We start from the raw sequence: 53,792 nt of genomic DNA, 5'->3' as shown, positions 1-53,792 counted from the left end.
GATTACTGGAGATGGAGACAGATCCAGGAAGGAGAGGGAGGTATCAGCAATGGTCCGGGTGAATTTGAGATTGCGGGAATAGGGGTTGGTAAAGTTGATGAACTGTTCAAGCTCCTCAAGGAAGCACAAGGCAGTGCCGATTATAGTCATCAATGTAGCGGAGGAAGAGGTAAGGAATGGCGCTAGTGTAAAGCGCAAGAACGAATGTGGGACATGTCGTTCCAGTTCTTGGGGCATTGGCACCACTGCTGGAGAAAATGGGAGCTACACCATTGGGGTGGCGTTTATCTGAACCATGCTGAGCCAGTGTTTTTGCAAACTGTTTCTAGGGTATAGAAGTGTTTTAAACTGAATAGTGAGGGCAAGTGAATAAATGTGGAAGAATATAGCCTATCAAACAGATAAAGCAAGAGAAAAACAGTAACATGGGAAATAATTGTCAGAGTATAGTAGTAAAGACCTTGGTCATAACTCTGCATTATATTCATAACAAAGTAAATGAATTAATAGTGGACAGTGGGTCCTTAATATTGAGGGGTATCTTACGTTTAAGAAGAATACAAAACACACTGGAGGTGTAGGACTATTAATCATGCCTCCTAACAGTAACCACAATGTCAAACAAAACGTACAAGATATACAAAGGTATTTCTGGTAAAATGATAGCTATAATCATGGCTGATTTGATGTGTTGTAAACTGGAAATATTGCCAGAGATAGACTTGAAGAATAGTTCATGGATTGCTTTCAAGGAGAAAGCACTGACTAGAACATTAAAGTTTTTGGCTATATGATTAGGAAAAAAACACTAATCCAGAAGATTCAACATGGTTTTGTCAAGTGGAAAAATTCTTTGTTTCAGATTTCCAGCATCTACTGTATTTTGCTTTCATTACTTTTATTTGTGCCCTCTGGTAACCTATTTGAGAGCTGGAGAAGATTTACTTCCAATGGTTAGCCTGTTGGCCTTGTTGCTACAGGTGTAATGTAGCGTGATCTTAGTATATTTAAGAGGAAGCTAGAACATTATAGAAGGAAGGGATAGGAGGATTATGGTGATAGGGTAAAGGATGGCAGGGACCACATGCAAATGTTGACAGAAAACGGATCAAATCCACTCTTGGGAAGTTTCTTTTACTTGACTTTAATTTTGCATTTGTTAAAACGTGTTATGTTTTACTAGGAAAAATCTAGCCCCTTCAGTGCCTGACCTCCATTGATTTCCACAAATCATCTAGTCACCTCTACGCTACCATGAGCCTGCGCCATATGTGCCAAATGGCTGACGGGTGTATCTTTGATTGCTGTCTCAGGTCTCCCTCGCCTTTTGTTCCCCTCCTTATATTTGTAGTCATAATAAGATTTTTTCTCTCTCTCGAGTGGCTGGACAAGCAGCAGAGAGGGAAAACCCTTCAATTGGAAGTCTCTCATGTCTTGTCTGTCAGGATTGGTGACGTCAAGGGGCGGGTTGTGTTTCTATGATCAACCTGCGGGAAAACAATGAGGAGCGGAGCCGCCTGAAGCTGGAGCCTCCCTGAGCAGTGAGAGTATCCAAGCTGGTTCCCGAACGCAGCTCTGGGACATGATGCGAGGCGGCAGCAGTGGGCCAGCGGAGGAGTGGGCAGACTCGGGAGCTGAGACTGCAGGGTGAGTGAGTGCCTTTGTCGACTCCTTCCTGGGCCTGTTGTGATTCAGAAGCAGGAGGGAGAGGGCGGCTTGTTTCCACTGTCACCAGGCGGGGCACCATAGAGGGGGAGGGGAGGGAAGCCGTTAACAACAAAAGATTTCTGTTGTACTGTGGGCACAAGATCCTTGCACGGGTTGCTGGTGACTCTAGTTCACTTGAAATTAAATGAAATGTAGAAGGCACACGCCTCTTCACAACACAACTTATTCACTTCACTGTCAGCCAGGTTTGCTCCACTTTAAATCTACACTACATTACATTTCAGTCAATTTTTTTTGTACACTGAAGGAACAATCCACTTTCTGGGCGGGGTTGAAGTTTCTTCCTCCAAGAACTTTCAATGCCTTTTACAGTCGATAGGCTGCTAGTCGAAAGATGAATAGCACAATTCCGTTAAACATTGTGGATAACCGGCTACTTAACGGGAGGTCTTTGCTGGGTTTGTGCCCGACGTTATGTCAGGTTTTTGTAAAAATTCCTTTGTGGCTGCATTAGATCATTGTTAATAAGACGAGAGTTGCCACAGTCTGAGCCAAACTGAAATGTATATCTCTGGTTAGCAGCGCTGGAGCAGATCACGTTTCTAATTTAATGCTCGCAGTAAAGAGGCTGACATAATCTCGGAATCACCTCTCGAATGGTGTCAACTGCCGGTCAATGTTGAAGACGTGACACATTCACACTGCCCACGATATTTCGGTTATTGATTCACCGTGGAAACCAGAAAGCAATGCTGTTTGTACCATTCTGGCGACTAATGTGTAGCGGGCGCAGTTTAAATAGGAACCTAAATCAAAATTCCGAACACAGATGAAGTTGTTGCCCTGGTAACCCCAGACCTTTTTTAAGTTCAACTACGCTGCACCGAGTTGGCGCTTTACACTGATTCCTTTGTGCATTTTATTATCAAACACCAATTTCGAAAAACCTAATAGAAAAACAAAGTGCTGGAGAAAACAGAGTTAATAATTCGGGTTCAATTTTAAGAGTCTGGATTTCTCCAGCAACTTTCTATTTTGTTTCAGGTTTCCAGCATCCGCAGTTCTTTGTTTTAGGTTATCGAAAAACCTAATAGTTTTTGCCACCGCGGAAACTTCCGACCCAGTATCAAACAAACAACTTTGTTTTGTGAATGTACTGCACCAGACATTTCCTTCTCAGATTCCGATGATTATAATCTTCCCTGGTTACGCGTTGCGTTTAGTCAGCAGTTCTAATGCAGTTTTCTTTTTAGAGCCAGCCACTATGAGCTAGCACTTAATATTGCACAGGGCAAGTTCTGTACTAGAACCATAATCTATTAACTGATCTCTTCCTAAGGTTATTCCAAAACCTGAGTTTATTGTTGATTTAAGCGACTTCATTGTTTGCCTTACAAAAGGAAATGTTTCGAACTTGTTTGAAAAATAGCTCTAACTCGGAGACTAGAGATTGTGTACGTAATAGATATTTCAAAGATGTTTTAAACATATTCCGTGTAGATATTCGGTTTATATTGATTAATGTTTCAGTAGAGGGAGGATTTGTGGCTTAGTTGATACACTTTCTGTTTTGGAGTCCGAGACTCAAGTTTATGCCCTAATCCTGAACTTTATGGTAAATGAGGGTGCATTCATCACACAGCCAGACTGATTCAATTTTGATTTGTAAATCACTCTCCTGAATGCCAGAAATAATCGATTCCTGGCCAGTCATGACCTCGGGGTAACAAACGTGAGCTTCCACCATTGCTGTCCATATCTCCAGGCTGGGAGGTGCATGTAAAAATTGTGATCAGAGATAAAGGGAACTGCAGATGCTGGCGAATCCTAGATAACAAAGTGTGAAGCTGGATGAACACAGCAGGCCAAGCAGCATCTCAGGAGCACAAAAGCTGACGTTTCGGGCCTAGACCCTTCATCTCTGAAGGGTCTAGGCCCGAAACGTCAGCTTTTGTGCTCCTGAGATGCTGCTTGGCCTGCTGTGTTCATCCAGCTTCACACTTTGTTATCTTGCATGTAAAAATGTACGTTTTCACAACTCGGCTTCCTTGGGGACTGAATAGCAAGTGCGAATCAGATTGGGGCACACAACATTATTTTCAACAGGGGTAGATTCAGGACCCGTCTCCTTCCACTGCCTGAACTCGTGACATTGTGGGCCAGAACTGCCTTCAGGAAGAAAACACCAACTGAATTCTTTCTTTAGCATAGGCTGAAAGCTATCTCCAGTACCATGTTGCTGCTGATAATGCCAGTTCTCTAATGAAACTTTTAAATTGCAATACCATTTACTTGATCATTCCTTGTAATCATTTAAATATTTTTTATTTAATTGCATCTTCAGTTTCCTGATGAACTCAGCTCCAGTTAGCAATTCCTGTGAAGCATTTTGATCAATTGTAATCTTTTGAAAGAAAATTACTTTCTAGTCTCCCTTGAATAATTCTTTAGAAACATATAATGTTGAGGATCATAATAAAATTACTAGTTAGTATTACTACAACTTTTTTACTGATTTTGTTTTAAAACGTAAGGAATTATTTTGACACCTGTTGGACAGCAACTTAGAAATAATGCACCTAATTTTAATAACTAACTTTATTTACTGTGTTTCATGACTTAAGTTCAATCACTTCAGAAAGGGGCAAGGTGAAATAAATGTAGTGATCAGCTTAGACCTTGGTAAGGTGTTTTAGATGTTGTTAGATTTCTTGTCCCTTTTGTTGGGGGCCAGTTTTCAGAGTCCTATTGTTCAACAAGACTGTGCAGCAAAAGATGTGTAGATACAATGATGGTTTGGTACAGGGTCAGGAGAAGCAGACTTAAAATGCTGATGTAAAATAGTTGATTCAAAAATTGAGAGAACCGTTCTTCTGGTTAAACTTGGCAAGTGAGAAAGAAAACTGTTTTTATTTCAAACAGTATCTGGCCTATTTCATTTAGGACAAAAAAAAATTAATGAACTTGTTCCCCTTTCTTCCATCTTAACATTACCTTCCTGCAAATACATCAGTAAAACATTGAAATTAACATAGTCATGGGGCAGTGTTATGAAACTAAATGTATCGGTGTTTACCAAAATATGTAAAGATGTTTCAATCATTGCAAAGACTTTTGTTTTTCTAGCATAATTTTAACTCTTTGTCCTAGCACGCCATCTCTTCCTGTTTAAAGTCCCACTGCACTTTTCATTTGCATTGTGATTCAAACAGACACTTTAAAATATCATTGACTATTTCTCCATGAGCCCTTAGTAACTGGAGAAATACATGCTTGCAACAACATCTTATTATGGCTCAGTTGGCTAGACAGCAGGTTTGTGGTGCAGAGTGACTCCAAAAGTGGGAGTTAAATCTCTGCACTGGATGAGGATGAAATGAAGCACTCTTGTCCACCTTTCTCTCGCCTGAGGTATGGTGACACTTCAGGTTAAATAACCACCAGTCATTTTTTTTTCTATTGAGAGAGCAGCCCTATAGTTTAAGACTATGCTGACTTTACCCTTCCCTTATTGTGCTTTCAGGAAGGCACAACATTTGGGGGCAGCACAGTGGTTCAGTGGTTAGCACTACAGCCTCACATCGCCAGGGACCTGGGTTCGATTCCAGCCTTGGGCAACTGTCTGTGCGGAGTTTGCACATTCTCATGCATCATATCCCATGAAATAATAAAACAAAAAAATGATAAAAGTGCAAGGTGTCATATCTCATCTCTCAATCCCAGTAAATAACACTGCTGGAAGAGGTTAGCGAATTCTGCTACCTTGGGTCCATTATTGTTAATAGACTATCTGATTCTTGATGCAAAATCTGACTTGCAAAACATGCGTAGAAAACAGCGATGTCTCTTCAGACCAAAGTTTCTGAGGCCTGTGTTTCCAGCACCTTGATGCATGACTAAGAAGTACAAATAACTTTGACCTAACAAGAAAGGAAACTTGACCGTTCTCATCCTCCCTGCCTGTGGAGTGTTTTCCTACATTTCATGGGAACTCATGATCAGAAATGGACAGTCATCTCAAAGGCAAATTTCTTACATATGGCAGCACTCTTTAAGTGAAGGTGACTTTACTAACTCTGTCACGTTTGTGGGATGAAAGATAGACACAGCCCCATTGATTTTCAATGTGACAAGTTAGCTAAAGGCAAAAGACCCATAGTGCACCCAAGAATGCTTGCAGGTATGAAATGAACGCTGTAAGCATCAATTTTCATTCATTGGAGGCTTTAACCAACAACACAGAAATGGCGACATCATGATGATCAGAAGTTACAAAGCTTACGTACAGGCATCAAGGCTATCAACAAAACTCACAATGATAGTCAGTTAACAACATGTGACAGTTGTGGCAGAACCTGCCACTCTCATGAATTGGACTCTCCAGTCATTAGTAAATGTGCACCATAAGAAATTATCCCATTACCGATGGATTTCCTGAATCATCCCTCATTTTCACTTGCTAGTAAGATGCCAAAAATTACTAACTGTTATAAATTCAGAGATAGTAGGAACTGCAGATGCTGGAGAATCTGAGATAACAAGGTGTACAGCTGGATGAGCACAGCAGGCCAAGCAGCATCAGAGGAGCACGAAAGCTGACGTTTCAAGCCTAGACCTTCAGAAAAATGTGAAGAAGGGTCTAGGCCTGAAACGTCAGCTTTCCTGCTCCTCGGATGCTGCTTGGCCTGCTGTGTTCATCCAGCTGTACATCTTGTTAACTGTTATAAATTCTTGGATGGAAATGATTGTAAAATGTCATTTTTGGAGATCGTCCTCAGATCAATGATAGCAATGTTGCCTCTTGATTCAAGTTTAAGACCAAGCCCCACTCCAGAAATTTGACCAGTGAGGGAGTGCTATATTACCATTGGTGCTGTCTTTTTAGATGAGACATTGAATAGCTTGTTCTGTTTACTCAGCTGAATGTATTGTATTATTGAAGAAGAACAGGTCTGTTTCTCTATGCCTTAGTGATTATTACACCCTGTCACATCAACAAATAAGTCAATTGCCCATAAACACCCAACTCTGCTTTCAAAACAACGATGACTAGCTGTATTGTAAGAGTAGTTTTCTGTAAAATGCTTTGGGACTTCTAACGTAAATGTAAGACTTTTTCTTTGTTTCTTTTGCTCAGTTTGTTCCAGTTACGGGTGAAGATGTTTGACTAAATAGATGGAGAAGGTTTTGGTTTAAACAGGATTTGTTTGATGCAGCATCAAAATATCCTTGTTTTACTTTGTTGAAAGTTAGAAATGTTGAGGTTGCAAAGCAGTTATTCACAATTGGAGCAGTTTTTGTCCATTTATCCATCTGCAGCATTGCAAGCATCTTCAACTTTTAGACTGCTGAAGTAGGAGAAACAAGATTGTCTCTCTTATGAGTGTTTAAGCTACCAATCATGCAAAGCTGCTAGAGCCATAATCAAGTTAAAGTTGTATGTAGAAGATGACTGTATTAGTGGCTTATTAATTTCTATATTTAATTGTGAAAGTGTGATTTCCTTATTACTTAAAATTAGTAAGTACATAAATACATCACTGGTTTGCTTTCATAAACATTTCAATTCACAAATTTCTAAGGCACAGATTCACAAACTTTATTGAAATATTGCAGTACAAAAACTTTCAAATAATTCTAACCTTGCCAAACTTTCATTTCATTTTACACTGTTAGTTTTATTTCTTGTTTTCATTTACTGTACTTTGGTTTTGCTTTTTTAAAAAATATCAAACCATGCAAATCTATCACCAAGAGGAAGATATGGTATTCGGCGTTTTATTAGAAAGTGGCAAATGTAACAGTTCTTTGTCAACTTCCATATTCTGCAATAATTGTACAGGCCCTGTTTAAAATTAAAAATTGCAAGTATTGACTATAAGACCACTGAAAACATCATTGAAATTTCAGGAGCAAAAGTGTATATTCAGAAAAGAAAGGAATATTTTGGCTTTCTGGTTGAAGCAGAAAATCTGCAAAGGCATTTTCCCGTAGGCAGCAGAAAGTGGGAGTCACCCTAGGTGTAGCTGGGTGATGCATATCTCATCTGCAACCGTTCTGAGACGTAATGGATTTGTGAATATGGCACAAGCCAGACGATTGTGGCATATCATGATATCAGATCTCCTGGCAGGCATAACTGCAATTGGTAACAGTAGCAACAGTTTTCAAAAAACCTTGCTGCATTTTGCTATATAAAAGGCAATGACTTGTATATGAAATTAGTATCCTGGAACCAAAACTTGCACCATATTTCTGGGATTCCCACAAGCCACTGAATGTATGGAATGAAAGATTTCTGACCTCAGCTATGCATGTGGCAAAATTTTTGAAACTTGGTACACTAAATAAGTTAAAGATTTGTTGCTTTCCCCCAATTGATAGCATATTTTTTTGTAGAGTCTTTTTCTTCATTGTGAAATACATAATACTTAATGTTGCATTATTGTCATTTGATTACAGCTCTGATTCCAGCAGGATGTCTTCAAGTAGTAAGTATGAATTACATTTGTGACCATTGCATCTCAACACTTTCTTGGATCCTTATTAAAGTTAATGGAGAAAGAAACAACACTCACTGTTGAAAGTAAGGGAGGGGAAATATTATGTACTGCCATAAGCAGTGATGCATAAATCTGACTTTGGGCAAGATGCTGCGTGCACTTGGAAACTACCTTTCCTGCTGCCTTCTTTCTTATATTTTAGTAACATTAATGTGCCTTTTTGAACTGAAGATTAAGCTTAAGAAAATTGCAAGCTGATAGTATTACAAATTGATATCCAAACAGATAGGAGGAGGCAAAGGCCAGTGAGTTTATTGCTGGATTGATAGTCCACAGAGCCGGGACATGTTCTGAAGACCTGGGTTCAAATCCTGCCATGGCACGTGGTGGAATTTGAATTCCTTGTATAAAAGAAAATCTGGAATTAGGAATTCAGTGATGACCCTGAAGCCATTGGTGATTGTTGCAAAACTCATCTAGCTCACTAATTTCCTTCAGTGAGGAAAACTGCCATCCTTACCTAATCTGGCCTAAATGTGACTCCAGACCGGAATCAATATGGTGTACTCTTATCTCCTGTCTGGGCAGTTAGGAATGGGCAATAAATACTGACCCAGCCAGCAACACCCTCATCCCGTGACTGATTTTTTAAAAAATTAGTGCAATATTTATCCTGGAAGTATTGGTGCACTGAAATGTCACAATGTCAATTTGTTTTCCTTGCTGGTGTGTTCAAATATACTTCAGAGCGTGTGATTGCTATTGGGGACACCATAATACTTATCAACACATGTTGACTTCTCCAGACGAGAAGTGAAATTGTAGGCAAAATGGATTCTGCCAGGGGAAATTGGCATCTAATCAATTTATTTTAATTCAGATCCCAAACTGATTAAGAACATAGGATATTGGAACAGAAGTTGATCATGTAGCCCCTTGAGCTTGCTCAACCATCCAATAAAATCTTGGTTGATATGTTTGTATTTCAACTTTAATATTTCCATCTATCTCCTCTTTGATTCCCTGCCTAAAAATAATCTCTCCACTGCTGTCTTGTACAAAGACCCCTACTTCCACCAACATGTGAGGCTTAAAGTTCCAAAGTTGCATAACACTCACTCCTCCTCAGTGTGATACCTAATTTTAAAATACACCCATGAAAGGAAACAACATTTCTTTATAAATCCTTATACATCAGGATCTTATACACTTCAATGAAGTTACTCTTTTAAACATCAGAGGGGGGATGAAACCAAAACTGTCTGATCTTTCCTTGTAATACAAACTACTAATTTTGGGTACGATCTAATTACATCTCCTAATTACCTCCCAACATACTAACATAACTCCTTAAAAAAAGAGACCGAAATTGCACACAGTATTCTGGATGATCAATACTCTGTATAACAGAAATATTATGTGTATATTCAATTCCTCTCATAACCTTGATTGCATTTCATACCTGCCTGCTAAGGTTTTGTGATTCATTGACTAGAACTCTAAAATCTGCACCAGAAATTTCTTCAGTAATTCTCCATGTAAGTATTACTTGCATTTTTATTCCTTCTGCCAAATTAAACAACTTCACATTTTCTCACATTGTACTCCATCCGCCAGATGTTTGCCCTCTCATTCACTCCAGTTATGTCATCTGCAAACTCCTTATGTCTTCACAACATACATACACACACACACACACACACACACACACACACACACACACACACACACACACACACACACACACACACACACACACACACACACACTCTCACCCACATGGAGACAGTAAGGACTGTAGATGCTGGAAGCCAGAGTGTATGCTTGTGAAGCTGGAACAGCGCAGCATGTCAGACCGCATCCAAGGAGCAGAAAAGCCAATGTTTGGGGCTGACACATTGACTTTCCTGCTCCTTGGATGCTGTCTGACCTGCTGCACATTTCCAGCTTCACGTTCTCACACTCGCCTATCTTGGTGTTCCCTGTGAGTTTAGCTGCATTGTCTTTGGTTCCCTCATCTAAATCATTGATATAAAATCTAAAATGTTGAGACTGCAGAGCTAGGCCTGTTTGAGACTCCATTCATCACATCCTGCCAATCTGATATTAACTCATTTATGCATACACTATTTGCTGCTCGCCAGCCAATGTTATATTCATGCTAATATGTTTCCCCCTATACTATGAGCTTTCATTAGTGGTACCTAATCAAATCCCTTTTAGAAATGCAAATACAATGTGGCTGCAGGCTGCACTTTATCCACAGCTCATTACTCATTGAAACATAGAAAATAGGAATAAGAATAGGTCATTTGGCCCTTTGAGTCTGCTCCACTGTTCAATATGATTATAATCTAACTTTGTGCCCTTTTTCCACGTTCTCCCCATTTGAAATATTTTACCCCAAGAATTATATTAAATTCCTTCTTGAAAACATTCACTGTTTTGGCCCCAAATGCATTCGGTGGCGGAGAATTTCACAGGCTCACCACTCTGGGTTAAGGAAATTCTCCTCATCTCAATCTTAAACTGCCTAAACCATATCCTTAGACTGTGACCCCTGATTCTGGACTTGCTGGCCATCAAGAACACAGAATTACAGAAATACAGCACAGGAAAAGACCCTTCAGGCCGTCAAGTCTGTACTGATCGAAAACAAGCACCTAACTATTCTGAAATAGTGAGAACTGCCGATGCCGGAGAATCTGAAATAACAAGGTGCAGAGCTGGATGAACACATCAGGCCAAGCAGCATCAGAGGAGCAGGAAAGCTGCTGTTTCAGGTCTGGATCCTACTTCATAAATGGGGGAGGGGAAGGGAAGGGGATTCTGAAATAAATAGAGAGAGGGGGAGGCGGATGGAAGATGATAAAGGAGCAGATAGGTGGAGAGGAGACGGACAGGTCAATGAGCAGGGATGGAGCCAGTAAAGGTGAGTGTAGGTGGGGAGTTAGGATAGGGGTTGGGCAGTCAAGGGAAGATGGACAGGTCTTCGAGTCTTGGAGACCGCTTTATGGAACACCTCCGCTAGGTTTGTGACAAATGACTGCCCTTCCCAGTCGTGAACCACTTCAACTCTCCCTCCCTCTCCTTGGACAACATGTCCATCCTGGGCCTCCTGCAGTGCCACAACAATGCTGCCCGAAGGTTGCAGGAACAGCAACTCCTATTCCGCTGGGGAACCCTGCAGCTCAATGGTATCAACGTGGACTTCACAAGCTTCAATATCTCCCCCTCCCCCACAGCATCCCAAAACCAGCCCAGCTCGTCCCCACCTCCCTAACCTGTCTGTCGTTTCTCCTACCTATCTTCCCCACCCCCCCCCCCCACCCCCGCCCGCCACCTGCCAGCCTCAACCCACCTCCTTGACCTGTCCGTCTTCCCTTGACTGACCAACTGCCATCCTATCTCCCCACCTACACTCACCTTTACTGACTCCATGCCCACCTCCTTGACTTGTCCGTCTCCTGTCCACCTGTCTGCTCCTTTATCCATCTTCAATCTGCCTCGCCTCCCCTCCTCCCTCTCTTTATTTCAGAATCCCCTTCCTCTCCCCCGTTTCTGAAGAAGGGTCCAGACCCAAAACGTCAGCCTTCCTGCTCCTCTGTTGCTGCTTGGCCTGCTGTGTTCATCCAGTTGTACACCATGTTGCCTAACTATTCGAATCTTATTTTGCAGCAATTGGCCCATTGCCTTACAGGCTTTGGCATTGCAAACACGCACCTAAATACTTCAGTGTTCTGAGAATTTTCTGCTTCTACCACAGTCTTGGGGAAATAGTTCCAGATTCCCACCACCTTCTAGATGAAAACATTCTTCCTCACTTCCCCTCTAAACCTCCTCTCCGTATATCTGTACTCCTGGTCATTGATGTCTGTGCCAAGGGGAAATGTTGCTTTTTGTCTAATGTTGCTCTAACCCCTTTTAATCTTAGTTATTTCAATCATGACCCCCCAGTCTCCTCTGCTTCAAGGAAAACAACATCTGTCCAATTTCTCTTGATAACTAAAACTCTCCATAACTAAAACTCCCTAGCAATAGCCACATCCTGGTCCATCTCCTTTGCACCCTCACCAGTGAATGACATCCCTCCAATAATGTGAATTCCAAAAATGCACATAATACTCAAGCCGTAGCCCAACTGTATACTATTCCAGCATGTAATCTCCCTGCTCTTGAACTTGGCACCTTGGCTAATAAAGGAAAGTATCCCATTGGCCGCCTTAACCAATTTTTCTACTTGTCTTGCTGACTCAATGGACAGGTGGACAGGCACACCAAGGACACTCTGATCCCAGCACTTTCCAGGGTCTTACCTTTCATCATGTATTCCCTTGCCTTGTTTGTCGTGCCTAAGTGCATCACCTCAATAACCTGGATCAAATTCCATTTACCATTGATCAGCCCATTGACCAGTCTATCTGTATCCTCCTGTAATCTTAAGATTATTCTCCGATATATAACCACACTAATTTTTAGATCATCCATCCTTCCTGTATGGATTCTGTCTCATCCAGTTAGAATTTTACAGGTTTCTTTGAGATTCCCCCCACTTATTCTTCTAAACTCCAATAAATATAGTTCGAGGCAATGACCTCGTGATATTATTGCTGAGCTGTTAATCAAGTGACCCATATGATATTCTGGGGACCCGAATTCGATTCCTGCCACGGCAGATGGTGGAATTTGAATTCAATAAAATGCCTGGAATTAAGAATCTAATGATGAATGATGATGCATGAATCCACTGTCAGTTGTCGGAAAAACCCATCTAGTTCGCTGCTGTCTGTTTGGGAGGGAAACTGCCATCCTTACCTGGTTTGGCCTACATGTAACTCCAAACCCACCACAATGTAGTTGACTCTGAACTGCCCTCTAGGATTAGGGATGGGCAGTAAATGCTGCCTTGCCAGCGATGTCCCTCATCCCATTAATGAATAAAGAAAAAACAAATGATTCAGCAAGTTTTCATATTGCTGTCCTGATGTACCACTTTTTTCGTAATATGATTAATAAAATGGTTAAGCATGGTTTTCTTATAACAAAACCATGTCATCTCTTTTGTGTGACCTTGTCTTTTTTTTGCTAAGAGTGCTACTGTAATCTCTTTTAATGATCGATTCTAACACCGACCCATGACAGATACCAAGCTAAATGGTGGATATTTTCCAGTGTCCTGTTTTATCCCTTGCTGCCACCTTGGTTAAAAGACTTATATTTGCTATTTTCTAATTAGGTAGAACCATTCCTGAATATAGGGAATTTTGGAAAATTAGCTCTAATACATCTACAACGATTTACCAACTTGAGGAAGACCATTGGCTGAAGTTCTTCTGGACCTGAAGACTTACAATTTCGCAGCTCCATTAGTTTGCTTAATATAATTTCCTTGGTGATTGCAGTTTAATAAGTTCTTTTCTCTCTTCCACCTCTCTGATTTTACAGCATTTACTGCAAAGTGAAGACAGAAGAAAACCATTTCTTCTACTATTTCCTTATCGACTATCGACTCTCCATCTTCATTCTGTAGAGGACAATCATTCATTTGAGTTGAACTTTTTTCAATTTTAAATGATTATCCAATTTTACATTTATAGCTAGCTCTCTCTTGTACTGTGATTTCCTCAACATCATTAACCTTTTACCCATTCTCTGCTGCTCTTTTTGTTCCAAACATTCATCTGACCTGCTGCTGATCTTGATGTTATGAGCTTTTTCCCTGTGTTTGATCCTTTCCCTAAATTCTTTAGTTGACCATGAATATTAGGTCCTCACTTTTTTGAATTTCTTTTGTGGTAGTAATATACTTACTGAGTATTCTGAAATATTCCCTTAAATATCTGTTACTGTGTTTCTATTGATCTATCACCCAGCCTGGTGTGTTAGTTCAGCTTTCATGTCCACATAGTTGTCCTCAGTCTCTGATCCAATCTCCTCCTTTTCAAACTGAATATCTGAGGTATCATTGTACAAATGGTACCTTTACTCTGAGGTCTTGAATTAATTCTGTCACATAACACACAATTCCAAGTTTAATGTAACCTGCTCTCTGGTTAGTTCCAAAATGTGCTGCTCTAAGAAGTTACCTTGAAAGCATTCTGTCAATGCCTGATTTGGTGACTTCTGCCAATCAGATTTTTGTCAGTTTATATGTTGATTTAAAGTTATCCATACTTCATCCAACTAGTGGTTATTTTGGAACACTCCGGCGAGTGCCTATTCCAAGTCTTTACATTGCTCGTCGATGTTTGTCTACTCTCTAGTATCACCACAGACCAAGGACCAGATGATACTGGTGTTATATGAGGCGGGTTGTTATCATCATTATCAGCAGGGCCTGTGCCCTGGGTTTGCTCACTTGTCACTGGAGAGCCGTCAAGTGTCAGTGACAGGGTGAGTCTTTGTCGTGTACTGGCTCGATAACAACTTCTTCCATGAAGGCAGTTGCATCAGATGTTTCCTTGCCAGTCTCAGTTATTTTTGTCTCTGCCCAGTGTGTCGATAATATTTGTTGTAGAAGGTTTGAGTGGTACTGCTTATCTCAACCGCAGGGTGGGCTGCCCTTACGGTGCCTTCTTCAACATTATCTATGTCATCCAATACAGGGTGAGCCAGCACCTGTCAGACCGAGCTCAGCTCCGTGTATGGTAGTAGGTAATGTCTCTATGTCGCTGTCTCGATCTGGACCTGGACCGAGATGGACCTTGTTGCGGATGTTACGCATGTACAACCGAATGATTTATCACAGCTCGTGGTTGTTGACGATGCTGCGGGGAGGTTGTTTATCTGGGATGCTTCCCAACCGGACTGCTCCAGTGGAACTGCAGACTCAGTTTGGTTTTTTGAGTGCTGGTCTGTATAGACCACGGCCGTCTTGTACTTTTTCTGGTTGTTTGGTCACCCAGCAGCCGGGACTGCTGGGCTTACCGGCGGGGCCAACGGGGAGGCACGACACGCACTATGCGCCAAAAATACGCCAAAACGTCATAGTGGGCAACTAAGACAGCTTAAGACATACTATAAAACGCTTTGCCTTAAGCTTGAGAGTCATAGTTACTCGCGCCGCTATTAGGGGCCTGTAAACTACTCCCACTAATCACTTCTTTCTCGTGCCATTCTTACCTCTACTCAAAACTAATTCTGTATCTTGATTTCCTGAAACAAAGCCACTTCGAATTGCACCAATGCCTTCCTGATTAACAGCGTTCCTCCTCCATCTTCCTATCCTTGAGCATCATTAAACCCCTCAATATTCATTATTGAATCCTGTTTTCTTGCAATCACTTCTCTGTAATGGATATCCGATCATATTCATTTACTTCAATGTGCATTATCACTTAATTTACTTTATGAATACATGCATTCAGAGACAGAAGTTTTGCATTGTTATAATCTTTCTAATATTATAATGTTGATTGGTGTATTCCTAGCTATTTTTTGTTCTCTCTGTCACTTCCTGCCAATCTCTGATCCTAATTTTCCCGTCTTATCAGTTTCCTCTGTTACCTTGGCTCTACTCTTTCAAGTACCACTGATCTCCACATTTGATCTCTTGCTCCCACTATTTTGTTTTAAGCCGTCTCCGCTTCCCTAGTTGTACAGTTACAAGAACAGTGGTCCCAATAAGGTTCGGATATATAAGGTTCTTGCGAAGATTTGAAGCTTGGGTTGTGGGTGAGGTTGTTGATTTGCTCACCAAGCTGGCTGGTTATAGTTCAGAGTTTCAGCACTATGCTAGGTAACATCATCAGTGCTACCTCCAAAGAAGTGATGTTCTACACTGCTTAGTATTTATAACCGGAGTAGAACAACATCACTTTAGAGGCAGTGCTGATGATGTTAACTAGTATGGTGGTGAAATGTCTGAACTATAACCAGCCAGCTCAGCAAGCAATTCAACAACCTCATGGTTTGGATATATACTAGCCCATTGGTACAGTGCTCACATTTCTCCATTTGACTTCCAGTGGCCCATGAACCAGAACACACTATACCCAGTTATTGAGTGATGCATTTTATCTCCCAAATTTTGCATACCCAATGCCAATTTGCATACAGGTCAGGTAATAATCCGACAATTATAACCTTTTTGAGGTTCTGTATTTTCATTTAGAGCCTAACTCCTCAATCTCTTTCCTAGTTGTATCCATGCCAATGATACCTGCATGGACCATGAAAAATGGATCCTGCCCCCCTCGCTGAAAGTTCTTCTTCAGCTCTGAACAGATGTCCTGCAGTGGATGGTGTCAATCCCTCTTAATATACCGTCCCATATTACTCCAAAATTCCTTGTTACTCCCCCACGTGAATGGTTTCTTGTACCGTGGTCCCATAATCAGTTTGATCATTCACTCTGTGTAGGAGGGGATAGGTCAGTCCAGGGAGGATAGACAGGTCCAGAGGGTGGGCTGAGGCTAGTAGGAAGGAGATGGGGGTGGGGCTTGAGGTGGGAGGAGTGGATAGGTGGGAGGAAGGACAGGTTAGGGAGGCATGGACGAGCTGGGCTGGTTTTGGGATGCGGTCGGGGGAAAAGGAGATTTTGAAGCTTGTGAAGTCCACGTTGATACCAATGCGCTACAGGGCTCCCAAGTGAAATATGAGGTGCTATTCCTGCAACCTTCAGGTGGCATCATTGTGGCACTGCAGGAGGCCCAGGAGTGGGATGGGGATTTCACAAGTTTCAAAATCCCCCCACCCCCAAGTGCAAATTTAGAATAGTATAAAAATAGAACAGACCCTGAGCACTTCACGGATACTCATGAAAAGGATAGCTCCTTTCCAAATTAGTATTGCAGATCTATTCCTACAGGTTGATTCCTTTAGGATAGTTGAGTGAGAAATGTGTGTGTCTCACAAATTAACGTACGGTTGTTTCATTATAAATGAATTTATCCCAGTGTGGAAATAGGCCAGTTTGCCATCATTGGGAACCAACTTGCATGTAAAACGATTCTTACGTGTAAGCCAATTACAAAATTGCATGGCAGCATTATGTTTTAATATGTATCTAATGGTCCATAAGGAACAAAGCCCCTCTTTTCGAAAGTGGACTGCTTCTATAAATTGATTTTTAAAAATTGTAGTAGATGAATTTCACTTAATGGGTACGAAGCATCCCAATCTAACAATCACTATTTCTCTAAGAGATTCTAAGAATACCATTTCCAACTGATGATAACCTTTATCTTGGCAAACTCTTATCAGAACAGTATCGATACTCTAATCCACAAACCTGCCTGCCCTGGTCGACCCATCGTCTCGGCCTGCTCCTGCCCCACCGAACTCATCTCCACCTATCTGGACTCCATTTTCTCCCCTTTGGTCCAGGAACTCCCCACCTACGTCCGTTACACCACCCACGCCCTCCACCTCCTCCAGGACTTCTAATTCCCTGGCCCCCAACACCTCATCTCCACCATGGACGTCCAGTCCCTATACACCTGCATTCCGCCTGCAGATGGCCTCAAGGCCCTCCGCTTCTTCCTGTCCCACAGGCCCGACCAGTCCCCCTCCACCAACACCCTCAACCGCCTAGCTGAACTCGTCCTCACCCTCAACAACTTCACTTTTGACTCCTCCCACTTCCTACAGACTAAGGGGGTGGCCATGGCCACCCGCATGGGCCCCAGCTATGCCTGCCTCTTTGTAGGTTACGTGGAACAGTCCCTCTTCCGCACCAACACAGGCCCCAAACCCCACCTCTCCCTCCGGTACATTGATGACTGTATTGGCGCCGCCTCTTGCTCCCCAGAGGAGCTCGAACAGTTCATCCACTTCACCAACATCTTCCACCCCAACCTTCAGTTCACCTGGGCCATCTCCAGCACATCCCTCACCTTCCTGGACCTCTCAGTCTCCATCTCAGGCAACCAGCTTGTAACTGATGTCCATTTCAAGCCGACCGACTCCCACAGCTACCTAGAATACACCTCTTCCCACCCACCCTCCTGCAAACATTCCATTCCCTTTTCCCAATTCCTCCGCCTCCGCCACATCTGCTCCCACGATAAGACATTCCACTCCCGCACATCCCAGATGTCCAAGTTCTTGAAGGACCGCAAGTTTCCCCCCACAGTGATCGAGAACGCCCTTGACCGCGTCTCCCGTATTTCCCGCAACACAACCCTCACACCCCGCCCCCGCCACAACCGCGCAAAGAGGATCCCCCTCGTTCTCACACACCACCCTACCAACCTCCGGATACAACGCATCATCCTCCGACACTTCCGCCATTTACAATCCGACGCCACCACCCAAGACATTTTTCCATCCCCACCCCTGTCTGCTTTCCGGAGAGACCACTCTCTCCGTGACTCCCTTGTTTGCTCCACACTGCCCTCCAACCCCACCACACCCGGCACCTTCCCCTGCAACCGCAGGAAATGCTACACTTGCCCCCACACCTCCTCCCTCACCCCTATCCCAGGCCCCAAGATGACATTCCACATTAAGCAGAGGTTCACCTGCACATCTGCCAATGTGGTATACTGCATCCACTGTACCCGGTGCGGCTTCCTCTACATTGGGGAAACCAAGCGGAGGCTTGGAGACCGCTTTGCAGAACACCTCCACTCGGTTCGCAACAAACAACTGCACCTCCCAGTCGCAAACCATTTCCACTCCCCCTCCCATTCTTTAGACGACATGTCCATCATGGGCCTCCTGCAGTGCCACAATGATGCCACCCGCAGGTTGCAGGAACAGCAACTCATATTCCGCCTGGGAACCCTGCAGCCTAATGGTATCAATGTGGACTTCACCAGTTTCAAAATCTCCCCTTCCCCAACTGCATCCCTAAACCAGCCCAGTTCGTCCCCCCGCCCCGCAACTGCACCACATAACCAGCCCAGCTCCCCCCCCCCCCCCCCCCCCCCCCCCCCCCCCCCCCACTGCATCCCAAAACCAATCCAACCTCTCTCTGCCTCCCTAACCGGTTCTTCCTCTCACCCATCCCTCCCACCCCAAGCCGCACCCCCATCTACCTACTAACCTCATCCCACCTCCCTGACCTGTCCGTCTTCCCTGGACTGACCTATCCCCTCCCTACCTCCCCACCTATACTCTCTCCACCTATCTTCTTCACTCTCCATCTTTGGTCCGCCTCCCCCTCTCTCCCTATTTATTCCAGTTCCCTCTCCCCATCCCCCTCTCTGATGAAGGGTCTAGGCCCGAAACGTCAGCTTTTGTGCTCCTGAGATGCTGCTTGGCCTGCTATGTTCATCCAGCCTCACATTTTATTATCTTCGATACTCTAATGCGTTTAGATCTCTATTGTAAATCTTCTACTCGTTCCATCATCAAGCCAAGCAACAATTGTTTGAAGTGTCTTTGTGAACCTGTTTTTATTTTGCCATACTTTCAGGATACTGAGCCTTGTTTCTTCCATTGCCTTGAAATCGTAGTTCCATCTAAATCTCCATTCTGAATCTAATACAACTGGGAGTCTCCCAAATCACATTCCTGATTCCTGCAACCCACTCAGTAGCATCATAGCTTCAGTATGCAGTGCAGCAGAACACTTCAAAACTCACCTCAGAAAATTAGTTGGAATCTAGGTTATACTTTGCTGACAATAGGATGATATTATTACAGGATTTTTCTTTGATTCCTTACGAATCTGTATCAAAACCTAAACAGTTTGAACATGGTTATGTTTTTTGGTGCCATTGTGTAGAAAAATATTTGCCAGACTTCAGAATATTGCAAAGATGTTGATTACACAAAAGGCTTTGTCATTGAGGACATGCATGTTTTCTGGTCATTGGTGGCCTGAGCAAATTGATATGTTCATCAGGCTAACAAAAATAATTCATTGCTATTGTTGAAACAAAGAGCAGTTGCCAAAGCTCAGCAGCCAGTCAGCTTTTCACCCACAGTATAAATTATGATTGTTTGAAATGTGGTATTCATGCGTTTGTCCTAAGTGCAAGATGAAAAACTGTCAACGTTTTTCTCTGTGCTAACAAGCAGAAGCTCAGAACTGCTTAATGTGCATATTGCATGCAAATTAAGCAAACTACTGAGGGTAAATTGGAGGCCAGAGACGAGATGCTAATTATTGTTCAAAACAGATGCTTCTCTCCCTCACCTATTTTTGCTAACCATTAAGCAGAACATTGTAATGTAGTAATTTATCTTACAAAATTTTCCGATTGTCATTTCTTTGAATATACATCGCTATATTATCTGGCTATTTTTGCATGGTGTGGGTGTAAACAGATCCTGACTGGTTAATTTGTCACATTCTTTTATTATGTGAAAGAATCTTGGCTGTTGTCTCATTATACCCCATTCCCACCATTGGTTTTTAAACCATAAATTGTGGTATTGACATCAGCCTCTTGGTGACCACATGCATGATACCACTCATGATTTCCTTAAGAGAAGTTTCAATTTCTGCCATGACATTATAGGAAAGACTTAAATCAACAACTTCAAGGAGAAAGATAAAATATAAAGGAGAATCATAATCATTAAAGAGATGTACATTAGCATATCTCTTGGATATAACAAATCAAAGTAGATGATTCTTTCAGCACAGGGAGATCTGTTCTTTTAGACAAGGAATGAAATAACACAGGACTTGTTATTGCTAACAATAAGCTAATTTGTTCTGCAGTGTTCACAAGGTTAATATGGCGCTTCCTTGATTTAAAAGCCATCAGTTCATGATTCCAAATGGATTTGGTGATTGCAATGTGGAATGGCCATTGCTGTGAGGATCTGTTGAGTGACCTCACATTGACTGGCCAAGATCTAGAAATGTATCTTCAGAAGTCACATGCCACTATCTTCAAACTATTCAGTCAGCGCAACAATCTATTAACCATGATTTTCTGTGTAAAATTGCACACCAGCTAGATCTTAGAAGAATGGAATTCTTTATGATTGCAATTGCCACATTGTAGTAGCTGTTATGCTGCTCCATGGAAAACCTGCAATCCTTGCCTTCTCACTTTGTACCCATCTCCCTAACAGAAGAGCAGAAATTGTATTAAGCTCTTTCAGAATACAGAAACACTGTGGTGTCTCTTATGTAACTGTGCAAGGTGGACTAATAGATGCTGCAGATACATCTGCTTCAGCCTGACATGAATCAGGTGCATAAAATGTAAAGAATACTGTCACCTTTACAACCACTGGCATGACCATCTTTACCCTGCTGTGAGTCTGCTCTGAAGTCTCTGGCTTCAGCATATTTTCTGAGGAACATCTTTGTGAAGCTGCAGCATTTGTTGAGGTTGTGGTAGGAGAATTGTTTCTACTGATCTTTCTCTCTGCCATGTTGTGGAGACAAGGGAAGGAAACTATGTCCCCACGTCTGTGAGTAAGTGGCTTGTGCACATTCCTTAAAGTCACAGCAAAGTCCTTTAGCCTGTTCCACATTACTCCCTGTAATCTTCAGCAATTTTAAACAACTCTGTGGATCCACCAAATACTTTTGCATTTTGTAGCAAAAGCCACTACAAACCATTCAGCAGTTAAACTGTAAGTAATTGATTATCCTTTTAAACAGCAGCGGTAGTGGCTCTTTCCTGCTGCTGACACACGTTCGGCTGTGGAGAAGGAGAAAGTGTTAGCTGGATCAGTGAGCTCCATAATTACTGTGCAGCCGTTTAATCAGTATTGCATACAGATTGCTGTCACAATCCACCATCTCTACAGCGTTCAGCAGACACTCACTATGTAGTACGAGGCCTTGGAACCCTACTGTCAACAGGGCAGATATTGACTAGGGTTTAACATTGCTCTACTGTCCTCAGCAGTTTCCTGAGGAAGAGCATTTGAAGACCAGGATCTCAAACCTAGTACTAAGCTCATGGTTGTCAGTGCAGTACTGATACCTACCCTCTATTTTGGCTTAGAGATATGGGCTGTGTACATTAGGCTCAAAAGCTCAAGAGAGGTAGCAGTAACACTGCCTTCAGAAGATCCCATAGTCCATTGACAGGACAGATGCAATAACGTAAGTGCTATCAACACCCCCAGCGTCAAAGCATTGACCACACTTGATCATCTCTGCTGGGCGAGTCCACACACCTGACATGTGGCTCATGAAATAAGTGATGGACCATCAACACCTGAACCAAGACTGCCCAAAGTGGGAAGGATAGTGCATCTTGAGTCTCATCACTGATCGTAACCTGAAGTTAACAGAGGAAGAAGTGTGTGCCATCCTGTGCATCCCATCCTCTCAATTGCCCAACCAGTATCTGCCCGTCCTGTAACAGAAATTGCAAGCTGTGCATTGGGCACATCGGTCACCTGAGCACTAGTTTAAATGTGAAAGTGAGTTATCCTCAACCGCAAGAGACTATCAGGAGTAAGAGAAGCTTATACTCTCATTAAACCTGGCATTTGTCATGACCAGTGTCAGCTGTGTGCCTCCTTGCGGTGGAACCCAGGGTTCTGCAAAAATGAGTGTTGCATATCTGAATGCTGTAGCTGTTGGATCTTATCTCTGTGCTTGCACGTCAGTGTTTGTTACTCGCCTTTCCACAGACGAGGTGTGTGTAATCGTACAAAACATTCAGCAAATTTGTTTTATCCGTTCGCCTTGCTGGTTCATGAATTCCTGAGAAGTTTGAAGCTTCCCCTAGGGGACACCTTGGACACTGCATCTTGGCTGCTAAGATGCCAGTAATTCAGTTCCTTTCTCATAGCTGGCTTCATTCCCTATTCCTCCTTCAGTTCAGCAAAACCTCTAAAAGCCATTTTGGAAAATGGAAACAACCACCATTAGCCTGAGGCTTTGACTAAGATTGCAGTTAAGAAATGAACCTGGAATGATGGGCTAACATGATAATGCAATTAATTATGATTTTATTGTAAAATAAAATTGTGATTTACATGAAGCCACCTACAGAGGCTAGATGAACATATTGTACTGTAGGAGCATCGAATCTTTTTAGTAAGATACTGGCAGGATTCCCAAAAATAATCCTCAGAAATCATACATGCGTTCTGTGGCTTTGAACCAATGTGTATAGTTGCAGTACTGACACACAGACCCTCGCAGATGGTGGATGTATAATCTCTTTTCCATCCTGCATCTAGTTATAATTCTGGCTACACCATCTGACAGTATGAATGCTAAAAAATTCACTTAATTAGTACTGAGATCAGAGGAAAAGCTATTAACATATGAGGCAGAAATGAAATGAAATGAAATCGTGATATGTATATTCTTGCATGTCTACTTTATGCAATATACATTCGTTCCAGTATGTTACGGTTGCAGAATAATTTTTTTTAAAAAAGAGGCAATTTTTGTAATAAAAATGTCAGGCATCAGATACTTAATGTGCAAAAATAAACTGGTTAAAAAGCACAGCTGTTATTTATTATTGAATCCACTGGATCATCACAGATCACATATACAACCAGCAAGAGCATGATCCTGAAGCTTATGAAAATGTAATTGATTTGACATTTTTTCTGTAATAGCTGATGACATCCTCTTCAGCAAGACTTTAAGCTGCAAATCATATTCTGTAGGTACTTGAAGATCACCATGTAAGACGACCCCAAAAGAAATTTTACTTTATAAATGGCTTTAATCTTTAAATTTTTGATTGTTTAATATTTGTACATGTGCAGCATTGAAAAGGAGACAGTCAATGTGATGCACTGTCAAAACTTGCATTCGGTGGCTCAGTGGTTAGCACTGCTGCCTCACAGGACCAGAGATCCGGGTTCGATTCCACCCGCGGGCGACTGTCTGTGTGAAGTTTGCACATTCTCCCCGTGTCTGTGTGGGTTTCCTCCCACGGTCCAAAGATGTGCAGGCTCAGTGGATTGGCCATGCTAAATTGCCTGTACTGTTCAGGGATGTATAGATTAAGTGGGTTAGAGGGTGATGGGTCTGGGTGGGATGTTGTGAGGGTTGGTGTGGACTTGTTGGGCTGAAGGACCTGTTACCACCCTGTAGAGATTCTCTGATCTATCCTAATTCTATAGCAACTATCATGAGCTTTTAATGGCCAAAACACTTTACAGTTAATTTTTTAAAAAAATTATTTACCATTATATTTTTGGAAATTGGGAAGCCATTTCATGCAAAGCAAGCTCCCTTTAAAACAGTGTTTTATTTTAGATTCTGAAAGTGTGAGCATTGCTAGCTGGGTGAGCATTTAACACTCATCCCTAGTTACCCTGGAAGTGGTGTTGGAGAGCTGCTGTTCTGAACCTCTGCAGGCTGTAAAGCTAGTTACACCTCACAGTGCTCTGAGGAAGGCAGTTCCAGAATTTTGACCTATTGGTAGTGAAAGAACAGCAGAATAATTCCAAGTAAGGATGCAGCGAGTCTGCGAGGCGAATTTGCAGACGGTGGCCATGCATCTGCTGCACATGTCCTTCCAGGTAGTGGGGTTTGCAGGGTTAGAAGGCTGTTTGTAAGGAGCTGTTTCTGTGCATCTTGTGGATGGTACACTCTGCTGCCAGTGGTGAATGGAGTCGATGACGAAGGTGTTAAATGAGGTTTAAATGATCCCAGCTGATATTGCGAGATCTCAGAGTGAAACCCTGGCTTAATTTTTGTAGCTGGCATTCACATGAGCTGCCTGTCCAAGGCAAAAGAGGAAATGGGGTTGAATTTAAATTACAATTACTTATGTCCTGTGACTCTCTGGGTAAGGCCATTTCCTCACATCAACTGTAGGTCTATTTGGAAATCTCCTTGGGCCTCCAATTGCAGAAAGAGGTTTTTGGCCAACCCAATCGTATGCTCATCACGCAAGGGTAAGTTGCTAAATTCCTGTGGCTGTGGACTCTCGCTTGGGGTGTCTGTTTAGCCTTTGCTTTTGGAAGTTACTACAACTCGGTCACTGGCCACGGTGTTCTTGAGAAAGAAATCTGTCTGTTATCAGGAGCTGTAAGATGATTCGCATGATTACTAGATCAAAGATTAAATCCCACAGTGGGGGTGAGGGTTTGAATCCTCCCTGGCGAGGGATTGTTTGGTCCCACTGTCTGAGTTAGGTAATCAACTGACTTGCTTCCTGCAGAGGTGGGAGGTTAGGGAGAGAGGAGTAGAGTGATATGGGGATACCATTTTCACAAGAGTAAAACTCCTAGAGCTTTCTGGGGGTTTGCCATGCCTGGCCACACATTGGGAAATCTCTCATGAGGGGGTTCCTCTTGATACAGCTGCAACCCCCTGCCTAATGCTTCATATGTATTTTTACAGAGCAGACCCACTGGTCGAAAGTAATTTGCTTTCACTTTTTGAACTTCACACAGCACTGCCTGAGTCTCTTTCAAGTGTTCCTGAACTGCTGGCAATACGTCTCCTGGGACTAGTTCGCCCACACTGAGAATGGTGGCTTTAGTCTGTTCCAAATCAGGGTGCCTCAGGGCTCAATATGGACTACACCTCCTAAATCTTCCCAGTTTACTGACCCTGAGTCATGAGAGTCACCATTTCTTGTGGATATGGTAGCTGTTTCACTATTGTGTAAAAGATGATGAGAAAAGCTTTCCATCTCCCACCATCTTTATATTTAGGCACAAATGCAGTGTTTAAAGGGCCTTGTGGCCCTGTTCTAGGACAAGGAGATTGTAACTGGGTGGTCTTGCAGGAATGGGGGTTTGCACGAGAAGTGTGATGTGGAGTTTTCCCTATTATTGTGTAATTGAAAAGACCCTCCCCCCCCCCCCCGCCTCACACGCCCTCTTGTACCTACCTCCTGCACGCTTTCTTGCACCTCCCCCGCCCATCTCAATGAGCTAATTTTAAGGTAATTAAGATAAGTGCAGCTTCACCTCCTTCATCACAGTTGCCATTGCAAGGTGAAAAGGTAACTGTTAAAGCATTAGTGCTCATTGTTGGAATAATGGGGCTTGATGATTTCCTTTGTCCAAAGATTATTGGAGGCAGACAGCTAGCCTTGAAGTCCTTTTTTTGTCAGCTTTAGTTGGAGTTTCTATAGTGCAGGACATTCAGAAACTTCTGGAAGTATTTTCATGTAATCAGCCTTGATCATTTTGAGAGTTTGCAAGTTATTTGTTTAAATAAATAGAACATGGTAACAAAATTAGATTTTCTTAGAGATTTCCCTTGTCTTGCCGTGACACAAGAACAAAATAACAAACATTTATTACACAAAAGAAGAAAAATTCACAATACCATTTGGTTTAAAAATACCTTCGCAATGTAATCAGCAATCAGTAAATGTAATCAGCAAAAAGGAAAATTCAGACTTATTTTCTGCAATGTCCTCAACCCTAGACTGATATCACTCCGAGATAACAAGGTGTGGAGCTGGATGAGCACAATAGGTCAAGCAGCATCCGAGGAGCAGGAAAGCTGACGTTTCAGGCCTAGACCCCAAGGGTCTAGGCCCAAAACATCAGCTTTCCTGCTCCTAAGATGCTGCTTGGCCTGCTATGTTCACCCAGCACCACACCTTGTTATCTCAGATTCTCCAGCATCTGCAGTTCCTATTATCTCTGATAGCGCTCCTATCCTCTTTAGTTTTTTTGTTTTGATGGCCTACAGCTGTCTTTCTAGTTCTGATGGCTGGAAACTGTTCTTAATGACTTAAAACTGGACGCACTGCAGATGCTGGTAATTGAAACAAAAACAAATTGCTGCAAAATCAAAGCAGGTCTGGCAGCATCTATGGAGACAAATCAGAGTTAATGTTTCAGGTCCAATGAACCTTCTTCAGAACCTCTTTGAACTCTGAAGAAGGGTCACTGGACATGAAATGTTAACTCTGATTTCTTCCCACAAATACTGCCAGACCTGTGATTTTCCAGCATTTTGTGTTTTTGTTCTAAACTATTGTCTGATGTCCTTTTTTTTTTGGACATTCACACGGATGATCCCTGGAATGGTAGGCCTAAGATATGATGAATGGCTGAGGATTCTGGGATTGTATTCATTAGTGTTTAGAAGGTTGTGGGAGGTCTAATAGAAACTTACAAGGTAACGTATGGCTTAGAAAGGGTGGACGCTGGGAAGGTGTTTCCGTTAGGCGGGGTGACTAGGACCTGTGGGCACAGCCTTAGAATTAGAGGGGGTAAATTTTTAGAACGGAAATGAGGAGACATTTCTTCAGCCAGAGAGGGGTGGGCCTCTGGAATTCATCGCCACGGAGCGGAGTGGAGGCCGGGACGTTAAATGTCTTCCAGGCAGAGATTGATAAATTCGTGATCTTGCAAAGAATTAAGGGCTGTGGGGAAAGTGTGGGGAAGTGGAGTTGAATGCCCTTCAGCCGTGATTAAATGGCGGAGTGGACTCGATGGGCCGAATGGCCTTACTGCCTCTCCTATGTCTTATGGTCTTATTAATTTCTCAGAACTGAAACCACATATTTGTTTTGCCTCTACTTTAGAAATCCAAATTTCCAAATGATATTAGCATATCATACACCGATACTGTAGAATGCCAGTCATGTGAGCTGGTTTTTCCTAGACGGTATAAAGCTGCTTGAATGCAGTGGAGAACATTTCATTACATTCTTGATTTATGTTTTGTAGATTTTGGACAGAAACTGAGGAGTCAGGTGGGGAATTGCTTTCCACAGAATTCCCATCTTCTGGCCTGCTCTTGTAGCTGTAGTATTTATGTGGCTGGTCAGTGGTAATCTGCAGGGTATTGGGGATTTAGTGAGGTAATACTAAAGGGTGATGTTGAATTCTGTCTCGTTAGAGTCAAAAGAACTGCAGATGCTGGAATCCAAGGGAGACAAACAGGAAGAACACAGCAAGCCAGGCAGCATCTGGAGGAAAGGAGAATTCAACATTATGGGTATTAACCTCCTTCAGGACCTAATGTGGAGTCATGGATGGTGCTGAAGATGATTGGGTGAATGGTAATTGCTGGCCAGGGAAGATTCGCATTTCTTTTCTCTCGGTAGTGCCCTGTGATCTTTTACTCCCACCAAGAGGGAATAATATCTCACTGAAGAATAAACATATTTTATATCCTTTGTATTGCTTTCAATTGCCCTTTTTTTAATAAGACACCTGGGAGTCATACAAGATGTATTAGGCTTTAATTCTGCTACTCAATGAATATCAGAATTGCTTTTGTACATTCGTCATATTGCAAATATATTCAGAAAGCGCATGCTTAACAGGTGGTAAACATCTGTTTTCCTGACTCTTACTTTTAAAATATTAAATGGTTTGTTGTCTCCAAACAAAGCACGCATCAGTCAAATATAATTTATTTCAACATCAACCAATTAATCTAAAATAAATATAAGGATGTAATTCAATGAAGTAGGGATCTTTTTCAATTATTTTATGGACAAGTGGGAGAGGCGAATTTGGATTATTTTATATTTCTCCTCTTCTGTCTGTAAACAGAAGTGTTTGTATTAACTGTCTCATTTTCTTTTTTTTACTGAAGCAAGCTGTTGTTTGTTTGTTTCTGTCCAACCTTTCTGGTGAAGTCAAATCTAAAAATCACCTGCAGCAAATTCTCGAGTTAAATAGAAGACATGGTTTATTCAAGTATTCAGACCCAGGGGCTGACTGTCACAACACACACAAGCATGTATATGTACAAAGGAGAAAGGAAAAAGTTACAATTGCAAATAATTTAAGAATCATACATTTGGGCATTAATTCACAGAATTTTTACCTGAATCCAGAAAGTCAGTATTCAGTGACGCTTTCTTTTCATTGGAGATTATGGGAACTGCAGATGCTGGAGAATCCAAGATAACAAAGTGTGGGGCTGGGGCAGGCCAAGCAGCATCTTATGAGCACAAAAGCTAACGTTTCAGGCCTAGATCCTTCATTGGAGCTTGGATTCAGTGGGATGCAGTCAACAGAACTTGGAGGACTGCCTTTGAGATTCAAGTTGGTGCGGCAAGGCAGTGGTGTACAGACTTAGCCCACTTCCTTGACAAATATATTTATTTCAGAACTAGATTTTGAAGGAAAATTGGAATAGATGCAGTCTTAGTTAAGCCTGGAGTCTGACTGTGGTGTCTACAATTAGATTCTTAACTGACTGGCTTGGGGTTAACAGCAATTATCATGTTACTAGACTGAATTGGGGATGTTAAAGTGTAGATTTGAACCTTGTCAAATGACCCAGTTTCAACTTAACAAGATAGAAGCCAATTCTTGCATAGACATTATCTGTCCAACCAGGACCAGTGTATTTTTTTTGAGATCAGTGTTGTACTATCGCTGCCACTTCAGGCACAATGAGTTTCAATAGTTCACCTTTGCTCAAAATTGACTGGAGAAGACATCTTGTCTGTAGGTCTTATTCTGTTTGTAGACTGTTACGTTCTGCAGTGCAAAGGTGGGACATTCCAGGACAATGATATTTGAGTTCTGTTCTATTAACTGGTTCTATTAGCTGTAATTTTTGCAAGGATTCCAATTTGCATCATGAGGTAGCCATGTTTCAGTGCAGTGAACTTTGCTTTAAAATTAATAAGAAAGTACAGCTTTTAAAACCATTTATAATATCTCTTCATATCCTGTGGTCATGAATCTTAGCTGGAACACATAATAGAACTGACATGACACGGAGTTTTGAAAAGAGGATGTTGAGACTGTGCATTATATCCAATTACACTGACAGTGTGAGGGCTGAATGTACTTTACCCACTTCATTGCAATACACTTATGTGACTAGAACTGGGTCATATTCTCGGTAATTGAAGAATGGGATTTAGATATTCTGGTTTTTGCACATTATGCAACATGATTAAGTTTTTTGCTTTCCCAAGAAATCAAGGACACAAACCCTCAACATTGATTTGACACAATCCATACCATTTGTGTAGAGAAGAGTTTGTGGATGGTCTTGACCAATGGTCACTGGTATTATCACAAGACTATAAATCCAGAGACCCAGGTAATGTTCTGGGAGAGGGTGGAACGAGCTGCCAGAGGAAGAGGTGGAGACGGGTACAACTACAATATTTAAGAGGCATGAGTATGTGATTAGGGAGAGTTTAGAGGGATATGGGCCAAATGCTAGCAAATGGGACTCGGTCAAATTGGGATAGCTGGTCGGTGTGGCTGAGTTTGACTGAAGGCTCTGCTTCAGTGCTATACGGCTGTGTGAGCCAGGTTTGAATCCTGCCGTGGCAGATAGTGGAATTTGATTTCAGTGAAAATCTGGAATTGACAGTATAATGGTGATGATGAAATTGGCGTTGATTATTGTAAAAACCCATATGGATAACTAATGTCTGTCGAGGAGGGCAACTGCCACCCTTGCGTATTTTGGTCTGCATGTGACTTCAGATCCTTAGCAATGTGGCTGACTCTTTACTGCCTCTGAGCAATTAGGAATGGGCATTAATGCAGTCCGAGACAGTGATGCCCTCATCCTGTGAGTTAATTAAAATTAAACCCAGCAATTCCTTTCAGATTTCACATTTAGATAAGTAGTTTCCTTCTAAGCTCAGCCAGGTGTGAATTTTGGAAGTTAACTAGATTTATTCTTACTTGAGAAAATTTGGATTTACAAAATGAATCAGAAGTTGATTCAGATTGTTAAAATTTTATTTGTTTTTTGTTATTTTTGATGGTTTGTTAGATCAACAGCGAAGAGGCAAATTTGAAAAAGAGAATTGTGAAGATCTTCCAAAGAGTGGATGGCTTTTGTTAGAGCAGCTTTCTTGTTCTTTTTCATTTAACAGTATCTGCATGATTTTGGAAATGTGCTTTGTACTTGCAGTCAACCCAGATTTCCTGGTTACTACTGTTTCAAATACAGTAACTATCTCTAGAGTCTTATCAGTGTGTAGCAGTGGAGAAGGTATTGGTGCATTATCAGAAATGACTGACCTCATTTGTATGTATGTAATTTACAAAGCCAGGCTCTGGAAAAAGTATTCTTTCATGAGGAAATGCATTACATAAAAATGTTCATGTTAAGGCAGTTTTTGCTTGAGGTGGGTAAGGATATAATTTACATATGACCATTTATTTTAAAGGGAAACTCTTTGATAGAAATGCACATTTTTGATAAATATCAGAAATAAGGGTCTGAATGAGACATTGAGCCTTTGAATTGGTTCTGCCTTTCAACACAATCATGACTGATATTTTATCTCTGTTCAAACTTCTTGCTCAATCACCATATTTCTCGATTTGCTTAGTGTAGAAAAATCTAATGATCTGTCTCTCCCTTAAATATATTAATGAGCATTTTGCTGCTCTCTGCCAGAGAGAATTCCAAAGATTCAAAACACTTAGAATAAAGAAGTTTCATCTGATTGCCATTGTAAAATGGTTGCTGTCTTATTCTGAGACAATGACTTAGAATCTCAGATATCCAGCCAGGGTAAATGATCTCCCAGTATCAATCTGATTGAGGCCTGTAAGGAATTTAAGTTTCAATGTAATTGTTTCTCATTCTCCTAAACCCCAGGGGCTGAATTATGAAAGGGGCATTGGAACGCTAATGTCTGAGTAAAAAGCTAGCTCTGATCTAAGGCTTAGATAACAGTTGGGGCCCAACCCGAAATGTCAACTTTCCTGCTTCTTTGATGCTGCCTGGCCTGCTGTGTTCCTCATGCTCCACACCGTGTTATCTCTGACTCCACCATCGGCCGTTCCTACTGTCTCTGATCTAAGGCTTGCTGGCTGTTTGGCCTCCAACTTGACTGCCTATCGGCCTGTGTCCAGTAAGAGACAATGGCAGCTTTCTATGTTGCCAGTTCAGTCACAGAAAGAGCTGGTCACAGCTGAGGAATGCAAGACATTTTGGAACTTTCCGAGAGGTAAATTGGAAAATTATTTCACAAGACCAAGGGCCAGAGGACACACTCCTCCAACAGGGCCACTGGGGCAACGGGTGTTGCCACTGCCCATAGCCCCTCCTTGGCCCGTGGTGTGCCTCCATTTAATTGGTAGACACCACGCGAGTAGGAAGTCACCCCAAAAACAGCAAAATGTGAACAACGCCATAGTTGAACCTTTTTAATGATGTATATCAGATGCTCACCTCCTCACATCCAGTTCTGCTTTCAGTACTATGCCTTGGGCTGAAACCATGTCGGGTACTAATTCAGTTTGGATAACTACAAATTTGTGGGCTCATTTGCTTCTCTTGGCCTTGTAAAATGTAGGCTTGTTACATTCAATCTATCAGGCATATTCCTCTTCTGCCAATAGTTAATATCTGTTTCATTCTGACTAGAGCAAATATACTCCACTTTAGGTAGGATGATTGTATACATTACACCATTTATAGTCAGAGGCCTTGTGTAATTAGAGGAGGATGCGTCTATCCTTGTGTTCCAGTTCCTTTGTAGTAAAAGCTGACATAGCATCAGACTTTTTAATTGCTTACTGTACTTGAATGTAAAGATTTGTCTTTTGCAAACATGCAAATATATAAATCAGGACAAGCAGTTGGCCATTCAGCCCTTTGACCCTGCCTCACCATTCAATAGATCATAAGTAATCTGGTTATAAGCTCAAGTCTGCATTGCTACCTACCCTGGTGACTCTGAACCAGTTGCTTAACAAGAATCTATCTCCCTTATCCTTAAAGCTGCTTCCATCACCATTTCTGGAAGAAAGTTCCAAAGATTGTCAATGCTCTGAGAGACATACTTTGTCGAATTTCATTCTTCTTTTTTAAAAAAAAAGTAACTCTAGATTTTAGATTTCTATATTCTCCAGAAGGGGGAATCATCCTCTCCATATCTATTCTGTTAAAACCGTTCAAAATTTTATATGTTTCAATTCAATGTTCTATTAATACTTCTAAACTCCAGTGGATGTGAGCCTAGCCTGTCCAGTCTTTTCTCATAAGACAATCCTCTCAATCCAAGTATTTCTCTTGATACAAGAATGTGTAGATCCCTCTGAACAGAAATATTTCTCAGTCTTTCAGCTCTTAAAAAATAATGTACTTTCTAATTATCCAACCTTGACAACTAACATTTTCCCACAAAATATTTCATTTGAATGGCCTTCCCCACTCACTTCAGCTGTCTCTGTCACTTTGCAGTCTTGCCTCTGTCACCATTCTGAGAACAAAGTGTTTGTGTGCTCCTGGAAAGACAACCAGTCGCCAATCACTGCACCTAGCTCACATCTATTAGAACTGGGTGTCCTTTAAGTTCTATCTGGCTTGTTGTACTCAGTGCTGCTCATATTGATCGTCATCTCCTAACATTGGCTCTGAGCTTAGCCATGTAAATCATCGTGCTGCACTGATCCCGTCCACCCCCACCCCATCTTTGTGTTGCTCCCACAGTTACAATGGACAGACACAACTGATTAGTGAGTGGGTCATTGATCACTGTGCAGTTCCTCGGCTGATCTGTCATGAATGCCTAGACTGGTTGAACTGGACCTGTATTACTGACTATGGCCTTCTCCCCAGACTTGCGCTACCCAAGCTATTAGAGTTTGACACGTGGCCTTTTGGATGAAGCATGTGCAGTGTATGGACTGTGTAAGCTGCTGGCACATGATGGAGATGTGATATTGACTGATCACTATTGACCACTATGTTAGATTATATATGCTAAGCAGCAAGGTGACACAGATGTACTGTGAGACTTTAACTTCTGAATGAGGTGGAAAACTGAAAAAAAAAAGGCAAGACGTGGTTGAGATTCTGAGATTACCAAAGTGGGCGCAAAGTAAGTGAAGACTAAGAGAGCAAATGAGGAGCTCTGAGATCTGCTGTCATCTAATCCATAATTTGGGTGCTTGTCCCAGCAAGCAAACTGTTCTGGCAGCAATATTGTAATGGGAAAGTGTTGGTGCATTTCAAAATGCAGTATTGAAGTGGAGAAGTGAGTTGGAAAAATGCAGTGAAGCTGGCGTGTGTCCATTGCCAATCTCCATGGATGGGGATTGCAAGTGACATTGCCCATGCAGTGTACCCTGTGATGCTGGGGACTGCTGTCCAAGGTGGAGGCCCAATGAAGCAAGTAGCGAGCTGAAGCTACCAGGGACCCATTCTGATCTTGTTGGCAAAATTGCCACCTAGTTCCTCTCCACTGCATGGGAGAAGACAAAGTTGCTGATGAGTGTGATTAGGTACTAATAACATTTTAACTACATGTAAATAGACTTTTTGCCAATCACTGGTGAATCCCACCATGGCAAATGGTGGAATTTGAATTCAAGTAAATAAATCTGAAATTAGGAGTCTAATTATGGCCATGAATCCATTGTCAATTATTGGCAAAACCCAACTTGTTCCCTAATATCCTTTAAGGGAGGAAACTGCCATCCTTACCTGGTCTTGCATAAATGTGACTCCAGACTCGCAGCAATCTGGTTGACTTTCAACTGCCCTCTGGGCAGTTAGGGATGGGCAATAAATGCTGGTCTGGCCAGCAACTCCCTCATCTCATCAATTTTTTTTAAAAATTTTCATCTTGGCGTTCAAAATCTGGTTATAAGATCAGACTTTTATTTTCCCCCTCAAAGTTACAATCTGAGTTTTCTAAGCTTGCCATATTTCCCCAGCTGACACACCAGTGCCCACATCATTCCAGAGCTGCAAGTATTCAGCGCTTAGAAACCATCATCTAGCAAGAATTTTGGCATTTTCATTAAATGTGGGAAAATCATTAAAATTGTTTAAGGCTTCAGATAGTGACTTAGGTTTAATGCTGTTTAAATAAATCATTTTATCAGCAACCCATTTCAATATAGATTTCTGGTTTGTGTTAATTTTCAAACTTCAGTTTCTAAAATTTTCTTTTTGAAATGAAGCAGTCACGTTTTGTTTTTGCAATGATCTGTAGAAGTTGTTATATTCTTCTTTTGGACAGAAGCCCTTTGCTTCCCGCATCACCCCTGTAACCTTTTCCAGCTCACTTGCAGGCACAGCTGTGTGCAAATATGCTACTTCAAATCTGATTTTTTTTAGGCAGATTTTTCTTGTTTATTTGTTGAACTGTTGTATCCTGTAGGAAAGCTGATCTGCTGGAATCCATTGTGAGTACACAACAGTGATCTGTCCGAAAGATTGATTCAAATATTTAATTACTTTTGACAGTCTAAATTTAAAGCTGACCTACTACATAAACAAATTTAGCTCTGAAGTGTAATTGCCTCCAGATTAGCTTTGCGGCAAATGATTTATCCATTCCTATTCATAAGGTAGATATGGTTGAAATGAGGACAATATCCCACTGGGCAGTCAAACAATGACTTCTTGCTGAAAGTCAGTGAAGTCCAATAACTATTCTCCCTCTTCCCCCGAATGGGTGGCCCATGTCATGCTTTCACTGTACTTGCTGTTTAAAAAGCATTTGAGGTTCGGTTTGAAATAACTTGTGAGAGTAACTACGAATATTGGAAGTATTGGACAAGGTAGCAGTTTATTGTTAATGAACCATCTTTAAGGAAAAAATCAAGGGGAGCTAGACTGCAAAATTCTTCGTTTGAACTTTAAGTCAACTCCATGAAATATCACTCTGAGCTAAATGGCACCACTGTAAAAACACATTCCACCAATTTATATTACACTTTATCACTTCAGGATATATTCAATCTTCCAGAATCACACCAGAATAATTGATTGATTGATTCTTAGCTCCCTTCTGTTTACTTCTTTTCCTTTCTCAAACTGGTTCCTCCAAACTCCAGAACTGCCTTTCACAGTGCAGGTATTACTGGAGACCTTCACTCTAGCGAATGCTAGATAAATCATCTGGGTCATTTTAACTCCTCACAAAAGCGATCTTTTTGCTTTAAGAATTGGTTTCGTCCTCATTCAGGCACACTGTACAAAACATTTTTGATCTCTAGCTGCTCTCCCTCCCCTCCTTCTCCCTGGTAGATATCAACACCAGGTTATCTGAATTTTAACCTAAATTTAAAGACATGTATCCAAAACACTTATCAAGTCAGTAAGATTCACGTTAGCCAGAACGTACCAGGACTGGATTGTGCCAGTAAATTGAATCTGCTGTTGAATAGACAGGATCGTTAACACAAAATATATGGTGCCTTCTCACATACTGTAGTAACTATTACTCACCGTAAGTGATCAAAATATCTCGCTGTGAAAAGTTATGAATGCACTTGCCTAAATAAACACCCATACTAGCATCAAAACATCTTTTTGATGTTATCTGACAGATACCAGTTAGTATTTTCAGTTCATTAAATGCAGTGGTGGTACAGCAGGGTGTGGGGTGGGCTGGGCTGGGTCTGGGGATTGTGGGTGTGCGTGTGGTGTGGAGGGTGAGGGAGTGGTGCGAGGTAGGGTAATAGAGGACTGGTGGTGGAAGTGGTTAGGGAAGAGCTGCGCCTGAGCTGTAAGTTGAAGCATCCTAGATTGTGATGTGCCAGTTAATGCCAGTAACTTGGACTTGTTACTTTGCGCGTGTATATATACAAATGCAGTCCTCCCAGCACTGGTCCTTGAGAACCGCACTGTCTACTATTTTTTAAATTTTGTAAAACAACTATTTATCATAACTCACTGTTTTCTAACTTTAACTTTTTTTAATCTGAGCTTACACTGACCCTCCTATTCCATGAGTTTCAATTTTATTAAGCAGTCTTTAAATACTTTGTCATAGGTTCTCTTTAAAATAAAACCCACATAGTCAACATCCATCTCCCTTTATCAATCTTCTTCATTACTTCATAAAAATCTCAATTGTGTTCATCAAGCATAATTTGCTTTTTAGAAGCTTGTGTAGACATTCTTATTAACTCAAATGAGTACGAGTGTTTATTGAAGGAGGCCGTGAGGCCCAGAGGTGATGTCCCTAGTTCTGAAGCAGAAATCTCATGTGCCTCCTGCTACAGAAGTGTGTTATAACCTGTCGAAACAGATTAATTCATTAATACTTTTTATATTGAAGTACTGATACCTGTGGATGATTATCTGTAAGGAGCTTTTGCCAGCTTAGAGGATATTGTATCTTCAATCAGCTAACTGTTTTAACCAGCACTTTATAAACCTCAAAAATTATATTCCTGAAATACTCGAAGTTTACTGTGTTATTGTGATCTCTGCAATGTCTGAGTAAGTCAGTTGAGAGTGCAAGTGAGAAAACTGACTGCAGGTAAGTTTCATTTAAGGCAAAGTTGCCTAATTATTTAAGTGATTTATGCTGTGCATAAACTAAAACAGTGATGTGTATATCCTGATTAGGTTTCTTTTACTTGGTGTGTGTTTTCACAATAATCATATGTGTTTCTTGATAAACCAGAATATTTGTTGAACTGGCACACTCCTAGTCCCATTGGTGCCAGTTAATAAAAAGTTAACAAAATATTAGATATCCTTAATATCTTTAAAATTATCAAATGCATGCAAAATTCATTTATTTGTTTTATTTCAGTAATAATATCGTTTGTTCTATTTTTAAGGTGAATTTGTGCTGGAAGAGGGTCAGGATCCCTTCCAAATGACTGTGCATCTGCTTGCAAACCCTGGTGAATCTCAAGGATTACAGAAAACACTGGACGGCTTATTGCACTGGTTAAGCCCGGATATCCAGTTGTTCCATGTTTCTGAGCGAGCAACGCCAATAAAATGCTGTGAAACACAGCGCAGAAAAAAGTCTGGATACCCATCACACTCTGTTATTCTATTCCTACATGAAGACTTTGGTGAAGAACGAATCTTACAAGTTCATGACTTTTTTCAGGGGCCACCGTGGCATTATCATCACAGTGAAAGTGTGGGTGGGAAAATCCTTCCTTATATGATTTGTTGTCAGGACTTCTACTCTTTGGATGCTAGCATGCCGATCTGGGCTGTAAGACAAGTGCACTATGGGAATGAGATCTTGCGAGTTACTGTATGCTGCAGCAATGAAAACTTTGAAGATTCTGTCAAGCTGTATGAGTTAATTTTGCAAAAGAAAGCTGCTGTGCAGAAAACTGACTTCTGCTGTTTCACAGTGTTCTCAAGCCAGAGTTTCTGTATCCAGCTCTCCTTAAAACAGTTGCCGCTTGGAGTTCCTGTAGATCTCAAAGTATCGGCTGTTCTTCAGTTCAGGGTGCATGCAATTGGACAGCTGGTGCCACTGCTTCCGAACCCATGCATTCCCATCAGCAACACAAGATGGCAAACTGAAGACTATGATGGAAACAAGATCCTTTTCCAAGTAGGTATTGCTCTCAGACTCTGAGAAACTTCTAGCACTTAGTCAGATTTATTATAGGTGATTACTCTAATTGCATAATTCATCAAATGAGATAGTAACATCACGTGCAATGCAATGGCGTCACTGAAAGTTTTAATTTAGAATGGCTTTAACTTCCATAAATTATATATACTACTTATTTTCTGTTGAAAAGTAAAATGAACCTTAATGAGACCACATCTGGAGTATTGTATACAGTTTTAGCTTTGTTAATTAAGGAGGAAAACAATTCCACTAGAAGCATTTTAGAGAAGGTTCACTTGCCTTGCTCTTTGGATAAAGGCATTGTAATATGAGGATACATTGAGAACGACTGACCTTTACTTACTGACATTTAGAAGAATAAGATACAATCTTTTTGAAACCTACAAGGTTTTTAGGGTACTTGACAGAGCAAGTGCTGGGGAGATATTCCCCTTATTGGGTCAGCTATAACTAGAGGCCTTGGTTAAAACTAAATGATCTCCCAATTAAGACAGATGAGGAAATTTGAGGGTCGTAAGCCTTTAAAATTGCCTTTCCAGACTGGTTCATGTAATAAATATCTTCAAACCATAACATTTTCCATTAGCATCTTATTACTGCTTAGGTTTACAGTTGTTCATCATAATGTGAACCAGCATTTCCATTTTATTCTACAACTGAGATTAACATCTATGTGTATTACACATGAAGTTTAATTTATAATCACTCTAACACCATTCAGTAATACTGCTGAGAGACTCTGAGATGGATGCACCATCTGTGACGAGCTAAGGAGTTGAACAATATCATTAAATTGAAAGAAAATGTATAATACACTGAGATTAGTGGTAAGTAGAAACCAGTGATGAATAGTTTGCATGAAAATAGCCTCAGTGGTATAGCTAATGAAATGTGAGGCTGGATGAACACAGCAGGCCCAGCAGCATCTCAGGAGCACAAAAGCTGACGTTTCGGGCCTAGACCCTTCATCAGAGAGGGGAATGGGGTGAGGGTTCTGGAATAAATAGGGAGAGAGGGGGAGGCGGACCGAAGATGGAGAGAAAAGAAGATAGGTGGAGAGGAGAGTATAGGTGGGGAGGTAGGGATGGCATAGGTCAGTCCAGGGAAGACGGACAGGTCAAGAAGGTGGGATGAGGTTAGTAGGTAGGAGATGGAGGTGCGGCTTGGGGTGGGAGGAAGAGATGGGTGAGAGGAAGAACAGGTTAGGGAGGCAGAGACAGGTTGGACTGGTTTTGGGATGCAGTGGGTGGAGCGGAAGAGCTGGGCTGGTTGTGTGGTGCAGTGGGGGGAGGGGACGAACTGGGCTGGTTTTGGGATGCGGTGGGGCAAGGGGAGATTTTGAAGCTGGTGAAGTCCACATTGATACCATTGGGCTGCAGGGTTCCCAAGTGGAATATGAGTTGCTGTTCCTGCAACCTTCGGGTGGCATCATTGTGGCACTGCAGGAGGCCCATGATGGACATGTCATCTAAAGAATGGGAGGGGGAGTGGAAATGGTTTGCAACTGGGAGGTGCAGTTGTTTATTGCGAACTGAGCGGAGGTGTTCTGCAAAGCGGTCCCCAAGCCTCCGCTTGGTTTCCCCAATGTAGAGGAAGCCACACCGGGTACAGTGGATGCAGTATACCACATTGGCAGAAGTGCAGGTGAACCTCTGCTTAATGTGGAAAGTCATCTTGGGGCCTGGGATAGGGGTGAGGGAGGAGGTGTGGGGGCAAGTGTAGCATTTCCTGCGGTTGCAGGGGAAGGTGCCGGTGTGGTGGGGTTGGAGGGCAGTGTGGAGCGAACAAGGGAGTCACGGAGAGAGTGGTCCCTCCGGAAAGCAGACAGGGGTGGGGATGGAAAAATGTCTTGGGTGGTGGGGTCGGATTGTAGATGGCGGAAGTGTTGGAGGACGATGCGTAGTATCCGGAGGTTGGTGGGGTGGTGTGTGAGAACGAGGGGGATCCTCTTTGGGCAGTTGTGGCGGGGGCGGGATGTGAGGGATGTGTTGCGGGAAATGCGGGAGATGCGGTCAAGGGCGTCCTCGACCACAGTGGGGGGAAACTTGCGGTCCTTGAAGAACTTGGACATCTGGGATGTGCGGGAGTGGAATGCCTCATCGTGGGAGCAGATGCGGCAGAGGCGGAGGAATTGGGAATAGGGGATGGAATTTTTGCAGGAGGGTGGGTGGGTGGAGGTGTATTCTAGGTAGCTGTGGGAGTCGGTGGGCTTGAAATGGACATCAGCTACAAGCTGGTTGCCTGAGATGGAGACTGAGAGATCCAGGAAGGTGAGGGATGTGCTGGAGATGGCCCAGGTGAACTGAAGGTTGGGTTGGAAGGTGTTGGTGAAGTGGATGAACTGTTCGAGCTCCTCTGGGGAGCAAGAGGTGGCGCCGATAGTCATCAATGTAACAGAGGAAGAGGTGGGGTTTGGGGCCTGTGTAGGTGCGGAAGAGGGACTGTTCCACGTAACCTACAAAGAGGCAGGCATAGCTGGGGCCCATGCGGGTGCTCATGGCCACCCACTTAGTCTGTAGGAAGTCGGAGGAATCGAAAGAGAAGTTGTTGAGGGTGAGGACAAGTTCGGCTAGGCAGACAAGGGTGTCGGTGGAGGGGGACTGGTCGGGCCTGCGGGACAGGAAGAAGCGGAGGGCCTTGAGGCCATCTGCATGCGGAATGCAGGTGTTTAGGGACTGGACGTCCATGGTGAAAATGAGGTGTTGGGGGCCAGGGAATTGGAAGTCCTGGAGGAGGTGGAGGGCGTGGGTGGTGTAATGGACATAGGTGGGGAGTTCCTGGACCTCGTTCTCACACACCACCCCACCAACCTCCGGATACAACGCATCATCCTTCGACACTTCCGCCATCTACAATCCGACCCCACCGCCCAAGACATTTTTCCATCCCCACCCCTGTCTGCTTTCCGGAGAGACCACTCTCTCCGTGACTCCCTTGTTCGCTCCACACTGCCCTCCAACCCCACCACACCGGCACCTTCCCCTGCAACCGCAGGAAATGCTACACTTGCCCCCACACCTCCTCCCTCACCCCTATCCCAGGCCCCAAGATGACTTTCCACATTAAGCAGAGGTTCACCTGCACTTCTGCCAATGTGGTATACTGCATCCACTGTACCCAGTGTGGCTTCCTCTACATTGGGGAAACCGAGCGTAGGCTTGGGGACCGTTTTGCAGAACACCTCTGCTCGGTTCACAATAAACAACTGCACCTCCCAGTCGCAAACCATTTCCACTCCCCCTCCCATTCTTTCAATGACATGTCCATCATGGGCCTCCTGCAGTGCCACAATGATGCCACCCGAAGGTTGTAGGAACAGCAACTCATATTCCGCTTGGGAACCCTGCAGCCCAATGGTATCAATGTGGACTTCACCAGCTTCAAAATCTCCCCTTCCCCCACCGCAACCCAAAACCAGCCCAGTTTGTCCCCTCCCCCCACTGCACCACACAACCAGCCCAGCTCTTCCCCTCCACCCACTGCATCCCAAAACCAGTCCAACCTGTTTCTGCCTCCCTAACCTGTTCTTCCTCTCACCCATCCCTTCCTCCCACCCCAAGCCGCACCTCCATCTCCTACCTACTAACCTCATCCCACCTCCTTGACCTGTCCGTCTTTCCTGGACTGACCTATGCCCTCCCTACCTCCCACCTATACTCTCCTCTCCACTCATCTTCTTTTCTCTCCATCTTCGGTCCGCCTCCCCCCTCTCCCTATTTATTCCAGAACCCTCACCCCATCCCCCTCTCTGATGAAGGGTCTAGGCCCGAAACGTCAGCTTTTGTGCTCCTGAGATGCTGCTGGGCCTGCTGTGTTCATCCAGCCTCACATTTCATTATCTTGGATTCTCCAGGATCTGCAGTTCCCATTAGCAGTGGTATAGCTTCCTGTTTCTCCAGCACTGGTACCAGTGTCCCATGAAGTGTAACCCATTCCTTGTGCAGCAATCTTTGACTCATTGACAAATGATAAATTAGTGTGTCGAATGTGCTTATAGGTAATAGTCTTTGCGTTTGTGCAATTTAAATTTGGCTTCTGGCTGCTTGTAATTCCAAAGCAAAATTTTTGTTACTCGTCCTGCCTATGTTGTTGGCATCCCCGTGGACCATGACAGTCTTTCCCATCCTGTGCCAGGTGCTTTGTAGCCCTGAGCACATGTCGTGAATGCTGGCCTTCAAGACAACAGTGTGGAGCAGGATGAACACAGCAGGCTAGGCAGCATCAGAGGACCAGGAACGCTGACGTTTCAGGTCGGGACCCTTCAGAAGTGGGGAGGGGAAGGGGGTTCTGAAATAAATAGAGGGAGTAGGTCAGGCTGGGGAACGTAGATGGGGTGTTGATAGCAGTTAGGTAGTGGTAAGAATTGGTCAGTGAGATGGGAGGAGCAGATAAATAGGAAAGAAGATGGACAGGGAAAGCAAGTGGGGATGAGAGGGAGAGTTGGTCTTGGGATGAGGCTGGGGGTGGGGAGACTTTGAAGCTAGTAAAGTCCACATTGAGACCTTTGGGTTGTAGTCTCCCAAGGCGGTGTATGAGGTGCTGCTCCTCCAGTTTCCGGGTGGTGTCATTGTGACGCTGGAAGAGGCCCAGGATGGACATGTCTTCCAGGGAGTGGGAGCAGGAATTGAAGTGGCCCATGACTGGGAGATGTTGTTAGAGATAATGGGAACTGCAGATGCTGGAGAATTCCAAGATAATAAAATGTGAGGCTGGATGAACACAGCAGGCCAAGCAGCATCTCAGGCCTGCTGTGTTCATCCAGCCTCACATTTTATTATCTGGGAGATGTTGTTGTTTGTTGCGAACTGAGCGTAGGTGCTCTACAAAGCAGTGTCTGAGCTCTGCTTGGTCTCACTGATGTAGAGGGGGCCACATCGGAAACAGTGGATCCAATAGACCACATTAGCTGATGTGCAGGTGAGCATCTGCCTGATGCGAAAGGTTTTTACGAGCCTGAGATGGAGGTGAGGGGGGAGGTTTAAAGCAGGTGTAGTACCTCCTACAGTTGCAGGGAAAGGTGCCAGGGGTCTTGGGGCTAGTGCGGAGTGTGGAGCAGATGAGGGAGTCGTGGAGGGAGCAGACCCTCCGGAAGGCATATAAGGGTGGGGAGGGAAATATATCCTTCATAGTGTGGGATCAGATTGCAGGTGGTGGAAGTGGCCGAGAATGATGTTATGAATCCAGAGGTTAGCGGGGTGATACGTGAGGACAAGGGGGTTTCTGTCATTGTTTTTATTGCGGGGAGGGGGCTGTGAGGGCTGAGGTGCGGGAAACACGAGATACAGTGGAGGGTGTTTTCAACCATTGAGCGAGGAGAAGTTGCGGCCCTTGAAATACAAAGACATCTGGGATGTCCGGGAGTGGAACTCCTCATCTTGGGGCAGGTGCGGCAGAGGAGTTGGGAGTAGGAGATCACATTCTTGCAGGAAGATGAGTGAGAAGAGGTGTAGTCTAGGTAGCTGTCCGAGTCAGTGTTGAGGTGGTCAACAGAATGGAGACAGAGGGGTCCAGGAAGGGGAGAGAGGTATCAGAGATGGTCTAGGTGAACTTGAGGTTGGGGTGGAAAGTATTAGTAAAGTTGATGAACGGTTTAAGCCTTCAAGACTCCTGCTCTCAGATGCAGAGAAGTGTATCTCTCTCCTAACTCTACTGCACCCTACAAGATTAATGATCTTTCTCACTGTCTCCATTTAAGTGGACCTTGGAACATGGATCCATGATCATTTTACTTAACTACTCTGCAACACTTGCTCTTATTCATATAGACTGTAAGAGCCTTGAACCTGTTGGAAATTGCAGTAGTTGAGGCTTTTTCACTTCTACCTTTTTCAATCTCCATGTTTGCTTCACTCTCAGTCTCACCAAGCTATCCTTGACCATTGACTAAATCTAGAGTGTCAAGCCTAAAGGGTGTGACTGCCTCTTGAAACAAAGTGGCCTGGTGACATTTTTCCCCCTTCCCAATGCATTACAGTACCTGAAGTGCAAACTCCAGCTCATTATCTCAGAAGCAGATCCATGAGCAGCACATAGTAACCACATCTGCAGTAACAATGTGGCACACTGATGTCCACTACCTCCCACATGCTACAGCTGCAACACATCACCTTTACCTGCCATTCTTACCACATTTTATATAACTAATTTGGTTACACATCTTTAAAATATCCCAGCTTCGAATTTGAATGAATAGTTAATTTAAAATGTTTTTCCTAATTTATTTCTCTAGATTCTTTCCTATTATATCACACTTACATTTTCTTTGTAACACAAATGTTTGAATTTGAACCTACAGACTCTCATCCAGCTGTTTGAACTCTTGCTGCAGTCTCACTGCTGCTTACATTGTAGCTGATTAAACTCTTGTTGCTGTCTCAGTGCTCATGCTCGCATCCCTGCTCTGCAGATGCTTACCACTCTCACCCTCACTTCATTCAGTCTTAGAAGCATAATCTTAAATTGCTTTCGCTTTCATGTGTTTACGTATCTCCGATATTACTAATGCTCTTTGCCTTAACTAATTATTATGGCCATGCATTTCACATTCCCATTTTGGGTAAAGAAAGCCCCTGAATTCATTATTGAATTGATTCATGACACTCAAATCCTCCAATTCCCTTATCAAATTGAAAGATTTTCTCAATTTTTAATCTGTCGGTCCCTTTCATTATCCTAAAGACCTCTGACAAGTCATAAGACATAGGAGCAGAAATTAGGCCATTTGGCCCATTGAGTCTGCTCTATCATTCAATCATGGCTGATAAGTTCCTCAACCTCATTCTCCTGCTTTCTCCCCATAACCATTGATCCCCTTGATAGTCATCCAGAGCTAATTCTGGTATGACCTTAGTAAATGTCTTTTTCTTTCATCAAGGCCTTTTTTTAAAATTTGGAAACCAGAACAGTACGCAGTACTCTTATGTGTGGTCTAACTGAGATTTGTTGTAACATTTTGCCTTTAAGTTTCATGTAGCTTCTGTCCACCAGTGTTTTCAATATCAGCACTCTGAAATTGACTTCCTGTTGTGTCTCTTCCTGCTACAGTTGTTTCAGTGACACCCTGACATTACCCCGGCAATACTTGTTTATTAATCTGTGATGTTAATTTAAAGATGCATTTAATAGTTTGGCACAGGTCAATGGGCTCACAATGCCTAAAGTAAACTGTAACAGGGGAATATTAATGTTCTACTCCTTACAACGTAAGTATAATGTGAGTCGGTTGCTAACACATTTCTTAGCTTGAGTACTAACATGTATCATGCAAAGTAAACTCCATACAATGCAAGTTTCTGAAAGTATTTTTGCCATGATTATTGAATATTTTCAAAATAATTAAATCTGAAACTCTTCATCAAACCCTTTAGAATTACTGTTTGAAAATGCAATGGGATATTCACAAAGCATTTACAAAGCAAATTCCTTTCAATAGATGAAATCATAGAAATTTACAGTACACAAGGAGGCCATTTGAACAATCGTGTCTGTACCAGCTCCCAAACGAGCTGTCCAGCTATCGACGTATTCTAGCCCTACTGAAAATTGTTTAAACACAAGTCAGAATAAAAATTGATTTTAATACCCTCTGCTTTTGAAGTTTTGTACCTACTCAAATAACTTACCATAATTCAACCATACTAAAAGTTGGTATTTAAGGTTTATTTGAAACAACTGCTTTTCTAATGTAATTACATCTTGTGTTAAATCAAGGTTCATTGAAAATGAAATAAGCTTGTTTTGTTTGGAGTGCTTGTTACTAACTAGTGTCGTTGTGACCTTTAAATATCTTTACACTGATGTACTGATTTTGAACCTTGCAACAGATCAAAGGGAGATTGCAGTACTTGGACAGAAGTTGCTCTGCAGGCGGTGGTTTGAACTATTACTCATGCAGTTCGGTGCCATGCAATCAAACTTCACTTTCAGAAAGGTGGCTGGACAACCAAATGCCTCAGGACAAGGGCAAAATGGTCTCCGCTTTGGCTGAAGATGAACAGGAGAGGAGATGTGTGAAAGGAAAACAAAGGAGTAGTTTACATGGAATGCTGGACAGAATTGAAAGCACCTCTGAGAGTTTGTGCAGCACACCCAAAAGCAGTTCCTGTTACTCATCACAGCGCAGCAGTCCAGCAACATTGTCTCGCTGTGATCCAGTGTATGGTTACAACATGTCTACAAAGTTCCAAAGCTTTGAACATGAAACCACCACTGGACCACACAATGCAGAAACTGATGTTGACACTGGATTCATAGTTTCAAAGGCAAGCTTGTCTTCTGATGACAGCCTGTGTTCTTTAGACACATTTTCAACTGGTTTAAAGAACAGTCTTCCTAATATAAGTTCAAAAAGCTTTGCATTAAAATCAACAATAGGTGCTGGACCAAAAAGTGAAACGTCTTCTGAGAGTATCAGTGTTTTGAGCAAAAAATGGCGAACTTCCAACTCTGAGAAAAGTACGCCTGTTCGTCAACAAACATTCAAAACCTCCCAACAATCTTATGCAAGTGGTGTGGAGGAAGAATTTTTCATCTAAGTTGGCACACAAATTAATTGTAAAATGTTATTTTTGCTTGCAAACCATGCTGAGTGCAGGTATTTGCATGAAGTAACATTATGGAATAACACAGCAGCTGTTTTGTAATTTTATTGAACAAAGAAAAATGTCTAACTTTCACATTTTACTAATTTTGCTACCACTTCACCTGCACTAAATGTAAGCCTTTGTCTTCTGAGCAAGTAGCTAAATTCCCTGAGTTGTGGTTGAGCAGAATTCTTGAATTCATCTTTAAATGTGATTGTTCTTAATGAATAATCTAAATCTAATTAATATAGAGTTGCAGAAACTGCACAAAATAACTTTCCTGTAGCTCTAACCTCTTTTAAAATAAGCAGTTAAACAAAATGTAGCCTTTGTCAGTTTGATTAATTTCCATGATATGGTGTGTAAACATGGTTCCTGTATCATTCAGGAATTTAAAGACAAGTTTTATATAAGGATATGGTTGAAAAATATCTTGAACAGACTTATCAGTTTGTAATCTGTTTGAGATTTCTCTTGTTACTAGTTAAATTTGTATATTTGATTTTTTTTTTGAAAATTACTCTTTCATGGATGTGGGCATCGCTGGCTTGAGTGTGTAACTCCAAAGGGATAGAATCATAGAATCCATACAGTGTGGAAATAGGCCATTCAGCCAAACAAGTCCACACCACTCCTTCAAAGAGCATCTCGCCCAGACTCATCCCTCTACCTTTTCCCTGTAACCCTGCATTTCCCCTGTCTAATCCACCAAGCTTACATAGTCCTGGACGCTAAGGGCAATTTAGTATGGCCAATCCACTTAATCTGCACATCTTTGGACAGTGGCGGGGAACCAGAAAATCCAGAGGAAGTCCACACAGATACGGGGAGAATGTGCAAACTTCACACAGACAGCTGCCTGAGGGTGGAATCGAACCCTGGTCCCTGACGTTGTGAGGCAACAGTGCTAGCCACTGTGCTCCCCATCCTATAGGTGGTAGTGTTCCCATGCATTTGCTGCTTTTGATTTTGAGATGGTATTGGTGCTGGGTTTGCATGGTACACACAATTGTCACTGTGCACTGATATTGAAAAGTGTGGATTGGGGTGCCAATCAAAAATGGGTTACTTTTTCTTGGGTGATGTTGAGCTTGACAGTACCAGGTTGGATTGCTTGTGAAATTCATTAATGCTGAACATTGCATGAATGTCAGTTGATCCATGTAATTGAAGTAACTTCAATTTATTAATTAAGTTCTTATAACAATTAAACTATAGTTAATTACAACAATTTTGAAATAAATGGCAAAACATTGGATTGTAACAAATTTGTGTCCATCATATAGCTCTTCAAGTGTACAGTGTTCCATTTTATGTAAATGGTCACACAGAATTGAACGTGATGCACTATTAATGTATCTGGTATATTCAAATAATTGTATGAATCAAGAGGACAATCTAGACAGACACAATGCCTTGTATGTTATCGTCTTTTTGAAAAATAGTGTAGCAGTTTAACTTTGGTAATTTGTTCCTAATGGCAGGACAGAAAATGGGTGTCACTTCCACTCTCTTGCTTTTTACTGCTTCCCATATGACTGAAGTGCCAGTGGTATGGACAGCATGAGATAGTATAATGAGGGAAGCTTTTTAGTGGTGAAACCTACTACCGATTGACAATGCAGCAGGTACAGAGAGGCTATAATAAAGCCTGCAGAGGAAGTAGCATCGCACTGTTCACAGCCATAATTTTCCTGCCATTAACATAAAACATATGAAGGGCACAAAGATAATATGGGCGGTTTTCAGATTTGCATTACACTTGTAAATATTTCATTTTACATTGGTTTCACTGTCACCGTGTGAAACTAGTTTTCTCAGAGAGATGATGTACTGACATTCTGTGTGGTTAGTAAACATTGATGGTTATTATGGAATTAGGGGTATTCCTTTTATTGAGCAGAAAACAATGTTGTATTTTCTTGTTTATTCTCTATTGATTTTTTTTTTAAAGAGTCCAGTGTGATACTTGCCACTCGAAAATAAATCTGAACTTGTGACCTCAGCTCACCCTCCCAACTATGCTTTATAAAAAGATATTGTCCAAGATCACTCCCAATGGGAAGAACTGAAATGTTGCAGGTGAACCCAAGGTCCTGCAGAAAACCTTTCAGCCGACTTCCTGAGATGGAGCCATGCGTAGCTATCATTGACCACATCCTTTTAAGCGCCTTATTTTCTGACTTAACTCAATATTTCCTTTACCACTGACACACTTTTGTCCACCCTGAGCTTCTAAGCAGGCTATAAATTCCCACTGCCCCACAGTTATTTTCTGTACTCAACTTTGAGATGCAGGAGCTACAATACCAGCAATTACCCTTATCAACTGCTTTAAGATATTCTGGAGAATTGTGACAGAAACAGATTCACTACTAGTACATAGCTGTCTTACAGAAAATGAGATATCTGCCACCTAACATAACCCACCAAAGCATGCTGTAATTATTGGCACTGACAACGTTGCAAATACAGTAACAACAACTAGTGTAAATATTATGGAATATATCTCTGTGGTCTTGTAAAACAGCATAGAAGAATATAATGCTGTGGATCAAGCTTCCACTGAACAGGTAAAATTGTTTCTCATTGTTGACTTTGCCCCAGAAATGCAGGTAGTTTGAGCAAAACGCAATGTTTGAAGCCTTTGAATAGTATTCCAACTGGGACAAGAACATAAGAACCAGGAGCAGGCATAGACTAGTTGGCTGTTTGAGCCTGCTCCGCCATTCCATAAGATCATGGCTGTTTTTTTCCATGGCCTGAGTTCCACTTACGCACCCTCTCATCATAACCCTTGACTTTTTGAACAGTAAAAAAATTATTTATCTTAGCTTTAAAAATATTCAATGAGGAAGTTCCTCAACAACTTCACTGGGCAGGGAATCCCACAAATTCACAACCCTTTGGGTGAAGAATTTCCTAAATCTGCTCCCCCTAATTTTGAGGCTATGACCCCAGCTCTAGTTTCACCTGCCAGTGGAAATATCCTCCCGGCTTCCATCTTATCTATTCCCTTCATGATTTTGTGTTTCTATGTTCTCTGTGTTTCTATAAGACCGTCCCTCGTTCTTCTAAATTCTGATGAATATGATCCCCTTTCAACCCTTTCAACTCCGGAATCAACCTGGTGAACCTCCTCTGCACCCCCTCCGGTGCCAGTACATTCTTTCTCAAGTAGGGAGACCAAAACTGTACGCAGTATGCCAGCTGTAGCCTCACCAGCACTGTATACAGCTGCAACATAATCTCCTTGCTTTTGAACTCAATCCCTCCAGCAATGAAGGACAGAATTCCATTTACCTTCTTAATTGCCTGTTGCACCTGCAAACCAACGTTGTGTGATCCATGCACAAGAACACTCAGGTTCCTCTGCATAACAGCATGTTGCAATTTTTTACCATTAAAATAATAATCCTTTTTACTGTTATTCCTACCAAACTGGATTACTTCGCATTTATCAACATTGTCCTCCATCTGTCAGACCTTTGCCCACTCACTTAAACTATCTATAAGCCCTTTGCAAACTTTGTCAGTCCTCTGCATACTCTGCACTACCACTCATCTTAGTGTCATCCATAAGCTTTGATACACTACACATGGTTCCTAACTCTGAAATGTTTCAGAAATCTTGATTTTGTTGCCATAGGTTGTTTCTCATGTTTGCCAACTTAATTCCCAGTATTTTTATGCACATGCACTTATGTGGTCATGAGTAATATATGATTTAAATGAATGCCATTTAAATTACAGCAAGCAGTGCGTCCAAAATGAAATACCCAAAGACTATGTGATCTACTGTAAGATAAAAGATTAGAGATATGAGTGTTCATTACCTGAAGTCTTCAATCAATCCAAACATGTGCATGACATTAAGTAACTATTAGAGAGTACTAGGAATTCCAAAACTCAGATGTGGAATGAAACTTTTTGTAATACTGTACATTGAAGATTGTCACTGGTTAAATTACTTACCCCTTGTCTTTCCTGGGTTTGTTAAAGTTTTTGTTTGGAACATGGGTGATAATGTAAAGGGTGTTTTTGTTTTGTATGTCTAATTGAGCTGAAAAGGTTATGACCGGACTTTATGTGGAACAACAGTGGTCTTTGCCACAATGGTCCTTCCAAAGTGGGAAAGCCAGATTGTTGCTAATGGCAGAATTAAAATAGAACTTTTTTTTGGGATGATTAGCCCAGAGAATTGCAGCATGGGATGATATCATTCACAGTGTAATTGAATTCTCTTTTGTCAAACTGTATTAAAATGCCAACATATTTGAATATGATGTGCTTTAAAATGACTGTTTAACTGACACATTTTCTCAAAACCTTGACATCTGCAAAGAAGAAACAATGGATAATTGATGCTATCTTTTTAAATAGAAAAAAGGTATAAATTCAGAAAAGAAAACGTTTTCGAGATTTCATTTAACTTCACTCACTTTTTGTTTCATTTAACTTTTCTTGCATACAGTCTTTCAGGGACACAGGCATGAGGTCATTTTCCAGATGTTTGTTAATTACACTAACAATAAAGTTCAGAATCAGATCTCTGTTGTTGGGCTGTCAAATTGAGCAAATAACTAATCTGTTTCTTTCCACTCGAACCTCACAGTAACTGAAGTCAACTTACTCTACTTCTGGTATAATTCTATACCGTTTCCCCCTATCCTGTCCTTTCATGAAGAGTGTTCACTCAACTGAATAAGACAGTGCAGACCCTTTGAGAGATATCAGTTTGAGCTTGGTTTCCTAAAGAGTATGTAATGGTTTAGAATTTGTGGAAGAGAGATGCGGACTAACATGGGAAAATGTGAACTTGTCCATTCTGCTAAGAAAAATATAAAAGTTTTTTATTTTTGGATGTAGAAAGCAGAACTCTACAGAAGGATCTGTGTGATGGCACAAAACTGATGTGCAGATACAGCTTGCTTTCAAGAAGGCCAATGAAACAGCAGCATTTATTGCAAGGAAAGAGGAGCTTGTTGCACAATGTAGCACCCCTACTTCTGTGCTAGAAGGTCTGCGTTCAACACCCACCCCTAGGGGGATTGGGCATAAAGGGAGGGAGATGTTGTTACAACTACAGGACTTTAAACTGCATCAGTAATATTATGTATCGTTTTGGTCTTTTTACTTAACCAAGGTTATAAAAGCATTAGATGCAATTCACAGAATGTTCACTTGACTGATTCCTGGAATGAAGGGATTATCTTTTGAAGACAAACTGAACAGATGAGTTTATATCCATTGAAGTTTAGAAGAATGAGGGAGGGTTGTTAGTTTGTCATATTCTCTTCCCAGAAGCAGTGGCGGCTGAATCATTGAACTTATTCAAGGATAAGTAAGATATTTTTTGATAACTCTGTAAACAGTTGTAGGGAGCTGGCAGGAAAGTAGTGTTGAGGCCGCAATCAGATCAGCTATGATCTTATTGAATGGCAGAGCAGGATGAGTGGCCTACTGCTCCTATTGCTTGTATTTGAGATATTCTGTTTTAGTATTATTTGAAGGGTGATTCCTAGTCAGTACATTGTGGATCACTCTAATGCTGTTTTTAAAATAATAGCATAATTTCAAGGGCTGTGGTTCAATGTCTTGTCCAAAGACAGCACCTTTGACAATACTAGACTCTCTTAGTTGTGCAGTTGTCAGATAAGATTGCAATGGGAAATTGGGCAGCTTTGAGCAGAATGGCTGTTCTACTCTGATTTCCCAAATTTACATGCAGCCTTACCTGTGACCTGCTGGTGATTACAAACAAATGTCATTTTTTAAAAAAAACTAGCTTCCAAATAATTAGCAATTGTCGAGGTTCCTTCAGTTGTAAAACACCTTTATAACTTGCAGGACACAGTCATTTAAAATGAGTGGGGGGAAAAATTAGCAAATTATGATCTTAAAGAATTTAAAAAAGTATATTTTGTACCTGTGTGACAGTGGACTGAAACTATTTTTGTCTCATAAAATGAATGCCCTGTGCAAACATTCCTTTTTGGCATAAAATCATTTGCTTGGTTTAATAAATATACAATCTTAATTTCATTACAGCAATCGTCTTTAATACTATTCTTAACATTTGATCTTTCCTTTTTACTTCATTATTACAAACATTAGAACTGAACAAAGAAGGATTGTTCGAATAATGGTAATGTCTTTCTGATCTTCTGACTGATCTATTTATAGGTTTCTGATCATATGATTGTTTTAGATAAAGTAGGCTCCTCAGTTGAGGGTTTCATTTTTCTTTGTAGCATATGGCTGTTTATTAAATGAATCTAGTATCATAACTTGAGCTCCCTTTGTGGCAAACTTTATTAATTAATAATTTTCTGCTTCTCTCCTAAGCCCATACTTTGTGATTCTAAATTTATCATCCAATGGACTGTTGTTTTGGCATGTGAGATAGCACCACATACACAGAAGTCTCACTCTAAGAAATATTTTTGGAAAGCAATGTAGTTTGAAAAGTAAAATGCTAACAGTGCTAGAAGTCTGGAATATTAACAGGAAAATGCTAGGCATGCAGTAATTTCTGCATTCATGTATAATCTTAGAGGATTGCATTGGACATATGGTACAGAAACAGGCCTATTATTAATGAGTTGGGTAAAATACTTATGGATTGGGAGGCAGGGAGTTAGAATTTATGTTCGTAAAATGGTAGTGGAGGGAAAGCATTTTGTGCATGGGAACGCTATTGGGCAACATTTACACCCAATCAGGCACTAATGAAACCCTTGAAATGAGCAATAAATGCCTCATTTGCTGCCACTGGTATTCAAACAACAAAGGGCTGGAAATATGCCAAATATAAGAGTCTGAATAGCAAATCATTCCACACTTCCATTGAGCGTCCCTCTGTTAAGACAAATTGTGGGAATCAATACCAGGAATGGAAGGATGTGGGAAGAGTCAATCTCTTGTCTTTTCTTCAAATTGCCCCATCCTCCTCAACGAGTGGGTCCTCTTTTTCC

At 41.9% G+C, this 53,792-nt stretch overlaps 1 protein-coding gene across 2 annotated transcripts; it reads left to right on the top strand.

The window, feature by feature from the left end:
• The first annotated feature begins 1,366 nt into the window (after positions 1-1,366).
• On the top strand, positions 1,367-52,752 carry LOC125457676 (protein FAM124B). Of its 2 annotated transcripts, XM_048542225.2 has the most exons (5): positions 1,563-1,647; positions 8,131-8,159; positions 27,829-27,991; positions 37,467-38,209; positions 46,057-52,752. In XM_048542225.2, exons 3-5 carry the CDS (start codon positions 27,961-27,963, stop codon positions 46,765-46,767), a joined length of 1,485 nt encoding a protein of 494 aa, XP_048398182.1. In that variant the 5' UTR covers positions 1,563-1,647; positions 8,131-8,159; positions 27,829-27,960; the 3' UTR covers positions 46,768-52,752. The 2 variants fall into 2 exon arrangements, with proteins under 2 accessions (XP_048398181.1, XP_048398182.1); XM_048542224.2 differs by lacking the exon at positions 27,829-27,991 and having other exon boundaries at positions 1,367-1,647.
• The last annotated feature ends 1,040 nt before the right edge of the window (positions 52,753-53,792 follow it).

Source organism: Stegostoma tigrinum, chromosome 14 (assembly GCF_030684315.1).
Source record: "Stegostoma tigrinum isolate sSteTig4 chromosome 14, sSteTig4.hap1, whole genome shotgun sequence".
In the NCBI taxonomy this organism is placed as follows: Eukaryota; Metazoa; Chordata; class Chondrichthyes; order Orectolobiformes; family Stegostomatidae; genus Stegostoma; species Stegostoma tigrinum.
This window is presented reverse-complemented; position numbering and strand designations above follow the sequence as displayed.

Excerpts from the sequence above, each read along its gene's own strand:
- LOC125457676 (XM_048542224.2), top strand. The coding sequence starts at position 1,583 with ATGATGCGAGGCGGCAGCAGTGGGCCAGCGGAGGAGTGGGCAGACTCG. Across the intron at positions 8,160-37,466 it reads CAGCAGGATGTCTTCAAGTA|GTGAATTTGTGCTGGAAGAG; the intron begins GTAAGTATGAAT and ends TCTATTTTTAAG. Across the intron at positions 38,210-46,056 it reads GAAACAAGATCCTTTTCCAA|ATCAAAGGGAGATTGCAGTA; the intron begins GTAGGTATTGCT and ends ACCTTGCAACAG.